Below are 72,089 nucleotides of genomic sequence, written 5' to 3' on the forward strand. Positions count from 1 at the left end.
ACTGACATAAATGAAATGCAAGGAGGGATTTATATTGCTAACTTGGACAAGGTGGACTTCTGACTTTGCATGACGTGTTCTATAAATTGTTGTTTTCTTACTCTACTCTCCAGATTTCTCAACACAGGATCTCTGTTGGATTAACCTTCTCTGGGTGGGAAAAGATTGATGAAATGGAGAGAATGATGCAGTGTAAAAGATGAGCATCGATGAGCAGAAAGACTTCAAATTGACTTGCATTATCAGAAGCCAAAAATGATAAATCTGCAATAATTAAAACAGTGTGATGCCGGCATAAACAGATCAATGAAACCATTTGCTTAGTTCTTAAAGAGACTGATGTGATGTATATAATAAAATGAACAGGAATAGGTTATTCAAAAAAATCACTGAGGTAATTAGTTATATAGACAAGTGCACACACACACACACACACACACACACACACACACAACCCTTCGAATTTTTATCAGACCTCAAATGAAAAAAATATTTTGAGGTACTTTAAAATTTATACTTATAGTTATACTTAAACCACAGAGATCTCAAAAAATCTACAAATATTTTAGGCTAGTAAATAGATAAAGCAGGTATATCTAATATTTAAAAAATCTCCAAGAGAAATAATAAATGTTAGTATACTTAGCCCCTCAAAATATGTTTTCTGTACATCAAAGGCACTGTGAAAATTAAAGATAAAATGATGAACTAAGAAAAACATCACATTTATGAGAAAAAACATCACATAAGGTGAAAAACATTACATTAATACTTAATGGAGAGATATTTAAGATATACATTTGTCATACAAATCTTCAGAGAAAAACAGTAAAAGCAAAATAAAATAAAATAGGAAAATGATGTGAATGGATAATTTAAGGGAAAATGAAATACTAATAATTACTAAACTTAAGATAAATTAACCAGTCACAAAAATATATCACTTAAATACCGGGCTGTATACATAAAATGAATAGTCAAAATCTTTCTGCAGATTGAGTACATCAAGAGGCAGAGAAGGATGGAGTGTACTTACGAACATGGCTCCGTCCTTGCCTACTCACTGGTTTCATTGTGCCCTTCCATTGGCCACAGCTCCTGCCAACTGTCACTGTCTATTTAGCCACTTCCTCAGGTTTCTGACAACAACTCCCCTGTAGAAGAGGTGGCACACCTTCCTATGTGGCTAGCCTTAGATACTGTGTAGGAAGCTCTGTTGGTGGTCCTTACATCTTTGTAGAGTGCCTCATTACCCTACTGAATTTTAGCATCAGTTTCCTATTAGGATATATCAGGAGAAATAGGAAAACTTTTTGTTGTTGTTATTACAGGAGCTTGACATTATCCTCCGAAAATCATATTTTGGAATAGATTCCAATTTGAGCTTCTGCACAGACTCTATAAACTGACCTGTAAAATTTTAAATGAATATTAATTTAAAAAATGAATGAACAAGGAGATTTATTTTCCATTACATCAATTTCTTTTTGATACAAACAATGGAAAAGGACTTTTTATTATTCATTACTTAGAGTTTGTATTAATTTTCAATTATTAAAATTTTAATCAAAAAGCATTGCTAATTCAAAAGATATATTTTATCTTTAAATTGAAATAAAGTAACACTAAGCATTGTTTACGTGTAGCGGGATATTAACTTTTTATTTGATTTCACTAACACACCAGAATAAAGATAAAATCCACTAGGTGATTGGACACTACAACTGTGACAGAGGAGAGGACCGTTAAACTGGGAATGTTGTAAAAACACTTCAGTACCGCAAAAATGAACAAGAAAAATATGAAGTCAGCATACATCAATTGACAGAAGTTCCACCTGGAAAAATAATCATAAAACAGATGTAAACTGTATAATAACAGTTAAATGGAATTAAATATACTCATGAAAGCACTTAACAAAATGAAAAACTACCTTGATTCATAAATTCAGAAACTAAGAATAGAAATGCACAGCAACGTACACAACCCAGGAAGAGAGTTAATTGAACAGCGGAAAAAATTGGAAGCAAAAGACAAAATGATGTCAGAAATAGGTAACAAATTACAAGATGTCTGAGGAAGAATAGACTGAAATTAAATTTAAGTATGGACATTGAAGAAAGGCAGAAGAGCAACTAAAAGAATAAAAATGAGATTTGAAAAAAAGTAAATATGGGTAAAATGGAAAGTAGTGGAAATGGAAGACAGGAAAAGAAGGAAGAACATTCATATTATTTTAGCTCCTGAAGAATAAAACAAAACAATGGAACAGAGATAATATTTAAAATTCTAACCTAAGAAAACTTTCCACACTTCTACTCATACACACAGCTTAATGTTTTGTATATATGCATGTATGTATACACACACACACACACATATACACACACACATGCATGCACACCACATATCTTCTAAAGTCAGTATCATCTTGTTTAATGAGAAACAGTAGTAACATCTCCACTAAGAAAAGGCAGATAATGCCCACAATCTCTGCTACTAATCAGCACTTTAATGTAAATATTAATTTATGTAACTGATGAAAAGAAATAAAGTAGAGGCATAAGAATAGGTAAAGTAGGTAAAGAAGAAGTAAAACTATCTTTTTTCCCCCCAGCTGATAAATGTATATCTGGAAAAATCTAAAGAATCAATGATGAAATTAACAAAAACCCAATACATATTATGATATATAATTAACACACAAAAATTATTAGATCCAGTTACAGGACTAATTGAGGAAAAGTTTGAAATATTTCTGAAGGACACAAAATTAGACTTGAACAAATGGAAAAACATCCCCTGCTCTTAGATAGGGTAACTGAACTTTATAAAGCTATCAGTACTGTCCCAAGTTATTTTTTAAATTGTAACTCAGTACCTGCCCAAAAGAAAAATAACAGTAATTATTTTTCATGGAGTTAGACTAATGAGCACTCAACTTCATATAAAAACAGAAACTGTAAGTATAGCAATGAAAATAATGAAAAACTGAGGGGATAAGCCCCACCAGATATTACTATAAGTTCTCTGTAATTCAAATAGTTTGGCACTGGTGTTTAGATAGACAAATAGAGTTGTTCAATAGAATAGAAAGTCAAGAAATAGATCCAAATACATATGAAAATTCAGGATACAATAACGGCAGCAGATGAACTTTAAAATAAATTGTGCTTTAAAACTGAGGGACATTTACAAAAAGATAAAATTAATTCCATAATAAAGTGGAATGTATTATTTCCCTAAAGAATGAACCCAAATAGCAAAAGAAATAAATTATCATTTCTCATAAAATGTAATTTAGAAAATGTCACAAAAGAAAGAGAATGATGTTGCTTATTGATAAATGTTACAGAAGGTCAAGCAGTAAACATGGGTATGTAACATTATAAACACTGTATCATAGACACACAAATGCATTCATAAATTCAATAGGTAAATGAGAGAGGAGAAAAGATTCTTACTGTAGAATCTGTAATAAATGTAGAAGGACTAATTGTGTTAAAAAATCATCAAGTTTCAACCATCACAGTTGTAATTTATTCAGGCAATAGATATTAATTGAGGCTAAAACTAGAGGGTGAAAGTTAGATGAGGAACAGGATATATTTACATGGTTTCAAAATACCTCCATCAGAAGTGCTCAGTAAATTACAGAAAGAAAGAAAAAGGCTAACTTTACAACAGGTGAGAAACCTGGTAGACATCACCCTAAGCAAATGGTCAAAGTTAACTGTGCCAGTGTAGAGAAAAACCAACATCATTCAATTCATGATATTTTGCACTTAGTAGGACAGTATCACTTCTGTGGTATTTCTGTTATAAATGCATAACTGTAATCTAATTATATGGAAACATCAAACAAACCCAAGTCGAGGGACCTTATACAAAATAACTGGCCTAACAGAGGACCTGAATAGACATTTCTCCAGAGAGGACATACAGATGGCTAGCAGACATATGAAAAGATGCTCAGCATCACTAATCATCAGGGAAATGCAAATCCAAACCACAATGAGATACCACCTCACAACTGTTAGAATGGCTATTATCAACAAAACAAGTAATAAGTGTTGGAGTAATGGTAGAGAAAAAGGAATCCTTATACACTGCTGGTTGGAATGTAAACTGGTACAGCCACTACGGAAAACAATATAGTGGTTCCTCAAAAAAATGAAGAATAGAATTACTGTACGACCCAGCAATCCCTCTTCTGGGTATCTACCCCAAAATTATGAAAACATTTATCTATAAAGATATATGTCCCACTATGTTCATTGCAGCATTATTCACAGTGACCAAGACTTGGAAACAAGCTAAGTGTCCTTTAATAGATGATTGGATAAAGAAGATGTGGTGCATATATACAATGGAATATTACTCGGCCATAAGAAAAGATGAAATACTGCCATTTTTGGCAACATGATAGATCTTGAGATTATCATACTAAGTGAAATAAGTCAGACAGAAAAAGTTGAGAACCACATGACTTCACTCATATGTGAGATATAAAACTGAGAGCAACAAACGAACAAGACAAACAAAGAAACAAAAACTCATAGACACAGACAAGTTAGTGGTTACCAGAGGGAAAGGGGGAAGGAGAATTGTAGAAGAGGGAAAGGGGGTTCAAGTATATGGTGATGTAAGTAGAACTGACTCAGTGGTGAGCACACAATGCAATATATAGATGATGTATTATTGAAATATACATTTGAGGGCCGGCCCGGTGGCTCAGGCGGTTGGAGCTCCATGCTCCTAACTCCAAAGGCTGCCGGTTTGATTCCCACATGGGCCAGTGGGCTCTCAACCACAAGGTTGCCAGTTTGATTCCTCGAGTCCCGCAAGGGATGGTGGCAACTAGCAATGGCAACTGGACCTGGAGCTGAGCTGCACTCTCCATAACTAAGACTGAAAGGACAACAACTTGACTTGGAAAAATTCCTAGAAGTACACACTGTTCCCCAATAAAGTCCTGCTTCCCTTCCCCAATAAAAAAAAAAAAGAAAAAGAAATATACACTTGAAACCTACATAATTTTACTAACCAATGATGTCACCCCAGTAAATTTAATAAAAAATAAAGATTTGTTGTTCTTCTGCAACTCACGTTTAATTGAATGCCGTGTGTGTGTGTGTGTTTGTGTTTGTACATGTGTATGTGTGTGTATGTGTGCATTAGGTTGGTGCAAAAGTAATTGTGGTTTAGAAGGTTAATAATTGCAAAACCCGCAATTTTGCACTAACCTAAAAATTATAAAATTATAAAAATTATATATATATATATAATTTTTTTTTGCTAATTCTGACAACTCCACCTACTACCATTAATTTGGATGGTTGTTTGCCTTAGCAAATATGAAATGTTAGGTGATGTGATGAACAATCTGTAATATTCTTACATATTCTCTGGCATTTAAAATTATTTCAAAACGAAAAGTTATAAAAATCTATGTTCCTAAATTCCTAATTTCTGTAAGCTCATTTATATGTTTTATAGGAGGCAGAAATGAAGTAGGCAAAATTTTGAGGTTTCTCCATAAAATGATATATCTGCATATATTTTTATAATTCAAATAACCATATTAATTAATAATTACTATACCTATTATATTAAGGGTCAATAAGGCTAATTAATTTCTCCAAGGTATTACAATTTAGCAAGATCCCTATAGTATATTGCCAAAGGTAATTTTATGAATACAATAAGTCAAATACCAAAGATAGTTCCATGAGTTGATTTTCTTCACTCTTCCACCCATCAATATAACCCACAATTATTAAAATCTTATTAGGAACTGTGTCCATTAATAAATTAAATATTAAAGGTATAAACAATGAGTTTATGAATCTATAATAATTATTAAAAGACTTTTCCACCAAAATTTACTGGATTAAGATTCATAAACTGCATATCAACAGAATAGAAATCAAGCAAAATTACCAAATAAAAACTTTTCAGAAGTACTTCTCACAGGCTAGTTAATACCAAATAAAATTGAATATGAAGAATTTATATAATCTATATTTAAGTAGAAATTAATATGGGTATCTCATTCTTTATAAAATCATGTTAAATAATCATTTTGTTCTCAGAGAATATACTACATACTGCTTCAACTCTTAAATCCTCATTTGTAACTCTAAAAGTCAGATATTTGCCTGTGGTGAGAAATCCAGTCTGCTAATTACTACTATTAATTTGGATGGTGACTTTGCCTTTGTAAATATGAAATATTAGCAGATGTGATAAACAATGCATTTTGAATCTAAAAAAATCAACAAACACATAAATGTTTTTTACAGTTTAATTTAAATATGCCTATAAACCCAAATGTCTTTATATAAATTTGTGAGCAAGTATAATTTTTCTCCATGTCTCTTCTTTTTATGTAGATATTTATATATACATATTCTCTCTCCCACAGGGTAATGTAGTAACTTTCTTTCAAAACATTTTCAAAGGTTTTTTAAAAATTGATATATTTAACTTCCCTTTAAAAGTGAAGTTACACTTTAAAATTAAGAATCAACTGATTTTTTAACTGAGGTAAGTCAGACTTCACTCAAAAGAAAATTTTTTTAGAGAGAGGCCTTGGCAGACATCCTTTAAGGTGGCTCCCCATAAGCCCCCCTCCCAGTGTTCATGTTTCTGTGTGATTCCCTCCCCTCACATGTGAGTAGGACCTGTGACTTGCTTCTAAGGAACAGAATATGACAAAGATGATGGATGTGATGTCAAATGGGATGCTTCTTTCGTGATTATATTATATTCTCTAAGATGCCATCTTGCTAGTTCTAGAGGCTATCCTTGTTGGCTGATGAAATATACCAACAGACTGATAAAGTCAAAAAGTTGTGGGTAGTCTCTAGGAACCGTGGGCAGCTTCTAGGAGATGGGAGCGGCCTCCATCTTACAGCCAGTAAGAAATCCAGGTCTTCAGTTCTACAGACTAAGGAAATTAATTCTGTGTATGATCTGTGTGAGAATGGAAGTAGATTCTTTCCCATCCTAGCTGTCAGATGAGAATGCAGCCCAGCTGATACCTTGAATTCAGCTTTGTGAAACACTGAGAGCAGAAAACACGGCTAAACTGACCTATAGAAACTATGAGATAATAAATGTGTGTGTGTTTAACTGCTGATTTTGTTGTGATGTGTTATCTAGCAATAGACAACTAATATAGATAACTTTCTTTCGTTTTCTGTAATGTTCCCCCAAAAGTTTTTAAATTAGAGAATGTCAGTATGGCTAAAATGAAAATAAAACAGATTTTAGCTGTAAACTATCAATCTGAAAATTTTTTGGATTTTAAAAATATTTAGGACAATTAAAGAGATTTTGGTTAATTAAATTTCTGTTAAAAGATTAGGCAAAAACAAACTAAAAAGAGACAGCTCATTCTAAAATAATTCCAAAGAAGGCTTAACTTCTTAATAATAATTTTGGGAAAACTGTTAAATTAGTTTTTAAACACTAGAGTATTATACAGTCTCTGATAAGGCTTTAGGCAGAAAGAACTCAAATGAATAAAGTTTAGTATCCATGAACTGCAGCTAGGTCTATTGATAGATAATATTCAAACTATAATGGTTATATATCAACAAGACATGTATTTATATCTCACAATTTCTCACTAAAATAATGAGAAAACTCATTGGGAATATGACCTTATTTTTTTTGAAATTAAAGTTTATTGGGGTGGCAATTGTTAGTAAAGTTACATAGATTTCAGGTGTACCATTCTGTATTACATTATCTATAAATCCCATTGTGTGTTCACCACCCAGAGTCAGTTCTCCTTCCATCACCATATATTTGATCCCCTTTACCCTCATCTACCACCCCTTTCCCCCTTTACCCTCTGGTAACCACTAAACTATTGTCTGTGTCTTTAAAATATTTTCTTAGCCTGATTCTATGCGAAAGTGAATAATACTGGGGGGGCCAAAAAATGTATACAAGTGGACACTTTGGTCAATGTTGCTCAAGCAGTAGTTCACCATAATCAGAGGTGTCTGGACGCTGATGGTAACCACTTTCCGCACCTCTTGTAATTGCAGAAGTCAAACGTGACTTGTATTCATCTTTTGTTTCCGGTATATACTGAGTATTACAATTTTAATAGTTTTTCCCTTTCAAAATGTGCATACTTTTTTTCGGCACCCTCTGTAGTTTAATTCAACTAGTCTTGAAAAAATTAGGAAGGGAAAGAGAGGTGAAAATTTACAAAAGATTTATATGATACATTTGTAACGATGCCTCTGTACAAATAAGTTCAAGTTCCATTTTAGAAAACAGGAATTTTAACTGGGTCTATTTATGCGATGGTAGGCTTATCTGAAACAATACTGTTCTTAAATATTCTGTCCTACCATCCCTATAAAACAGCAGATATACTAAAAACAAAATTTTGGAAACTAGTAACTTACAAAATAACATCTACAAGTGTAATGAATTGTCCAAATGACTTGAAATGTAAATTGCATATATTCATTCATCTGTCACTTCATTTGTTTAAAACTACATATTGAGTGCCTATGTATTCATCAGTCTGATGCACATTTAGGTATTGTATCATACTTCCCTTCTTCAATACTGAGGTTAGGCCACTAAAATGGAGTTTTACCATTTTAAAACTCCCTCTGGTTAGACCATTGAAAACCTGGTTTGCAAGTGTGCTTCATTAGCACAAGCCCAAATGCATTAAGTTTTACTAAGTTGTCTTCCCACGTTTCCCACTGGATTCTTGCCATTTTCTTTTGTTCTTCCCCTCTCCTCCCATCTGCTATACAATCTTGGTCATTTTCAAATTTCTAAAAGTATTCTATTTTAATTTTTTTAAATAAAATATTTTGATATTTTATAATGAATGATGTAATCAACCACACACACACACACACACACACACACACACACACACACAGCAGAAAGCAGATGCTTCCAGATTATGGTTGATTCTGTGAAACCATTTGATCAGTGGCCATTTCGCTCAAATCAACAGGCAATTTTCATGGCTCAGAATTTCCTTCTAGTATTTTTCCCAGGCACCCTTTCTATGTACAGAGCCCTGAATGCTGTCCATTAAATTTATACCCCAAGGTAAAAGCTTGTCAAACACAAAACAAACACACCATACTTCTTGTCACCAGCAGGAGGTCGGAGAGGGGACCTTGTTTCTCTCACAAACACTGAGGTTGTACTGCTCAGCTCTGCAGGAGGGCAAAGGGTCAAGATAGCCACCAACCTCTCAACATCATGTTTTAGTTTTGTAAAATCTTCCTTTTCTTTAGGCTTGAGAAAGTCAAATGCAGCACTTAACCCCATTTCTAAACATTAAGTGCCCAAGTGTGCATGTATATAATGTCCTCTCCCTGCTGGTTCAGGTAAGGAACAGCCATTTAAGAAAAGCTCATTGCCTGTTTATTGTCGACAAAAGGCACTATAGGGTTAGTGACGCTTGTGCTAATTTGCTCTCTGATTGTAACACAGGAAAAGCCTCTTCCTGCTGCTGGACAAGTTCATCCTTTAAAAGAATCAAATTGTATTTTGTATTTACCTTGCCAAAATGAGTAAAGAATGAGTAACCACCATCATTGCCATCGTCACCATCACTGTCATTATCTCTCTGTACATTTCCATTCTGATGTCTGTGGCAGTAAAGATGCACTTTGCTATCAGAATGGGTTTTTCATTTTCACCGCTCTGTAAACCAGACCATGGTTTAGAACAAGGCCAATGGAGATCTGATTCTTCAGAGAACAAAAAGTGCACCCCAAATTTCAGGAAACTGTTCCTGGAGCAAAGATGGTTTTGAAGCCATGGGCTCCTTAGGTTTGGTATATTTAGATAACACATAAACATTTAGCTCAGGCCACCTGTGCACACCGGCTTTCTGTACACAGTAGGGCAATTCTTAATGAGAAGTCCTAGAACTCGGCTCCACATACAAAGGTCAAAACTTTTCTCATCTAGAAACATTTCTCCAAATCAGTGACTCTCTTCTGTTCTCACATGTGTGCTAAGTACACGCATTTCTTAGTAACTTTGCCCCATGAAGTTTTTATAAAAATACATTCATTACCAAAGGGAAAGAATTTTGAAACCCAAAACACTCTGAGAAACATAAGTTTCTCTTCCTGCCCTATTTAGTAGACTTACTCCTTTATGTTTTCCATTAATAGCCTATATTATGGTAGACAAACATTAGCGTGGATCAGAATTTCTAAGTTAACATACATTTTAAAGCCATTAGAAAAAGAACAGACTGTGGTTGCTCTTTTTATGAAAATGGAGATTGAAGGCAGCTGTTTTCAAAAGCACTAATGTACTTCAAACAATGATGTAATATCTAATGTACATAAACTTTTTAAGCCTGGTAATATAGAAGACATTTAGATTTATTGTGGAAATACGTCTCAGTTTTATTTCCTGAAAAATGCAGACAGGGAGGCATGTGGATTTTTGTTTTCCATTTGGTATCGAAATGTCATGGCCCATAAATAAACTTACCCAATTTCTGCGAAAATAAGACCTAGCTGGACCATCAGCTCTAATGCATATTTTGGAGCAAAAATTAATATAAGACCCGGTCTTATTTTACTATAAGACCCAGTCTTATCTAACATAATATAATATAAGACTGGGTCTTATATTAATTTTTGCTTCAAAAGATGCATTAGAGCTGATGGTCTAGCTAGGTTTTTTTTCGGGGAAACATGGTACTACCCAGAACTGGAATAAATTCAGGAATTATCATCTCAGTCTAATAAAACATATAAAAATTATTAAGAATTATTTAAGATCATAAATGGTGTCTCTTTACACTAACTGAATGGAGGATAAATATTGTGCTCAAGTAGGGACTGATTAAACTGTTTTATTCTCAAAGAGCCATCCCTTCTATATTAATTGAGCATCTAATTAATTTTCCAAAGAAGTCGATGGGAAACAAAGTAGACTAAGCCATAGTCAGTCATCTTGGAGCTTCCCATTTGGAGGGGAAGACTTTAATCATGTCAATATAAGATTTGTTAGTTTCCTGTTGCTGCTGTAACAAATTACTACAAATTTAGTGGCTTAAAGCCACACAAATTTATTAAAGTTCTGGAATTCAGAAGTATACAATAGGTTGCTGGGCTGTGTTTCTTCCAGAGGCTCTGTTTCCTTGCCATTTCTAGCTTCTAGAGTTCTCTTCCATTCCTTGGTTCATGGCTCCTTTCTCCATCTTCAAAGTCAGCTTCATTACATCTTCAGATTTCTCTGTCTCTGCTTTTGCAGTCGTGTCCTATCCTCTGACAGTACTGCCTCCCTCATGCAATGACCTTTGATCACACTGGGCACAGCCAGACAATCCAGGATAATCTCTGTCTCCATATCGATATCGTTAATCACATCTGGAAGGTCCCTTTGGCCATGTAAGGTGATATATTCACAGTAGGTCTTTTTTTGCAGGGTAGGCAGAGGCCTACTCTGCCTAGGGCACAAGATAAGCTGTCTACAGTGCTAGAGCGCTGATAGAAAATGATATACAAATATCTAAAGATACGAGATGGATTGGAACAGGGGATAAGAGACGTTAGTGCTAAAAATGGTGGTACTCTGGAACATTTAGTAGTCCTTTAATATTTAGGACTTACTAGGGTCATATGAAAAGAGGTGGGCATACAGGAGTCATTACTAACAGAGCAAACTGTACTACTCAAATTAAGGAGGCAAAAGATTCATGTTATGTCTCTGACAATATGCTGGTGAAGATTTTGAGCAGGAAATTGAGTCCATCAGATCCTTCTTGTGGGAGTATAAGCTTACTAATAATACAGACTTATGTGGTATGTACTCTTCTTGGGACATGGGGGATGCCAGACAATCAACTGGGATTAAGAGAAAAAATTTTTGAATTTTAGCTTTTATTTATTGTTACATTAATTTTAATTTCAAATTAGGTTTGATGTATAGGTGTAAAAAGTTAAGAGTAGCAGAACAAGAATAACATTATAAATAGTTAATATACATACACTGACAGTGCATGGACATTCTTTTTCCTTCAGTTTACTTCTGAATGACTCAAACCCACAACAATGACAATAATGATACCCAGCCGTATTGAGGTTAGAGATGACTGGTTCAGGGTACCCTTCAGATTGGGGACAAATGGAGAAATGGGAAGAAGTGGAGAAATATATAGTGTATTGGGGAGAAATACAGTGTATATATAAACACAGAAACAAAGAATGTTGGCAGAAGTTCAAGAAATAATAGTATAAAACTGGTAGTGTCCTACAAGGCAATATAACCTTAAGGTTTGGGGGCTATCTTTTCTACTAAACAGAAATCATTGGCAGCTCTAACAGACAAAAGCTACAAGTCAACATGAAACTTCTTAGAGTCAGGACTCTAATACCTGATAAATACAAAGTAAAACAAAGGCACATTTTCCTATTGAATTAATGGTCATCGTTTTGTGGAGACCAGTTCAACATGCTCCAATAAGACAATAAAATGATAAAAGTCATCCTTTTGACTTAATTACAAGTTTTAAATAATAATACTTTTATGTTCTTTATGTAGTGAGAAAACTGAACTTTAGAAAAGATGTAATTTATCCTAGGATAAAAAAAAGTTATAAATAAAGGAACCAGGATTTCAATGTAGGTAGTTTGGACATAAATAAGTATTAATAACAGTTGTTATTATGTATTGAAGCTTAATAATATATTGTAGACTCACCTATTGTGTGTATTAACTCATGTAATTCTCATAGTAAACTTGAGGTACATTCTGGTATTATCCCCATTTACTAATAGAAAACTGCTGTTTGCCTGCTATGTGTATTAACTGGAATAAGAACAAGTTAAAGCCATTGGAGGTATATATTATATTGCACTGAGAGTTATTAGTCTTCATCCAGCTGTACTACTTGAGCAGAATAACTTGCTCCTTGGATAGAAACATAATACTGTTCACAGAGCTAATTAAATGTGCTCTGTCCTGCAAACTACCATGATAAAGAGACCAAAGAGAATATATGGATTATTTGCTTTTTGAGAGTTTTAATTTAGTGATTCACATTTTCTCCCTTGATTTCCTTCCATTTCTAAATTTTGTTTATTGATTCTATCATACCAATTTGGTTCATGTCTAAGCCTTGAAATCGCCTCAGGGTCTCCACCTTCTCTACCTGTTTAATTACATATAGTTATTGATCATATCTTGTAGTTCTACTTCTTAAAAGTAATAGAAGCTTGAGATTAATAGTAGCATTTCTCTAACTCAACCTGATCCCATCTATTCTTTTCCAAGCCATCCTCTATATCAGTTTTCTCTAATCTCGACTAAGACAAAGATAGGGTTATTGTTGGTACTGGTAGTGGTAATATTTTTTTTAATGTCAGGTTTGAGTTATTGGGGAGAAATTGAAGAGTCAAAGGAGGGTGTATGCACCATACAAATGCTTATAAATTTATAATTTTTGTGCCTGTTCTATAGTACTGAAATAAGAGCACATTTGAAATGATAGAGATGAGGTAAAAATAAATCAGCTCCAGTTGATTTCCTTGCATCCTACCCATCTCTGTCTAGAGAGTGCACATTTCCCTTAGGTGATTATAACTCTAAACTGCTGACAACATTATCTTTCCAAAAGAGGTATCTGATGGTCCCACTCTCCCATTCAGCATCTTCAAGCACACCCCAAGAATCAGTCTCCTGCCCCTAATTCTGCCTTACATTTTATAATATGGTTCTCTCTGTTTGGAAAGGCCTTTTTCTTGCCCATCTTACTCCATAGCCATCTATCCACACTAAACACTCCCAAGGTAATATATGTTTCTTTATAGCCTTTTTCCATCCTCTTGTTCTACCAAGCTCTGTCTTTCCTATTTCTATATCCAGTACTACCTTTGTTATAACAGTATGACAGTTGACACTGTGGTGTCACTAGTACTACTTTGCAAACAGTGGATGCTCAGTAATGAGATGTCAAATAAATATCTTGTTTGTAAACAGAAACAAACTCATAGATGCAGAGAACAAGCTGATGTTTGCTTGGTGAAAGGAGGTGTAGGGGGTTGGGTGAAAAAAGTGAAAGAAGTAAGGAGTACAAATTGGCAGTTACAAAATAGTCATAGGATGTAAAGTACAGCATAGTGGATATAGTCAATAATAATGTAATAATTATATATGGTGTCAGGTGGGTACTAGACTTATCAGGGGGATCACTTCATAAGTTATATAAATGTCTAATCACTATGCTGTACACCTGAAACTAGTATAATATTGAATGCCAGCTGCAATTGAAAAATTAAAAAAAATATATCGTTTGAGAGCAAAAGAGGCTTGAATTAGTTTCCACTTGAACAAGTACTTTTATATTCACTTGTGATTAAATCCCAGAAATCACCTTTTATGTTTTTTTGGTGATCCTGATTGGGTTATCATATTTTTGCTCAACTGAGATGGCAACTTGCAGAAATTCATACTATTGCTAGCAGGTGAGTTTCTATAAATGGATTGAGATATATTTAAAGGAGAAGTTCACACAACTCTCAATTCTTTTCTTCAGGAAATAGAAATGAAACATGGCCTCATACTGAATCTAAACTCTCTCTATTGCTGTATTCGAAAATATTATGTTTGAAGCAGTTTAGTAATTTTTAAAGAGCTTTCGTCTATCTCCACTTACATAAAAGAGCAGCCACAACCTTTTTGCTTTTTCTAATGGTTTTAAAATTTAACTTAGACATTCTCATACACTGTCATGCTTTCATATCATGATAAATATTTAATGTTAATGGAAAAGGCATGTGCTTTGAACATAAATCTGGGAGAAATCTTTAAAAACAGAGAAAAGAAAAATTTAAATTTCTATAGGTAATTTATTTCTCAAAATGCTTTCCTACTGCCAATAAATTTGCTTTTAAAAATCTTTATGATGCAAAATTACTAATAAATGTGTGTTTAGCAAAGGAAGTAAGAACAGAGTAAGCATATGCTTTTGAGAAATACCTTGTTACGACTAGAGAAGAACGGTTTTCAGTTGCATTTGTGTCTGGAGCTGATCTGCTACCTGAAAACTTCCCATGTGGGGTTGCCCTAGTGTACATAGAGTGTTGGTGACTACAGGGTACATGGGTCATCCATTAGAGGGTTATACGGACTCTTATGATGTCAAGGCAAAGTTTCTCCTGGCATCAGTTGCCAAAAAGAACGGGCACAGAACTATTCTTTGAAGAATATAATTGAGTCCACGATTCTTAGGTAACTGAAACATGATGAGGAAGCCCAGCCTTTACCTGGTTTACATAACAGAGGGCATGATTAGACATCACTCAAGATGAACGGATGGAAATAAACTGGACAATTTTTGTTTGATATAACTGTTGTCATTTGGGGAGGAAAAAATTCAGAAGCAACACAGTACACTTCAAAGTTTGAACTGGCTAACAGTAGGACATGGCGTCATCATCCAAGAGAAGATGAGCACTGTGATGCCCTATTGTATTTGCCTGCATCAAAAAGACAACGAGCATTGCTTCAGTGCGTGTTGTGGCTTATTGACATCACCGGGGATACATACATATGAACTTGGAAACGTCACGACTAGAAATGGGGCCCCATTCTGCTTGGTACAGATACTGAAATGCATTGGAGTAATTAAATGCACGGTGTTAGGGAGATTTGAGGGCCTTTCTTCCTCCTTCATTCTCATGCAGATCTGAACATCATTATGTCAGTGTCAGCGTAAGCACCAAGGACTGAATAGCCACCTCTTCTCTACCTCTGCTCCTGGCTACCAGGAGCTCATTTCATGAACTTCATAGTGCATTGGTTTTGGTCCTCACAAATTTATAGTGTGCCTTGGGATATAAATTCAACTGACTACCATTTCAGGCTTTGTCATCAGAAAGGTCACTGGAGGAAAATACATAGGGAAATTCTGAAGTATGAAACTTGTCAGTTAATCTGAGCTTTTCATTTAAGTGAGGTTTTATTCTTAGGTTCAGTTTCACTGTGCTGTGCCAAAGGCCACTGTAAAACTTGATGGAGAAATATATATTTTGAAAAAAACGATATAATGTTTCAGTGTAATTCGAATTATATTCAATATAATGGTAATGTTAAGGTATATTTTGAAGGGAGGCTAAGAGTCCTTTTTGCTTTACTCCTTGGCAACTGGGATTGTGAAGCTACTGAAGTTGAATGACATTTAGAATTATGTACTGACTACTTACTATGCATTGGATGCTAAATTCACTGTCCTGGCTGGTATAAAAAAATGTTTTACATATGCACTTTAAAGATTACTTGCATTTCAGATCATAGGAAAGGAAGATCTATAATTGGAAATGTGTTTTTCTTGGACCACCTTTCATTTTTGTTTATATAATATGTATTTATATTTTATAAATTATTTCTGTTTAGTCTACGGGTGGCATTTTCCTTCATAATCATTTTCTAAAATGTATGCAAAATTGTTGTCTGTATTTAGTCTTCCTCCTTTTCTTCTATAATTGCGTTACTTACATTGTTCAATAATCCTTCTTTTCATGGGCAACTTGTAGAAATAGAAGCAAATATTAGTTTGCTGTCTTCAAAGAAAAGTTAACACAACAGCTTCACGTTACATTCACTGATTCATATGTTCATTGTTTTTATTTTTAAACAGATATTGAGTGCTTCTTGCATAGGTATAATTTACTGGGTGCTAGGAAGAATTAAAATATGTGATACATACCAGCTTTTAAAAAACACCTGAGGAATGTAGACACACAGTCCGGGATTTGACTACAATTTGAATAACAGGGACAGAAAATAAGAGGTAAATAGTATTTTTTTTTTTTTTTTTTGAAAAAGGAGAAGGTAGACTATGGAAAAGACTTTTTCACAGACTAATGGAAAAGATTAATAAAAGACAGGAAACTGATAGAAGAGTTGAAGAATGAGGAGAATTTGGATGAGTCAGAAGTCAAGTGGAAGGAATTAAGGAAATGGGATCAGCAGGAGCCAAGACAGAATTAGGAGTAAAGTGGGCAACAGATCAGCAGGAGCAAAGAAGGGGGTTTGTGTGGGAGGAAGGAGGAGTTATACAAATGGAAAGAAGATTGGAGCTGATTTCTAGCTCTCTCACTCATTTTGGGAAAGCCATCGTTCTAAAGGATGGTGGTGCAGGACACTTCAATGTCCTATTGTAACAAAACCAGCAAAACCCTTGGTGCTTTTGTAGAAGATAATGGCCACTTGATAAATTCTGAGAAATCACATTATGTTTTCTTAAATAGATTATTCAACACTGAAACTAATGGGGGTGGGGCGGTGGGGAGCCTAGCATTATGCTCAGATACTTTTCCTATCATTGCTTTAATCATTTTTAAAGAACTACTAATTGTTGCCTCAATCAAGATTTGCTAAAGCAAGAATGGGTTATGCGACACCTAATTGTTCTTCCCTCCCTTTTATATTATTCACATAACAATTATATTAAAAACTTAATTTTAATTGTAAAAATGAGTCATTTTATATTTCTCATATTCAAAAATGAAACTCAAAATGTTATTCTGACATGCTCTTTTCCTTTTACTTATCTTTAAAAAGTTACACTTAATTCTTGCTTTAAAAAAGAATTAATCATATATGTATAAACTTTGCTGCATTTAAAAAAAATATATATGTTTGCTATTGAACAGTAGGAGTTCCTTGTATATTTTAGAAATGAACCCTTATCAGTATATGGTTTGCAAATATTTTCTCCCATTCTGTAGGTTACATTTTCACTCCATTGATTGTTCACTTTGCTGTGCAGAAGCTTTTTAGTTTGATGTAGTCTGGCTTGTTTAATTTCAGTTATTATGTTTAACTCTTTAATCCATTTTGAGTTGATTTTTGTGTATAATGTCAGATAAGATTTTTTTCCATGTGGCTATCCAATTTTTCCAATATAATCTATTGAAGTGAATATCCTATCCTAATTGTGTGTTCCTGGCACCCTTGTCAAAGGTAAGTTGATTGTATATGTATGTGTGGTTTTATTTCTGGGCTGTCCATTCTGTTCCATCGGTCTATATGTCTGCCTTTGTGCCAGTACCATACTGTTTTGATTACTGCAGATTTACAATATGTTTTGAAACCAGAAGTGTGAAACCTTTGGTTTTGTTCTTCTTTCTCAAGGTTTTTGGGGTATTTGAGGTTCTTCACAGTTCCATATGAATTTTAGAATTGTTTTTTTTTCCTACTTCTGTAAAAAAATTCCACTGGGATTTTAATAGGAATTACATTGAATCTGTAGATTGCTGTGGCAGTATGGACGTTTTAACAATATTGAGTTTTCCAGTCCATGAACATGGGATGCCTTTTCATTTATTTGTGTCTTCTTTAATTTCTTTCAGCAATGTTCTATACTTTTCAGTGTTGGAGTCTTTTTTTCCTCCTTGGTTAATTTTATTTCTAAGTGTTTTATTCTTTTTGATGCTATTGTAAATGGGATTATTTCCTTAACTTCCTTTTCAGATATGTCATTGTTAGTGTATAGAAACACAACTGAGTTTTGTATGGCTATATAATTTTTTACTTTAAAAAATGTTTTGAGGTATAGAATCAAAAGACGAAAATCCAAAAATTTCAAAGACTAGGTGGGAGAGGTGGTGAGATAAGTTATGGCAGAAAATCAGTGGAGATATGGGAATCTAACAGAGTAATGTAAACTGCAGTGTCATGGATAATCAGATTCAGGCTTCAGCAGTGAGTTCATCCATCTTCCTTGTGTACCTGCCATCTACTATGTGATGGGCACTGTGGTGTGCATTGGAAACACAACAGTGAAAGTCCGAGGGTGGGAAGTAAGACTGAGTATCTGAATCTTTCAGGGACCAGAGAGAATTTTAGTACAGCTGCAATACAGAGCGTTGGGTCAAGGCAATAGATGATTTCAATAAGATGGGTTGACACTGCCACGTTCTGAAGAGATTTTAATTAAATTAAGGGAGAATGGTCACTCTATTAGTAATAAAGCAGGCATTGGTGATATTGACAAAGGAAGTTTCACTGGATTTATTTTGGAGAGAGGATTTATTTCGGAGAAGCTATATTACAGGGATGTGGCCGGTAAATGAAAGGAGAGGAAATAAAGGAGAATTGAGCTCAGATCAAATTAAGACTTTAGTGCCTATAAGCATAAAGACAACACAGCCCACTCTCTTAAAGGTTATTCTAAATACAACTGTATTTTTTAAAAAAGACACAACATTTACATGAATTCTGGAGTTCAAACAGCTTTCTTATACATCGTCTAATTGTACAGTTCTGCATGAATACTCTGTAATGGATTCTTTGGTATCTTTGTGCTTTTGCTTAGCTGATGCCACACTAATCTCTGCTTAGCACGTGTGTGGTGGTGCGGCACTGATGGGGACTCATTTCAGGGAACTGGACATTCAAGGAGAAGAATTAGGTAGATTGAAAGTCACCCCAATAAATTGAATAAAAGAAAGGGAGTTCGGAAATCAAGACTCAAGGGCTTGCGGGGGAAGCAAGGTGTTATTTTGTTTTTCATTTGGGGATTGCTCAAGAATATCTAAATATTGAAGGAATGCAATCCGTAAAAAGAGAACATTTGCATATGCATAAGAGACAATTGGTGAAGCAATGTTTGCTGAAAAGTTGGATAGGATAAGAGGTGGGAGAAGAAATAAAAGGATTAGCGTTAGTCACCAAAGCAGCACACTTTCCATAGGAAGTACAATGGGAACCACCAGATGTCCACCTGGAATATACTGTGTTCAAGGTAAATCAACATAATGCAAAAAGATAGAGTGTCCAGTAGTTTAACATGTACATGTTCCTACTTAATTCACAGAGGTGTACTTTGTGTAAACTGTGCTGTGATATACATACATGTGTATTCATTTATTTTTAGTGAAGCACATTATGTTTTGAGCATTAGATTGGAGAAATCAGTTGAATGAGAGCTTATGTAGTGTTTACTTAGAAAATTAAAAATAATAGCTAGCAATTTCTAATGCTCCCATGTACCAGGTACTCTACCAAGTACTTTACAAGCATTGTCTTATTTAATTTTCATCACAAACTATGGGCTAGCAACTATCGATATTGCCAAGGGTCATGTAGCCAGAATATAAACCAAGATTTGGTTGTAAAGCCCCTGCTCTTTTCTGTAGTGACTTACTGTTTTCTATCATTTGCCATGTTTAAAGTAAGATTGAACATGCAAAGATTATTCCTATAACCAGGTCTGTTATCACTGTGGATCACAGACTGAGGTGCAGCTAGATTGGATCACAAAAGTAGATGATCAATCGGAATTCAATAAAGGTTTGGTCACTCATTATCAAAACTCAGTAACTAAGCTGCAGCATTAGTTGAAGGGATGTTTTTTAAGCAACTGATACAGATCAGTTTAAAGTGAGCTTTTCATGGTGAGTGACAGATAAATAATAAAGTGATACCTACCACAAAAATATCTACTGAAACTCGTGAAGAAGACTGTTTGAAAGGGGCTATGCAAAAACTCAAAGACATATCCATGGTGTCATGGACTCGCGACTCTGTGAGTCCTGAGGCTGTCACTGCAGGAGTGGTTCTCTAGCTTCCCTTTTGCCTCCTTCTGGTCCATCTCTCTGCTCTCTTCCTGCTCTCTGCTCTCTTCCTGTCCACTCAAAGCCCACTCTGGAGTTGTATTCCATTGTCCTCTCCACTTTGTCCACTGTAGGCTCTAAAATCTATACTCCTCTTGCACGGATATGCCTGCATCTCAGGAGTGATTTCAATTCAACTTCCAGCTGGGAAGACTACTGTATGTGATTTTATTTAGGCACATAACATTTCTGGGAAAGACGACCTATTTCATTCAAAAGGACGACCATTTTCATTTTCCAGGTGAGAAAATTGAAACTGAGAGTGATTTTTCCCTGGTCCAACCCAGAATAACTAGTGTTGATGGGACTTAAATTCCTGCTTCCTAATGCCAAGTATCATAGTCTTCTACAGGATAGTACTATCTGGATCTAGAATTCTCCCAAGATAGTTTGGTAGCACAATGTAAATTGCTTTGTGGATCTCATTCAGATCATAATTCTTAGGTTTGATAGGTAAAGATGCTGCACTGTTAAGAATGATGAAAATAATGTGTGAATATAGGTAAAGGCACAGATGGTTGCTGAAAATTATAAAATCAAAGTGCCAGGGGTTATGAAGAATCATATTCTGAATGTACACGTTCCGGCTGTTCTCCAAACTACAGAAACTTATGATAAATATATGAATGCATGATGTCCTTGATGTTATTTTTTTATTATCATATTATTACCAAATGCTCTTAGTGTCTGATTTATCACCATAAAAGCTCACTAGATTGCAGTATTGTAAAATACATACAGCAAAATATTACTAATGCAAAACCAGTGTGACAAAATGAAAAATCATTAATACAATAGCAAATTTCTTTAAGGATGTAAAAGAGCCCATTAGAAGCATTTTGACTGTGCTTTTTGTTGCTGTTTTCTATTTTTATTTTACTTTCTCTACAATTACAAAGAGAAGAACCTACTATTACCACCTACTTGAGAGGCTAGAAATGAAAATGAGTGACAGAGAACTCGTTGTCTTTTTCACCCCACATGCAACAGCATGCCAATTTTATGTGACTTCTGTTATTTATTGAATTGTTGTTAAATTTTTTTCTGATAAACTAACAATGCAAAAAAATTAATTAAAAAGAAACTAATGCGCTAATGTTACATAATCTATAAACTTCCTAGTCGATCTTTTTCTACATCTTTAAACAAAATCAAATGCCTTTTTTCTTCTTATTAGTTATACTGTAAGTCAGTCACATAGCTCTGCAACAGTTCGTAGAAAAAAACATCCCTTTATTTTGAACACGATGAACTAATTGTATGCACCACCTGCCTTCCATCTGAGGCAGCTATGTAGATAACACGTTTAGAGTCTAAGGCTTCACTTTAAATATTCAACATTCAAAAAGTATATATTAAAGGAAGTTTAAAGTAAGAGAGTCCCTATTAATGCCTTTGTAAAAAGGAAAGGCAAATGTACCAGCTCAGCTATTAATATGTAAACCCTAAGGAAGTTAGTTAACTATAAGAGATTCATTTTTCCACAAACGTAGCATATAGGTTTTTTTTTTTCATAAGGCCAAGCATTTTAATAATACTTGTGACCTTGTATTAGGCAAAGAGTTCTCAGACATGATACCAAAAGTACAATCCATAGAGGAATAAATGACCAAATTTATTTCAAAATGACTTCGAAATTAAAAACTTTTGTGCTTCAAAAGACATCTTTAAGGAATAAAAAGACAAAAAACAGACAGAGGTAAAATATTTGTAAATTATATATCTAGCAAATGATTTGTATCAGGAGTATCCAAAGAAATCTTACAACCCAACAATCAAAAAACCCCCTAACCAACTCAGTTTAAAAATTGGAGGAGAGGGGAAATGGGGAGTGATTTGTAATGGATACATTTTTGGGGGATGATGAAATGTTCTAGAATTGGATTACTGTGATGATTGCACAACTCTGTAAATATACTCAAAACCATTGAGTTGCACACTTTTAATTGATAGAGTATATCTTATATAAATAACATTTCAATAAGCTATCAAAAATGGGCAAAACATATGAATAGACATGTCACCAAAAGAGACATATGAATGGCTAATAAACACAAGAAAAGATGTTCAGCATCATTTGTCATTAGGAAATTGCAATTAAAACCACAATGGAATAACACTTCACATTCACTAAAATGGCAATAATCAAAAAGGTAATAATACAAGCATTGGCAAGCATGTGAAGAAAAATGGAAACCTCAAACATTACTAGTGGAAATGTAAAATGACAGTTACTCTGGAAAATAATTTGACAATTTTTAAAAAAGTTAAATATGAATATGTCATACAACCCAGCAATTCCATCCTAAGTGTCTATCCAAGAGAAATGAAAAATGTGTGTTCAGTAAAGAATTGTATGTAAATGTTCATTGCAGCATTATTCATCATAGACAAAAGGTAGGAACACTTAAAATTTCCATGGACTGATGAATGTATATGCAGAACATGATATATCCATATAATGGGATATTACTAAGTTACAAAAATGCACTAACTACTGATACATACTAAAACATGAATGAACCTCAAAACATTGTGATAATTTATTAAAAATACACTCAAAGGACAATTGTGTGATTCCATTTATATGGAATGTCTAGAAAAGGCAAATCTATATAGACAGAAAGGTTAATGGCTGCCTGGGACTGCGATAGAAACAGTGACTGAATGCAAATGTGCATGAGGAATCCTTTTGGGGTGATGGACATGTTCTAACTGGATTGTGGCAATGGTTACACAACTCAAAATGGGTGATGTTTAATGACATGTAAATGATACTTTGATAAATATGTTTAAAAATACTAAGCAAAAAAAAAAGTAAAAATAAACTGGAAGAATTATTTGGAGAATTAAGGAGTACTAGGAAAATTGTTGATTTTCTCTCTCTCCATATATTCATATAAGACTATTAGTCATATGAATGTATATATTTGTTATACATACATATATGTATATTATGATTGGGTATATATATGAGGTTTGACGATTAATTTTGTGAACTTGTTGCACCAGTGTTGCTAACTGTTTTTGATACTATGAATTTGTACCGACTGGACAAACAGTTAACCAAGTTTACTATTTGGAAGTGCTGAAAAGGCTGTGTGAAAAAGTTAGATGAAGACCACTTACCATCTTTGCCATATGACTTAACGAAGGATCACTATTGGTAAAATGATCAATTAAACAGCCTCCTGGGGTTCCCTTCAGGGTTTTAAGTTAAGTAATTACTATGCTTAAGAAAAGATGTCTGTTTTTTGAAATGCTGAGGATTGCTCATTTTTCTTTTATTCATTGCTAATGAATGATAAGAGGGATAGAAAATGTGAAAGATACTGTATTCAAAAAAACTAAGATTCTTTTTTCTTGAATTATATTTTATTTATGGAATTAATACCTGTGAGAAGTTAAGAACAATAGTTAAGGGTTGACCTATGTAACACAAATATAATTTTGGTGATTTTCCGAGGCCTAAGAGGCAGGTTAGCTCTTTGGAAAGCTTTAAAAGTCATCACAGGTGGGGAGGAAGGATCTGATGACGAGAGTCCTCACCGTGAGTCATCCGGAGAACTCATAGCTGTGGTGTGTGTGCTTTGTAAGTTAGAAGGTGATGGGAGAGCCCAGTTTGTCTCTCACAAACCATGTCTTTCCTTCGCGACCACCCCTCTACCTCTGCCAACCTAACTTTTCAAAAAGTGGAAATAATACACTCTAAGAGGAACATTTCATTATTCCTCTTGGGAGAAGATTCCCATTGTTCCCTGGTGTGACAGAATGGCAATCCCGTATACACACTAGGAAATCATGGTCCACTGAAACACATCCAGGGTTGAATATTCCAGATGATACAATCTCTGCCTCCACATATTAGTGCTTCCTCTGATACCACTTTCTTGTGCTGATGAACTTGCATATTAAGTGCGTGTGGATTGATGTCTTCCTACGATCAAAAATACATATTCCGAAAAAAGGTGATATATAAGTGTACCTTAACTCTGTAGTGAAAGGATACTCCATCAAAATGGGTAGAACATTTATTTTATGGTATTTGCTAGAATTCTGTGAGAACACTTCCTGAGCCAAAACTATTTGGTATGCAATTTTGTGGCAATGTACAGTCATACTGTATATACTGTGAGTAGGAATTGCAGATTCAGTTAAATTGCTAGGATAACATTACGGGGCCCATCAGTCACTAGGCCTTAATTGCTGAAGGTAACAGCCACCTAAGGCAGAAATAAATTATGCCCAATTGTTAAGAGCAGTTATGTGCCTTATCAGCTGGTCAGCAACAAGAGACTGGAATATATGGACCATTAATCTGTGTGTGAGCAGCTGTTCTAATGTGCCTTCCAGAGAGATAGTGAGAGACCTGTTGGCTTCCCTTGTCAATCATCAGCAAATTAAAAACTATACTTAAATGGCAGCATCTGTATTGCAGGTCAGTTTTTAAAGAAGAATATTATTCTAGATAATAGATCTACGTTACTTTTAAAACCACAAGGCTTCAGAACCTTCATCCCTCATACTTTCTCATATGCTGTAACTGAAGCATTTCAGGGAGAAAGATTCTATAAATCATCATGAACCTTCATTTTCCTGCATTTGCTTGCTTACTTTTGTATTCCATCCTTGATACTAAGAGGATAAGAGACTGATCAAATATGTCACTAAACAAATAGGTATTTTAAAAAAGAAGAACAATGGGAAAATATAGGTAAAGAAAAGGGATACAACCAGGGAAGGTTAATTGCTAAATTCATTCTCTGAAGCTCTGTCTATTTTCTACGTCTAAGTTCCAAAGTTACATTTCTAAGTTCCAAAGTTACGTTTTAGAAAAAGTTTACCTCAAACTTACCTGATTTTATGGTGGCAAAAGCAAGGATGGAAATGATTCATACTGTCTTTATGATGAAAACAACCAGATGAGAAGAAAAACACAATCCTTAATACTGCCACTGGAAAGAGATTCTTCACGAAGAGATCAGTGTGTTACGCGGTGACTCACACAACATTCTTGTCCACGAATACCAAGCGCATCATGTTTTTTCTTGTCTTTTTATTTCTTACAACATTACTTAGTCAGAGGATGGCATAGTACCAAAAAGTTGTTAGGTAGAATAATTGGTTCTGGGGAACACTTGGAAGGCAGAGCATGTTCCTAACGAGCTGTAGGGGGAGGGATTGGAAAGAGAACCTTCACGCACATTGGCTGAGTATTACAAGGAACATACGAGCTCAGGGAAGGGTTGGCTGTTTTACGAGCAGGAAAAGACCATGCATCACCTAGATAGGAGCTGAGTAGGCACTGGGTGGCTTTATGCTAACCTCCTTGGAGAGAACATGAGTGTTTGCAGTGCTTGTGAGGAAGAGTCAAGTGGGTATTTAGGCGTGACAAATGTAGACTGTGGCAGAGACGGGCAACGTATTTCCCAATCACATTTTCTGTTTCTAGATGTAGGGGGAGAGCAATGTGTCCCAGTTTCCCTTGCAAGTAGTTTGGGGTCATGTGTGTAGCTCTGGATGGTGGAATGTGCTAATAGCAGGGGGTAATGATGCATGTTCTAGGCCTTGGCCCCGCGATCATTTGTCCGGATTGCCCATGTCCTTTAAGGTGTGCACAACAGGAAAGAAGACTGGATTTCTGAGCAACTGCATGGGAGGGCGGGGCTAGCCAGCCACTGCACAGCAAACTGTGATGTGAGCTCGAAGGTATTGCCCTGACTAATCCAGTTACTTGTATAAATAGTTGTTTTATTAATGAAGAAATAAATGAGAGGCAGAATTTATCTATCATTTATTTTCGTTGTTCTTTAGTCTAACATTTTTTATCACATTTATTTAAGTATAGTGTAATTTCAGACTTATATTAAATTTTCCCTATCTCTGTCGTCATCGGAATATTCTTTGCTTTCAGTATTTAGAAGGTACAGGTATATTAAGTGACCTATACAAGTCACAGAGTCCATGCAATTATCTGTTGGGTTTTTTGGTCTTTTTTTTTTTTTTTAAAGTAGGGAGTGATGTGGTAGCTTTTTTCCATTTATTACTTGGTAATTTATTTAGATTACATAGTTTTGACCGGATCAGTTGTGGCTTCATTATATTATAAATATATTTATAATTAATATATATTTTCCTAGGTAGCCATCCATTTCATCAACATTTTCAAGTTTATTGGCAGAAGAGTTAAGTAATGGATTGCCACATGGTTTATGAGTAACCATCTTGACCTGAATGGACCGGTCTCCACCATTTAATATCTGTATGAAATTGATAGGCCACTTGAAATGAGTGAAAAACTCTCTGTTCTTCATTTTCTTTAATTTTTTAATAGGTAATATTAATACCTATTATATATTTGTTATGATAATTAAGTTCATGTATAAAATCCTTAGAACCCCGTAGGAGGTCAGTGTATAGGAAGTAGAGACACTATTCCTCAGTATCTCTAGTGGTTTTCCCGACTTGCATAAATAGTTGTGTTCATTTGCACTTTCTTCTTTGAAAATGTTTAATTAATTAAAATTTGAGTCATTTCCTAGTCCCACATCCCCTCATCTATACTCTAGCCAGATGGCAAGCACATCTCTTTCTCACTGCCTGTGGCAAATGGTGGACGAGCAGGGGTGGGATGCAGAGCAGTTGGCTTGCCTGGCACTTCCTGTTGTCGATTCCTTTTTGATTACCACTGATCCTTGAATCCTTGAATGGAGAAAGGGCATTCTTTGTGTACAGCAGACCAGAAAAGAAATGGGAAAAGTTAACAAGGGTGAACTAGATTGAAGTTTTGGGATCTTAATAACATAAATTCTTTAGATACATTGTGGAGAGCGAGCGATTAGAGGGAGGAGAGTTTAAATATTAATGTCTAGAACAACGGGTTTGGATTATTTACATTTAAAAATTAACACATTCAAGCACCAACAGTCTTTGTCGCAGAACCTAAAAACAAAAATCACTAACTTGCCTTAGTTGGTAAGGATACACAAAACAGAGAAAATATTTTAGGAAGCAAGGGTTTTTGTACAGATTGGAAAATGAACTCTCTATATTGGTAAAACAATATTACACATTGATTGAACATTTCCAGCCTTGCCATTTATTAACTATATATCTTTAAGCAAGTCCTCTTATAACTCTGAGTCTCAGTCTTGTCATTAAACAGTAAAAACAATATTTTTACTGGGATTTTGAGTCAGTATATAAAAAGTACCATAGATGGCACCTAGAGAAGGATAGAGCTTAATGCATGTCAGTACTCTTTCCCTTTATTATCCCTATCTTTTATAGATAGACTCAAGGTGAAAGTAATAAAGAAAACTGAGCTGTGCTATATATTGTAACAATGCATAAGAAAATAACATAAGTAGTAAACTATTAATGGATTCCAACTGAAATAGGGGCCAGAGCATAGACACTGAAAAGGATAAACTATGAAACACAATTACTATATGGTTACAGGCAGGGTTTTAGTTTACGTTTTTCAGATTCAGAATGTATGATGATGCATAAGACCATCGCTGTCTTAAAGGAAAAAAGCAAAACAAAAAATATCAGTTGAAGTATCTTTTCCATAAAGAAAGAAAATGTACGGAGAGAATACGTTGAATCTTTTTCTTTAGGGAGCATTCTGAATTGAAAAATTCTGTTATTTGGCAGTATTGTATACACATGGAATTTTTCAAAATGACAGCTCTTTTAAATATATAATTGCTAAAACTGTATCATAGGAAACAAGCATACTGATAAAATTATAAGTGAAATCCTAAAAGGAAAGGGAAATAGGGAATTTAATAGACATCAAATCTATTTTATGATGTCTCAAAAAGAGTACATTTACTTGTTTTCATGCTTTGTCTTTCAGTGAAGTTCTTAAAGCTTTTCCAATCATGAATGGAAAATCGTAGAATTAATTTTGCCTGGCCACAACTTTCACCAAAAAACAAAACAAAACAGGAGCATTGAGAGCTCTCTTATTTCAGATTGATGATTCTCTAGTAGAAATATTTCATTCAACAATTCATTAAATTCCTCACAAAAGGATTAAAACAAAATTTATGACAAATAGAGCAATATCATACTATGTATGATGAACTTAAAGCAGGGTTTACAGGAAAAATTATAACTTAAATACTTATATTATTAAAGAAAAGTAGTCTAAAATCAGTAATCTTAGTTTCTACCTAAGGATCTAGAAAAAGTTCAAATTAAACCCAAAGAAACACAATGGGCTAGTTGAGCAAACAATAGAGAAAACTCAACAAAGTAAAAATATTTTTATTCTTTAAAATAACTAATAAAAATGGAAACTCCAGCAAGAATAATTTAAGAAAAATTACCAATATCAAAAATGAAAGAATGATATCACTACAGAATCTGCAGATATTAAAAGGATAATAAGGGACTAAATGGAAAAGTTTCTGCCAATAAATACAACTCAGTGAAATGAATAAATACATTGAAAAAAAACTTACCAAAACTGACAAAAAAATAGGAAATGAAAATATTCCTATATTTAATAATAAAATTGAATGCATTATCTAAAACCTCCCTCAAAGAATATTGTAGTTACATGTGATTTGTTTGAAGAATGCTATTAAACATATGAGGAAGAATTAATGTCAATTTATACAAACTCTTTCAGAAAACACAAGGGAAGGAAACATTTCTGAACTCCTTATATGAAATCACCATAACCTTGATACCCAAGCCAAATAAACATGTACAAAAGATAAAATTGAAGCCCAATATCCCTCATGAAAATACATGCAAAAATCCATGACAAAAATATTAGCAAATACATATCTATACACACACACATATATACATGTATACATATATATAAATATGTATGTATGTATGTATGTATATACAGAAGGTGCAAAAAAATGAATACACATTTTAAGAAAGGAAAAACTGAATTAAAATTATGCCGATGATAACCAGTTTGAGCACCGCTTGTATTAATAATTGCAGAAATCAAACATGATTTGTATTATCACCCCAACTGAAAGTAACTAAAATACCTACAAATTCTAGGAAGAATAAATTATAGTATTTTTAATTTATGATTTTGTAAATCATAAAATTTATGATTTTATGTACCCAGATATTATAGAACATTGAAATGCATGAACTACAGCAATAAAACATGCATGGATCCTTTGAAACATAACATTTACCTTCAAAAGTCACCTAATAATATGATGCTATATGAAAAACAAACACAATGTGTTATTTAAGTACAAGTATGTATGTGAAAATTTTGTTAAGACAGTAGTCAGGAGAATAATACACTTAAAATTATGGATATTGGTTACCTCCTGGGGAGTCAGGCGATAGGATAAGGTAGGAATACACAGTTGATGTAATGGTGTTACTAATATTCCATTTCATATATTGTGTGGTGGCATCATGAGTGGCCAGTTATTATTATGCTTTATAATTTCCACATCTGTGACATGTATTCTTTTGTATGTATCAAAGATTATATAGTGTCTCTTAAACTGTAAGGAAAAATAAATGTGAATAATACAAATTCTACCATTAAACTATTTTTTTTTTTTTTACTGAGATAAGAGTAGTAAAATACAAACTGGTTTGTCTACAGTTGCAATCTATTACTAAGTTAAATTTCAATTTAAAACTTTTCAATATTCTATAGTTATTTTGGAAATAAGGAAAAATGTGTTTTTTCAGCTGGGCTGGGGCGCTGTATTACTGGATGGTTTTTAAGCTAAGAAAATTATTACTGGAAGAGATATAAATTCTGTGCCATTGGAAATGTCATTTACTCCTAAATATTTGGTGAGTTTGGTTTTAAGTGAAGTTATCACTATTGGCTGGCCATTTTAAGAGAACCAGGAATAAAGGAATCCAGGCAGATAGTGAAGAGTCCCGGTAGTAACTCCAGTGGGCAATACTGGAACATGATCCTCAGTGGGAAGAGAACTCTTAGTAGGAAACGGTGGACTAGAGTTACGGTCAAGTATTCGAGCAACAGAGATTTTACATAGTTGTTATTATTTCAGGTTATAATGGATGTAAAAAATTATTAATGTTAATGAGATATGTTAAACATTTTCTTATTTTTTTAATATAATAATTTTATTTATTTTTTACTTACTATTTTATTATTAGATTCAGGTGTACAAAACAATGTAACAGTTAGACATTTATACCTCTCACAAAGTGATAACTCCCCTCCCCCAATCTACTACCTCTCTGACATCACACACAACTGTTACATTTCTACTGTCTCTATTCCTTATGCTGTACTACATTTCCTGTGACTGTATACATATATATAAATATATATATATATAAAATTATAGTTGACATTCATTATTGTTCAGCTTCAGCTTCAGGTGGTCAGGCACTGTCTGAAATCTAGCGTGTATTTTATACCAGTGGTGCATATTAATTTGGACTAGCCACATTTCAAGTCCTCAGTAGCCACATGTGGCTACCATATTGGATGCACACATGCATCTATAGCATCCTGTCACAAGCACCCAAGGTTGAAATACATATTTTTGCAAAAATGTACATTTTTGCAAATGTACAAATGGCTCTTTTCCTCCCTCTTTCTGTCCTTGTTTATTACGATTTGATTTCCAGGAAAAATAATTTTAATTAAAGTTAAATAGAAAACAGAATTAAGTAGAGTGTTTAAAAAAATGTTGATCACTTAAACTGCCTATTGAAATTGGAATTTTGAGTCTTATCCCTAAACTTTTAATAGGTCTATTTTCCTGTTTAGAATATTGTCTAGATGATCTTTTGTTTGTCTCTTATTATTTGAAATTAGATCATAGTGAATGCTGTTAGCAGAGTTTCTGTTCCCACGCAATAATCAAGATACATAAATTATGGTAATCGACCTGGGATTAGTTCTGTTCCTACTTCTAGTTAATTAGAGACACCGTCATCACAACTAGATAAAAGAAGTAGAACACACTAATTGAATGATTATTTTGAATATTAAAGACTCAGTACTTAATCTTGGATGGGCTATTAAGGATGAAAGTCTACTTTTACTTGAGTTTCAGAAACGTTCACTCAAAATAAATATCCTTAAAATCAGCTAACAATCTCATAATTAAAATAACCTGGTTCACTAGCCTCAAAAGTGTTGAAATAAATAGTTACATGAGATAAATTGTGTACCTAGAATGACTTACCTCTCCCATTTTAACATTTCTGAAAATGAAAGACAGGTGCATGTTTCTAGGTAGTGTCATGAGACAATAGAGGTAACTCTGCCTTACAAATTTGAATGAAAGTTCAGTTTAATAGGGTACAGAAAGAATTCTACCTATTAGGTTGGTGCAAAAGTAATTGCGATTTTTGCGATTTTTTTTTTCACCTTTTTAACTGCAGTTACTTTTGCACCAACCTAATACATGCCATTGTAACTTCAAACAAAGATAATAGATGTATCACAATTTAACCATTCATCCATCTGAAAACCATGTGGTTTGTTTTCAGTCTTTGGCTATCCCAAAGAAAGCTGCTATAAACATTTATCTAAGGTTTTGTGTGGGTTCTTTCTTCTTTTAGAAATATAAATTCTGTGGATTTTTGTAATGTGGAGTTTTAATGTTTTATTTTGTTTAACATTGTAAATTAAACAAGGTAGACCAACTCAATAATCTTTTTTGAAGATGTTTAACAAAAAAGTGTTTTGGAATCCTCCTTTAAAAGTAGTGTTTGGATTTGTCCATGAAATAAATCTGAGCACATTTGAAATCAGAATTTCCTTGAAAGAAAAGAGTGGTGATTCTAGGGAGAAACCTCTGCAGACAAAGGAAATTAGATGGGGGGTGGGGTTCTCCTTGGATCAAGTTGAAATGAAACTCCAGTGGGCTCTCATAGAGCAGGACGGGTACGCTCCCTGAGTAGTCTGTACCCAGGAGAAGGAGGGCAACAGGGAACTAGCCTCTGGCACCCTTACTTAAGTTTAATCACTCCTTTTTCCTGGGGGTGAAAAGTGAATGAGGAGTTGTTGGCATAGGGCTGATGATTAAATTAATTGATGTCTCTCCTCTTTCCCTGTGGAAGGAAACAGAGTTAGAAATGATTGTTCCCACCTTTCAATGATCTCAGAAAGCCAAATACTGTAATGCAAAGTGAATACCATTTTGGATCCCTTCAGAATTACTTAGCGGTGGTTTTGAATACTAGGGAGCTTGTGAAGAACATGTTTCTGTTTGTTCAGCTAAGGGGCAAGACCTTGGTGAGGCAGAGGCGTTGATACGATTTATCAGAGACTCACAGAGACAGAGACATCTTCAGAACTTGGAGTAAAGACAGTAAAATGTTTTCAGAGCCTCCTTTGTGTTGTGAATACGGTAGGGGGCTTCTGAAAAACGACTTGAATAAGACAAAGCATATTTTGTCTGGAAAACAAAATGAAACAGAGATACGGCATATTTTAAAAAGAAAGCAAAGTTAGAAACCACAAATTCCATACAATACCCCCTCGTTTTATATAATATAGCTCTATTTCTACAAACAAGTCAAAGGTTTGAGTACTTCCCTGAACCGTAAAGCTGAGCTCATTTCATGATAATAAATCAGTTAGACAGCAGTAAGATTAGGTGTCATCCTTTTCTCATTGAGTTTTGAAGAGGGAGCAATTCCTAGTCCCCCGACCTGTCTGTATGTTCAAGGTAGAGCCTGTAGTCACCCTTCAAAAGTGGGGACTGTTGGGTTTTTGTGTTAAGGTCATTTCAGTCACACAAAAAAATATCTGTTTCTCTCTTTCTGCAAATTAAACACACTCCCTGTTGTGTTGTAATGGATTTCAGTCCTTTGTAATTAAAGATCCAACTGTTCACCTCCTGAAACCAAGAGCTTTTTACCACATTGTTGCTTCATTTATCTCTGGGGAAAGACACTGATCCACCCATTTGCTGCTGGAGTGACACAGCATTCTCAGGATTGCTGGCAGTAACAGCAGTAATAAAAGTAAACAGTAGACACTTGGGAGGAGAACCATTACCTTAACTCTCTAATGAATTTTTGTTTTTCAAGAGCTTTTCGGTAAAATAGATTTACAATAGAGGAAACGTCAAACTACGATGACTGGCTCTTTAGAGTCTTACCACTGCTCAGAGTGGCTAAAATAGTTCCTCTCAATTTCTTCAGCTGGACTGTTTCCCTTTCCCAGGATTTCCTTTCGTCGTTCAAAACCGAATTTCATTTCTTGGCTTATTTTCTTCTCTTTCACTTCTAACTCATTCTGTTTCCACACAACCCATGACAAATTACCGTTTTACTGTGTCCTATTCTGGGTTCCCCAGAAAGCAGAGCCTGCGTTAGAGGGGGCAGAGGGCATATGTATACTCTGTTACTAAAGGAAGCAGGAGTGAGTGAGACGGGAAGAAAGCAAAGGAGAGAGACGCAAGGTGAGGATGTGTTTTCCTGCCGATGCTACTTAGTTTGTTGAATGTGGCCAGTTGCTAGGCCCATGATGACAAGCCCCCCAGAAGCTGAATAAATTGCCTTGCAAACAATTTTAGGGTTGAGAGAGAAGAACTTATTGACTGGATCCCAACTCTGATTGTTCAAAGGTTCGCTTTGTGGTCTTACATTTCTGGTGATGTGTGTATGTATGGACAGGTGTATTCCATTGGTTCTCTTGGACAACTCAAAAGGAAGTCCCGTGCAGTGGATCCTATTAAGGGATGTCTGCAAAAAGCCATCCAAGACTCATGCAGAGCTGGTTTTCACAACAGCAGTTTAAAGAGAAGACAGTTGAAGGCTAGAGGATCTGAAGTATTACCTACTATGTGCTCAACACACATGGCAATTGCTTCCTATAAGTTGTTGCCATGCAGAAGCACAGGCAAAACTAGTCCCTGCAATTGAGGAAGATTTAAAATAGTCTTAGAAAAATTGTTGTGGAATTATGTTCTTATGTTTCAAGAGATCATTAATTCAGTCCACTGTCAGCAACTAGAAAACAGGGATCATACATCATTCGTTTTGCATTCCCAATATGAAACATAAAATTTGCCACAAAACAGATTCTCAGTACAATTTTTAATAGTAATGAGTATTTATATATAATTTGCATTTTTAGGAACACTATGATTTACAAATTTAGTCATTAAAAGAATAACTTCAGTGTCCTTTTATGACATTAGTTGATAATGGCATGACCAGTCAAAATTGGAAGTTCAGTCTCTGACATGCTAGAGCCATTTAAGAGGTCTGCTCTTAATATTTGTCATTTCAACTCAGGGATCTCTGGAGACCATAGTGTGTCCATTTTCATCTGATTAATCTGACTGTTCAAGCCCCAAAGTCCTAGATGTAGAGAGATGTTATCTAGTATATGAGTTTGAAGGTACTTCCAATAGCCCAGATAATAGCCACTCAGGCTTATTTGTATTGATGCAGCCTTAGGAAATTTTAGCTAAAATGATTCGCTAAGAACACTAAGCTATTATAGGCAAATAGCGGTTATAAAGTAATCAATTCAGTAAGTATGTAAAAGCAATATTACATTGGGCCGTGTTTATTTGGCTGTCTTTTATTTTGGCTTTTGCTGCTGAATTTTATTTTAAGGGTAGGTGAATTATGTGTAGACTTAGGACATATTTAGCTGTTATATTTTTAAAAATAAACCTCTATTGCCATAGAAATATTAATTTGTATTCTAGATTAAGGTATAATCAAATGATTTGCATCTGCTTCCAATAAAATTCAAGCAACTGATTTGTTTCAAATCTAATTACAGACTCTTCAGTTAGATCTTTTAAAATTCTCTTTTGCAAAACACATCTCACATTCATTTAAAGAGATATAAGGATTTTGAAATCATATTCTTTGAATAATATTTAAGATGGACAGCCTTTTGATTTGTTCAGCAGCAGAAATGAAAAAAGCAAATTTGTACTTCTACCTTTACATTTAAAGACTTACAATGAGTCCATGAAATCTGTTGAATCCACCCATCCAGTTGATAGGAGGATTACTTTTTTTAAATTAAATTTATTGGGGTGACAATGGTTAGTAAAATTACATAGGTTTTAAATGTACATTTCTATAATACATCATCTATATATCACATTGTGTGCTCACCATCCAGAGTCAGTTCTCCTTCCATCACCGTATATTTGACCCCCCTTTATCATCTTCTACCATCCCTGTACCCCCTTACCCTCTGGTAACCACTAAACTGTTGTCTATGTCTATGAGTTTGCGACAACATGGATGGATCTTGAGATTATCATGCTAAGCGAAATAAGTCAAGCCGAAAAAGTTGAGACCCATACGATTTTACTCATATGTGGGATATAAAACTGAAAACAGCAAAGGAACAAGACAAACAAAGGAGGATGACTTTCTTATTTTAAAAGTAATGTGCTCACTAGAAATAGTAGTAATTAATGAGTACGCATTGTGATAGAGCAGTGGCCCCCAGAATGAGAAACGTAAGTATTATTGCTCCATTTCCTCACTTGTCCCAGTAGCCACACATCCTTGTTAAAACAGTTTGCAGTTTCTCCTACATACTATATTTATCTTTTGATATAGACAGAGAAATAGGTACCTTTTTTTTTTTCTCCACACTTCTTGACTCTGCATTCTACCATGTAACCAAAAGAATTAGCTGGAAGTGACTGTCCAAACTTGGGAAGGCACATGCAATAGGCCTTGTATATACTTCTGCTTACTTTCTTGTGCCTCTGATACTGCCATGAAAAGAATATGCCCAGGCTGAGGCACTGGTCCCAGCAAGAAGAGCTACACATGAAGCAGAGCTATCTAGCATAGAGCACATTCGCCCACCTGTGCCACAGAAACATGAGCAAGACAGCCAAGACCTGGAGAACTTCCCAGCCAAGGACACTCTCCGTAAGATGACTCCCAGTCAACCCACACACATGTGAGCTATAATAACCAGTAATTCTCATTTAAAACTACTATGTTTGGGGATAGAGAATTGATACAGTACTCACAGTCATCATGAACTGCCTCTAATATATGAGAGTTGTAGTCATTATGTTAAATAGCATGTCTGTAAAAGTTACAGCTAATATTTTTCCTGTAACTATGGTATGACTACCAATGTAGATACATATATTACTCCTCTTTCTTTACTGGAGAAATCTCTCAACTGTGCAACTAAGAGAGTATATTCAGATAGTACTAAAATTAATTGCATACTATTACATGGGGAATTTACAAGTGCTACCATCCACAATAGCTTGTGCATCCTTACTAGAATTTTGTGAATTTATGTGCAATATTTGTAGCTTAGCATTATTCACAGAGATGGTTTCCATTAATCAGTCTAATTTGTTTTTTAAATCTTCATTGAATGCCTGCCTTTTCTGGATCTAAAAATACAAATACAAAGGGAATAACCACTGCCTTTAAGGAGAATATAATGTCATTGAAGAGATTAAATGTAAATGAACTCTTACACAAGAATGTGAGAAATACGAAGACTCAATGTTGTTAGTCTGTTTAAACAGAAACATTTATGTGCTGGGAAGGGTGGTATTTCCCAGGAGATAGTTGACGTGATAGAAGTACTTTTATGTAAATTGAAATGCTTTCCCTTTTAAAAATGTAAGAAAAATGTAAAACTCTTACGTCCTAGATTTCAATCTTAATACTATTGAAAGTTTTCAACAAAGTATTTTTTTTTCAGGGCCTTTTATTTTTCATTTTTTTAAATTAAATTTATGGGGGTGACAATGGTTAGTAAAATTACATAGGTTTCACGTGTACCATTGTGTAGTACATCATCTATGTATCACATTGTGTGCTCACCACTCAGAGTCAGTTCTCCTTCTATCACCATGTATTTGACCCAATTTACACCCTCTTCTACCATCCCCCTCTCCCCTCTAACCTCTGGTAACCACTAAACTTTTTTCTGTGTCTATGAGTTTTTGTTTCTTGATTTGTTTGTCTTGTTTCTTTGTTGCTTTCAGTTTTATATCCACATATGAGTGAAGTCATATGGTTCTCGACTTCTTCTGTCTGACTTATTTCACTTAGCATGATAATCTCAAGTGCATCCATGTTGTTGCAAATGGCAGTATTTCATCTTTTCTTATGGCAGAATAGTATTCCATTGTGTATATATACCACATCTTCTTTATCCAACCATCTGTTGAAGACACTTTGGTTCAACGAATATTTTTTAAACCACTATATATAATATTACAAATGAAAAAAAATCAAATTTCTTTTCCTTTTTAATTTACTTTGTCTTGTATTTACTTCGTGAACATCTGTCTCCCCTGGAAGTCAACCTATTTCGGTACCTAAACAAATGTTCTGTTCATTGTAGAGTCTCAAAAATCATTTCCCCCACAGAAATAAACCATTTAGTGTCATATTATTTATGGGATATCCACATTGGATAATAGTGCAGTCAGTGTTTTGAAAGAAATATTTTAGGGCTCCAAATGTGAAAAACATGTGCTACAAGTAATTGTACTTAGATTCCATGGAGTGAAATCAATGCCCCCTATTTAACATTTACCAGTGTTTCTTGCTAATAGAAAGTGGCATTAAATCATTTCTCCAGAGAACTTCTGGTTTTTCTTTGATCTGCTGCTCAATCATTTAAATAGACATAGGAAAGCCTTTCTTTCTAGTCTCTACCTAAATTGCTTATAGATAAAAGGAAGCTCCCATTTCCCAAGCCATGCCTGATGTCATCTCCTGTATTGTAGAAATAGAGAGAGAACAGTGTACAGGTTAAAATTTGGGGCTTCAGAGTCAGGTGGCCTGCAGTCAGATCTGGCCTCCACCATCTGCTAGCTTTGTGACCTTAGGTAACTTACTTAACACTCTGTTCTTCAGTTTCCTCACCTATAAAAGGAGGATTGGGAAAAAAAAAAAAAAAGAAAAAAGAACTAAGCCCATGGATTGTTATGAGGCTTGAATGATTTAACACATGAAAGGTACACAGGACAGTGTGTACTGTATAGAGTTATCATTCCACAAGGGGGAGCTGTGACTGTTGCCTCCTCTGTGCCCTGATTGGAGTTTCCAACTTCTACTTCTGTTCTTGGATTTCTTTCTTTTTAACAGTGTACTGCTTGGGAAAACCACCTGTCTCCATGGCTTCGGGGGTGAATTTTCTTTTTGTCCGTCTTCATCAATTCTTCCTTTGATTCATTAATAGTGCACAGAGCACATCTTACTTGTGTTCATAGAAATGTAACTAGTGTAGCTTTCCCAGTAGGAAAGGAGGCCACAATAGGAAGAAGAACCAGGCTGCCTTCTGTGCTCTTTCCTTGCAGATAACCTCCAAGAACTCAGGAAGAGAATTATGGCCGGGAAAAGAGGTCAGAGCATTTTGTGCTATAATTCAGCAGCAGAATCTCAGAAATGATGCTTATTTCTAGTAAATGCTGCCTTCTTCATTTGTAGGGGGTAGGCTCTGGAGAGTCCTGTGAAAACAAAGCCTAATTTGCGTGGATGCAAAATGCTCAGTCTGTTCTTTCTCTAAACATATCCCATTTTCAATTTTCTTTCTACCACATTATTACATCAGGCAAGAAAGCGCAACTGTGTGCTTTTGTGACTCATGTGGTTATGTTCTAGCTTTTCTCTCTTTGTTCCTGGGCTAGGGGAAGTCTGTGTCACGTGACAGAAGAAGTGGAGACTCACGAGAGCTCTTCATGGGACAAATGGTATAATTCCCAAGGTCCACATCCTAAATATGAAACTATGAATGGTTTTCGTGTGCTAGGTTGACACCAAAATATATGCACAAATATGCATTTTCTCATGTAGCAATGGGTTTGAACTGAGTAATCCATGTTTTTCTCTGACTCACATGTCAGTGATGGTGACAGGAAGAGATTCTGAGGATGAGGGATGTATCCTAGTATAGTGCTGTCACAGGTAGCTTTCTGGTCCAAAATATGTTTTCTGGGTAAGTGTTGAGGCCACAGGGGCCTCCTTAGCATCAAAAAGCAAAACACTATTTTGTTTTATTTTTAAATAGGGCATGTGAGAATATATTTTCATAACCTTTCTGGATTTAATGACATGATTTTATGTTAGCCCCCAAAATGAAGGGACAATTAATAGATTATTATCTTCAATTGGGACTCAAATGATTAATGGTTTGAAATCCAGAAACCTGTCCTTGCTGATGCTTGTCGGAACCTCTATCACATTTTGTCACAGATCATAAAACAGGCCTGAGTGTTCTATATCCATAACATACCGTGAATGGAATGCATTGATCAAATAAAAATAGCATCTGACAATTTCATTCCTAGGTGATATTCTCATTTACAGTATGTTCTGTGTTCTTAAACACTTTGGTGAAATGTGTGAACAGTTAAAGAACATGTGCACACACCAGAAGAACTAAAACATATGTTTTCAGTTGCCCAGAGTATGTGTGTATGGATGCAAGTACACGCACCGAAGGACACACACACTCTAATCTTTCTCTATCATTTTACTGCAATTAGTCCTTTGTGATAATTTTACTGTCTTCCAATCAAAACTATAAAGGATAAATAAGTGTTCAAAGATTAAAGAAACATTGTGATAAATAAGAAAAGTAAGCATTGATGTCATTAGCACAGATTCTTAATGACTGCAAAATAATTTCATCTTTATTCCTTAAAAGGATCTGAAATTGATCCCCATATACAATGCAAGAAAAAGAGAAAGACCTAAAATAGGACAACCAAATGTGCAGTAACTCTAAAAACCCCACCAATTTTCATAACGTTTTGAGTTTTGAGCCTAATATAGTCAATATAAATAGCAGGGCTATCTAATATTATGTAACTTGCAATTCACCAGGGAATTTTGTCAGAATCACTTGCCAATAATTTTAACACACACACACGCACACACGTACAAATTAGATAGGTATCTAACTATACATGTTGATATATGAAGAATTCCAAAACATTTCAGGTGTGTTAGAGTTTATCTTCTTAGGAAGTTAGTGTCATTTGCCACATCAGTTTCTCATTATTTCTAAACGTTTGTTCACGGGTTGGCTCACTAGTATTGCTTGAAAGAATCTGAAAAAGCTCCCCATGTGAATTTAACCTAAGTTTACGCTAAATAATTACCTTTTATTACACTCTATTGTGTCATTCTTGAAAATTCCCCTAACAGACTCATCTTTGAAGTCAATTGATAAAAGCAGACACAAAACAGGTTGCTATGATGTTGGCTGCTAAGAATACGTGAATGTGTGTGGTTATAAGCATGCCCATCCATCCTTAATGGCATTGCTTTATCACAAATCCAGGAAAGGAGAAAACTAGATTACAGCAAAGCAATGTCCAGTAAAATTTGATACTCTCTCGGCCTTAGAATTGAATAACAAGTTAAAGATGATATTATTATTATTATTATTATTATTAAAATTAATAAGATAAGGTAATATAGTTTTGGAAATGGTTCAATCTTTAATTGAAAGAGCACACGTAGAATTTAGTAATTTTATTTTTCTTCAAATCAAATGCTCATTAGTGAGAACAAAACAAGGGGAGAGAAACACAGCTAAACAAAAGAAATAAGCTTATGCACAGCTCTTAAGATAAGGCATCTTTTTACCAAATCCTGGTTCTCTGGGCTCCTCTGACATACTGCCTGATGTGGACTCATTATCTCACAAGAGTAATAATTGCCCATTTTGCAAAGGCCAATACTAGATGCAGCTTGGAGACAAGAGCACCTGTCTTCAAACTAGCCCATTGTTCTGAGGTACTAGGGAACAGGCAGAGCTGAGAGACAGACAAATCTGGATCCAGATTCTAGGGGAAGGTTTATAGACCAAGGATATGAAACACCAGAGACCAACTAAAGAAAGTTTCAGTATTTGAAAAACCCATTTTGCAACAATGGCCATCTGGGATTAATCCCATCCTAATGCCCACCCTTGACTATTGTGCCATTTTAACAAGATGTCAAAGGCAAAAATGATGTGGACCAGTTCCTTTCATGCATAATCAGATACAGCAGAGCCAAGAGCCATTGTCCCTGGGAGCAGAGCCAGACTGGGATTGACATTGTACTCACTCACTGTCCCCAGAAGGTGTCGGAAGCAATGAAACTGAGTACACTGCACTGTCTTTCCTTTCTTTCTTTTACAAATGGGAGTGTTCATTGTGGTAACTTAGTCGTCCCAGCATAAGTATATATTAGATGTGTTGGGGGACAATCAGATGATCATTTGGCTATAGGTATTTATTTACCACTTCTGGATCTCATTGAAAGGAATGTACACCACCCAATGGAGCAGTCCATTGGCCATACCTTGGCTAGATTAATATGCTTTTAAATGCATGTGGAAAAGATGCATTATTTTATTCAGGATTAGTTTTTACATTTTATATAGGAGAAGGGTGTGTGTGTGGATACTAAGGAGGCAAGAAATAAAATGCAGTTACATTTTTGTCTGCTGATTTTTTTTTCCTTTTGAGAACCCTTATGTGAGTCCTGTGGGGCTGTCCATCAGATGGGCTGGCGCTGTGGGCACCTGATTGCAAGTGGGTAAATCAGCCTGCCATCCCTGGACACGACGACCGATAAGTGGGTGGACACCATCCATCCTCTTTAAGAGATTTACCTGGGAATATGGGAGCCTGAAGTTCCCAGGAGCATCTCCCAAGTGCACAGAGAAGGCCATGGGAGTGAAGTGAAACGGAAATTTGGGTAACTAAGCAATCCAGCCATGCCCCATGCCTTATCCAGGGCTGTGCACCAGTAAATTACCTGCTATAGTAATTCCCTAGTTCCACTGTGACAAATGATCGCATATTTAGTGGCTTAAAACAACACAAATTTATTATCATTCTGAAGGTCAAAATTATGATGTGGGACTAAAATGGCTAAAATCAAGGTGTCAGCAGAGCTGCGTTGCGCCGGGAGGAGTGGAGGGAGAATCTGTTTCCTTGCGTTTTTCAGCTTCTGGGAGGCTGCCTCCGTTCCTGGCTCATGGCCCCTTCCTCCACCTTCCCCAGGTTTGTCATGTAGCATCTGCAGACCTCTCTCTCTCTTTCTCTGGTTCCGATGTCACATCACCTTCCTTGACTCTGTTCCTCCTGCATCCTTTTCATAAGGACTCTTGTGATATATTGGGCCCACCCATTTAATCCAGGATAGTTTCCCCATGTCAAGGTCCGTAATCACATTTTTAAAGTCCCCTTTGCCATGTAAGATGACAGATTGACAGGTTCTAGGGATTTAGACATGTACATTCTGGGAAGCGTTATTCAGTCTATCACATCTATTTTCAGCTGGTTGGAATTGGGATTTTGTCACTTTTATCCAGGAGAATCCTAAATAAGATACAATGATTCTGCTTTTTAAAATTTTCCTTAGAAGTCAAGTATCTGTTACAACATATCCCCTCTTGCATTTAGTGCATATTGTAAATTCTAAGAAGCAGAGATATTTAGAAAAAATGGCACTAGAATATGAATTATTTGTATTTTAATCCTCACTAGAGCAAGTTACATATTTGCTTTCAGGCTTAGTTTATTCATTTATAGTATGCAGATAATAACTCCTGATTTGCCTGATTCACAAGGTTATTGTGAAAATCAAATGAGATTAAAAAAAAACCTTACTAAATTCATGCTGCTTGCATATAGAAGTTACTTCTTTTATTCTGTCTCAAGTATGTGTCAGCTTTTAGGGTAAGTCATTCACTCAGCAATATTAACTGTAGTTTTTGAGCATGAATCTTGGTCTAATTGCTTTTACGTATTCCTCCTGCCTAATTAAAAAAGATATGTAGGTGCCCTCTAGTTAAAGAAGGCAGAGAATAGGAAATTTCCTTCTTTTCTCTGGCTCAAAATCCTTTGGGAAAAACAAAACAAAACAACAACTCAAAAAAAAAAGGAGGGGGGAAACACTTTTATGGAAGCAAGGAAATGCTACATCCTGACACTGGGAAGAAGCCCGTTATGTTGAATATTGTGAAATATGAGACAAGTGAGGATAGGAGGAACTAAAGCATTGCTTTTCAGACATCAGGGAGTTTAAAGATGCTCTGACCTTCTGTGACTGAGTCCAGGATAACTCTTCTTTGTTTAGTTTAGAGATGGAATACAGGAATGTGAACAGGCAGCATCTGAGGCTGGCAGAGGAGATGCTGATGAAGGAGGAACTGTGCTATGGCACGTTTTTATCACTTACAACCTCAGGGGGATGCTTGACCTAAAGAAGGTGGAAAGGTAAATAACAGTGACCAAGTCAAAAGTTAATGTACTAACATTAATTGTGAACACACTGGCATAGTGGATACTAATGTTGAAGGGAATTGTACCCCCAAGACAGAAGAACCACCAGTTTTGATGAGAGTGTGTTTGATATAGCATACCCAAATTTGTTATGGATGCCTCCAGGAGATAGAGGGATGAGACGTTCTGGTAAGAACCAATCAGAAAAGAGCCAGCAGGAGATCTGAGTACAGTCAGCTGACCACCACCAATCAACAGAGAAAGGAATTAAAATATAGGAAGAAAAAGAATACATACTATAAAAAATTGCCCAGGGAAGGAGAAGGAAAAGTCATCAAGATAATTTACATAAATTAAAATACCTGTAAACAAATTTCTTAAAGAAGATATAAAAATATTTTTAAAAAAGATTATAGGTAAAAAAAGGAAACGGAGTAAGGAAAATAAATTAAGATATTACAGAGACAAAATCCACATATATATGGAATATATAAAAAATATATATTATATATAATATAATAGATAGAATATATAATTTGGAACATACATATTTCAGATTAATTCTGAAATACAAAATTGAACTTTTTTTACCCTGAACCAAGAGCTTGAATTTGTCCTGTGAAAAGAGGCATATCTTATTTTTTGTCCCAGGGGGAAAAAGTTGATGTCAAATTTAATTGGTATTATTTAAAAATGTAGGTTTTATTATTATTCGGGCATAGTGAAGCCAAAGGTCAGGAGACAATTGCCATTGAATAGATAGTTACTCACAGTTCCCAAGAAGAGGGGGCATACCAGGCCTTGCAGGGCCACACAGGGAAGCACCAGGGGCAGTCAGGAGGCAGACGGAGTGAGGGGACATGCGGGCAGGAGCCTTTGTGGTGGTTTTGGTGGGGAGGAGTGAGTGAGGCAGGCTAAGCAGGTTTAGGATTGGCTAGTTTGAATAATTTCAACAGGCTCTGGGGTAGAGGGGCTGCCCCTAGTTGTCTGGTACCTGGTGCTGGGTGACTGGGGCAGAGGAACACTGGCCCAAGTGTGAGCCTCCTGTGAGAACCAGATAGGGGAGGTGTTTGGGGTATGGGCTTTGCACTGACTTGCCTACGAAAGGCACTTCTGGTGCAGTTGTTTGCTATCTAGAAATTAATTAATCCTGAGAGGAATAGTCTCTACCAGTGTCAGCAAGGCCCAAGATGTCAAAGTATCAGGAAATACAGAAAATAAACATGATTAATATAGTTTGTAGGAGGAGGGCTCTAAATAGACAATGAATTGCAGTCCAAAAGAATGGTTTGCCGTACTATGCCCAAATTGTCATTTATTGTATGCATCACGTAGTATCTATTTAATTAAAACCTAGTGAAATTACATTACATATCAGATCTTTGATTTGCAGGGGAATATACTTTGACAATTTCACGAGTGTTCAAAAGGAAGTTGTTCTTCCTTAAAATCAGATATTCTGTGAATGCTTTATTGAGAATTTTTATATTTTCAAGGTAGAACTTTGGTAATGCCTACGCTGAAAATTTGTATTTCACTCTGTAAACAAATAACTGAACAAAGAAGACTAATAAATTTTAATAACAAAAAATGCTAAAAGAATTATATAGATGGATATATATCATGCCTATGCCCACAGAGACTCTGGGCTCCTAAGAGTTTGCACGTATGGAAACTGTTATGTGTGGAAATATTGTCAGTGGGAGAACATTTCGTCCAGACTCAGTAACATAAACAATTGAACTTACTCTGAAGCACAGACTTTTTCTTTTATTAAAATGAATGCCTTTGGTATTGAGAATCTTGGAACTAATCAGATGTAGTGGCAGAGAAGCGATGAGAAGCAAAACTAATTTATTCTGCAGAAATGATCGATCAGTTTGTAGCATTATGTAACACTATATAAGTATGAGATAACTATTCAATAATCTACCCCTCAGATACTTGTCAACAGAATAAAAAGAAAACAAACACCCAAATTCCTTGGTATTATTCTGTAGCATGCAAGTATTATTTTAAAATAGAAAACAGTGACTTAAAAAGGCATTGGGGATGTTTCTCATTAAAATCACAATGGCACCATGTTGGGTGTGAGGATATACAGTCTATAATATAGAAATAAGATTCAAAATTTCCTTTATAAACTGGAGAAATGAAATGAACCATCAAAACAGAATGAAATTGAAGAGGGACATCACTGGCTCATTGACTGTGCACTTCCATTACTAACGTTTCTCCTCTGAAAAACAGGCATAAAAACAGACATAAAAACAGACAAAGGACAAAATCCCTGGTCACAATAGTTACCAGTAGCATGCAAACTTTTGGTATAAAATCTAAACAGGCTTGACTCACTTCTAAATACCTTGTGCACTAGATTCTTTTAAAACTCCACAGAGTCAGTTTCAACTATTTAATTTTTGTCGAGGATAAAGATCTTTGCATTTTGAGCAGCTTTACAGAACCTTTACATTTCTTACTTCCAGATTTGTGCATTTGTTTTGGAGAGGGAAAGCAAAAGAGAGTCTAAATGTCTAAAATTTTTGATAGCAAACACTTTTTCATGTATTCACGTGCACTCTGTATTTACTTGAAGGAGATCTCAATTCCATCTATGTACACGGAAGCCCAGTCAATAAAGTAATTTATTCAGGAACGTAGGGAATGTTCTGAAGAAGGAATTGGTAGGATGTAAATGTATGTAGATTGGGACAGAACTGTATCTCCATGTACGTCTTAACCCTGGGTCTTAATAATCATTTATGTTGCTCAGCAACTTGCAGAGGTTAGCTCATTTGCTTCTTGTAGAACTTAGATAAGGAAGACAAGGTAGGTATTGATGTTCACTTAAAAGTGAAGAATTTGGAGCTTAACAGAGGGAAACTATGGTCCAAGAGTGGCAGGATAGTATTAAAAAGAGCACTAGACAATAAACTAGGATGAGGTCTCCCATGAGTTTTGGCACCAACTGGATGGATGCATGTCACGTGGTATCCCTTGGCCTGAGCATTTGCTGCTGTTGCTCTTACCTGCCGATTATTTCTAAAATGTGTAATAATTCAGTACATCCTAATCCTTTCCTTGCCTCCAAGATTCTTCCCATCACAGGTAAGCTCCCTATCTCCATCATTCATGTAGACATTTAAAGGAGTACCGCACACAGTGGGGATGCAATAAATTCCAGTGCTTATGTTGTTATTGTTACTATTATTATTCATTCAACAAATATTTGTTGAACATGTATGATTATTTGGCTCTGTGTCATATTTAAAAGGGGAAAACATACAATACACAGGCATGGTTTTTTTCTTTATAGATCTTATACTCTAACATGGCTACAAAAAGTATCTCCTCAAATACAGTTCTCCTCATCATGCTGAACCAGCTGCTCATTTATTATAAGAGAAAGTCCATTGCTCTGACATGTCACATGAAAGTCCATGATCTGACATTCCTGCCAGCTTCAGCCTCACTTGTGGCCATTTGCTGTTTTCAAATTATAGCTTTCAAAACAAACACCCATGTTTTGTAATTCCCTTGTCCTATCTGCCAATTAATCATGCAGACTCTCACCTCTGTGCCTTTTAATAATACCACATTTTCCCAAAAAGGTTAACTAAAAGTGTAATGACATTTTTCCATTTCTGCTCATAGTCAATCAGGAAAATTTATTTAGTAGTGTATTTCCTTGACTTCTCATTCCAGAATTGAAGGTTTTCCTCCTCCCTGCCTTTATGGGTTCTTATTATGTACTTTTTTCTTTCACATTCTCTTTAAACCTTTTTTTAACCTCAAAAAATTTTGGAATTTTCTGGAAACAATATAAAACTGGCTAATTGGTGCCTTCACGATGTGGCTCACCTTTTCTACAAAGTCTTCTCTGATTTCTTCTCGTCCTCCAACTGTTGGCTGTATGTTATTACCACACCTGGCACGTTGGTTTATAACAGTAGTTCTCAGCCAGGGATGATCTTACTCCAAAAGGGACATTTGGCAATGTCTGGAAGCATTTTGATTGTCACAGCTGGGGCTATGATACTGTCATCCAGTGAGGATAGGTCAGAGATACCGTTAAATAGCCTACCATGCACAAAACAGTCTGCCATCACAAAGCATGATCTGGTCCCACATGTCAGTTGTGCTGAGGTCGGGGGACCTCACATTTGTGATTCTGCCTCAACCTCTCGGTAATGAGCTTCTCCTGGCCAGTGGCTCTGTCTTATTTGTCTTTAAGTCCTCAGCATCAAGTACAAAGCCTGCAACATCTCATCTTTAATTGATATTTGCTGAATAAGTGAAAGAATGAGGGGAATAAAGTATGCTTGACTATATGAATCATGAGAAAGTGTTTGTTTAATAGTAAAGACATTCACTGTACTTACGAACAGTGTTTCCCAACATGGGAATAAAACTTTCCAATGGAGGGGAGGGGGAGATGGCAGAGGGAATAAGGATAGAGGATGGAGAAATCATAGGAATTGAGGATTCAAATTCTAATAACAGAAAAGGAAAATGAAGAGATAATATCAGAGACTCATGTACAGTGACATTTTTAACAGTTTGAACACTTTCATATATGGACGAAAGTATTTGTATACTGTTTATTATTGCAGCCAATCAAGATTAATGATATGCATACCTTCAATAAACAAGGTTATCTATCCTTTTATTAAAATTAGAGTTAATGTAATTTATCTAAATATTAACACAACATTGATTATTTAAAATGTGCTGTCTCAGTCTTTCTCGCTCTTTATTTCGGATTCTGTGTAAAACAAATGCATTTTATGATATTAGTTGATGGTAGGTGAAGAATTATAAAATAAGAGCTACTTTAAACTGCCAAACTAAAATAAAATGGAAACAGTTTTGAAGTTTAAAATAGTTCTTAAAATTTTCATGCCTTTTTGAAGTATGTTATTTCAATCAATATCAGCCAGGAAGGCATTGAGTTACTACCAAAAGCAGTTCTTGAAATTCTTCCAAGTTTTGTAGGAAAAAAAACACCCAAAACCGAAAGGGCTGGAAGTCTCATGGGACACTGATAGAAAGAGAGGGTTAAAAAGCTATAATCAGAGAATCTGAGAACCGGAACTTCCTTAAAAATTATCGACACTTAACTTTTAATAATATCACATTTTCCCAAAAAGGTTAACTGAAAGTGTAATGAGATTTTTCCATTCCTGCTCATAGTCAATTAGGAATATTTATTTAGTAGTGTATTTCCTTGACTTCTTGTTCCAGAATTGAAGGTTTCCCTCCTCCCTGCCTTTTCGGGTTCTTATAATATACATTTTTCTTCCACATTCTCTTTAAACCTTTTTTTTAACCTCAAAAGACTTTGTGAAGTTTTTACATATGAATAGTCTCCACATAGATCCACTTTTTAAAATTAGTTTCATGTGTACAGAACACTGTAATAGTTAGACATTTATCATTTATACCCCTCACAAAGTGATAACCCTCCTCCCCCCATCTACTACCCCTCTGACATCGCATACAGCCATTACATTTCCACTGTCTCTATTCCTTATGCTGTACTCCACTTCTTGTGACTTTATATATATATAGCTTCAGCTTCAGGTGTACAGCACAGTGATCAGACATCTACACCATCCCTGAAGTGGTCTCCCTAATAAGACAAGTGTCCATTAGATACCCTACAAAATCTTTACAACATTATCGATTATATTCCCCACATAGATCCACTTTTAATGTTCTTCCTTTAAAAGCACTTTAACTAAAACTTCCCATCAATAAATTGCTCTCCACAAAGGATACCTGTAGTCAGTTTACTTTTTAAACAATTTTATTCTATTTTGTTACCATTTTCATCACTGAAATTTTATTAAAGCAAAATATTGTCTAAAACTTTTTCTTTTTTGGTACAAAAGAACCTGAGAGAGTCTGACTCTTAGTACCACCTTTTGGTTATCACTTAATTGTTGCTACATACATTTCTGACCTCATATTTGTACATAGCTGGAGGAACAGTTAAGAAGACATAATGACTTACAATAATCTGTATGACTGTAGAAGGCTGATTAATGGCCAGCCAAAGATAGAAAATTCTAATCCCCAGAACCTATAAATCTTACTTTCTAGAGAAAAGGGTCCTCTCAGACATGAATAAACTGAAGATCTCGAGATAAGGAGTGAGCCCTAAATGCAATCACAAGTATTCTTATGAGAGACGGACAGGGGAAGGTTTGCTATAGACAGACGAGGAAAAGGCACGTACAGAGGAGAAGGCAATGTGACCACAGAGGCAGTGACTACAAGTGACAGAATACTAGCTGCCACCAAAATCTGGTGAAGAAGAAACTCTCCCCTGGAGCCTGTGAAGGGAGTGAGGCCCTACTGACAACTGGATCCCAGTGATACTGATTTCAGACTTCTGGCTTCCAGAAATGTGAGAGAACACATTTTTGTTGTTTCAAACCCCTAAATTTGTGGCAGTTTTTGACAGCAGCCACAGGAAACAAGTACATGACACGTGTCATCAAAACATATCTTAAGAAATAGATGGAAAAAGAGATAAAAAATGAATAGTGCATTCATTGGCCCATGTCTGAATGTTAGTGAGGCCAATTCTCCTAGTTTCTATGAAAAGAAAGAATCAAATGTGGAGGTGAGTTAAGAAATCATTTGGTCCACACAGATTCCCAGCAGAGGAACTCTGTAATAACCTGTCTGTTGCTTGATCATCAAGCATGTACACAAGTCCTTTTGGACAGCAAGCTCACCATTTTTAAGGCAGTATATGCAGTGTTTGACCAGTCATATTTCCTTGAAAAAAAATGCATGTATCACAATAAAAATGGGGATAAGACCTATTTATTCGTTTGGCAGATATTAAGCATCTGCAATGAGTCAGGCAAGTCTTCAAGACACTGACATATATAGCACAAATGAAGAAGAAAGAGAGAGTTTATAATTTGTTATAGCAGCCATAGGAAACTAATACATGACTGATATAAATTAAGTAGAAATAAAGAAATGGTGGCCAAAGTAACAAATCAGTAATGAGAATAAAGGAATACTAAAAAAGAAAAGAAACAAGATTGCTGATAATAAAATGAACTTCATACATATAACAAGATGTCGAGGGAGGATAAGTTTTTAAAACATGAAAAATCAAGATGAGTATTAAAGCAATTGCTTTATCATTCATGTTGAAAAGTCATTAATAACCTCTGGGCAATGGAAAGTAAATGGATTTTCACACTAGTTGTTTTAAAAGGGAATATAAATGACTTATCGTATTTTGCTATGTATGATGTGCTCCCGTGTATAATGTACACCCATGTTTTTGGCCCAAACTTTCAGGGAAAAAAAATCTTTCATTTTAATTCAAATTTTTATTTGTTTACATTTAGGTAGTTGTTTTTTGTATTATAAAGGAATTTTCACATTTATTTTTTAACATATTATGGTACAAGAAATTTTATGTAACGAATAATTACAAAACACAAGAACAGATACAAGGTACAAGACATTTTATGTACAGGTAACAAATTTATGATGTTTACACATCAGAAAAGGCCAAGAACTCTTTGTCTTTGCAAGTTTGTAGTAAGTTCAACAAAACCAATTATCATATTCCAAGGTATTATTTTGCATACAGAAATCGTTAATTGATTTCTGGAGTTACACTTTTAACTCATAAGCATAAATAAAAGAATTAAAAACATTTATGTAGATATGATATTAGTACTACCCATGTATAGTCTGCATCCTTATTTTTCCACAAAAGAGTGTGCATTATACACACCATGATACAGTATATTAGTTAATTATGTCATCTGGTTCTTCTAAGAAAGGGAAAAAAATCCTGAATTTTGGATTTTAATATATTAATAAATATTAATATAGTTCACACATCTGTGTAATTTCCACATACCTATTATCTTCTAAGTTCAGCACAGTGTTGAGTAGAGTTGCTTAGAATATCATATCGTGGCCTCTCCTTAATACAGTAGGATAATATAAAGGGATAGAGTGCATAGTGTATAGTGTGGGGAGAGAAATGACCAGCAGAGGTAGGAATTAGAATGTGCCTCCTTCAAGACTAGATGAGCCAGATTGCGGAGAGCTTAATTGCCAGGATGAGATTTTAGTAATTGGGAAACAGGAAGGAACTTACTTTAGAAGTTAAGCCAGTGGAAGGACATGCCACAGGGACCTTAACTGAAATAGCTTAAGGCAGCCTAGAAGGAGGGTCTGGGAGGTGAGAGGTTAATAGAGGAGGCAGTGAGCACTTGGAATGTTTTGTCCGGTGAGAAACAGAGGAAGCCAGAGAGGCGGGACAATGCAAATGAAGAAGCCACAGAACTTATTGACTTTTTGAGTAAAGGAGAATGAAAAAAGACATTCCAGGATTTTCATAGTATTTGATTGGGGGAAATATGAAGAAAAATTATGAAGGCAAGGTGTGTAGAATAAAAAAAATAACAACTGTGAACTTCCAAATAGAAATATTCAGGAGGTAATTAGTCATCCAGAAATGGAAGAAAATAAGAAGCCCAGAATTCTGATTTTCTCCATAGAAGCACACCCAGGGGCATCAATCAATTTTATATTCTGACTTGCTTCAGCTGATGGTTTTAAATGCCTCTCTGGCTCACTTTCTCTGACACTGACGAATAGTGCAGAAGATGGACGTAGGAGGCTGAGCACAAAAAAGATGGTGCGGCTTTGGTGAAGTGTTCTTTTGGCCTATAGATGAGAAGAATTATAAAAGCTGAACCTGAGAAACAATGTTTAAAAACGTCGATGATTGATGTGAGGAATAAGGTTTGTAATGGTGAAACTCACTAGCAATAATCTCTGGAAAGGAACCATTGGAATTGGATTATTTGATCATGGACATATAATTTCAATGTCACTGGGATGGTAGAAAGACCATGGAGTTGCATTGGAATTGGAATTCCAGTGTTCTATTTGCAAGATATGGCTATTGGGCAAGATACCCAACCCATCTGTATCTCAGCCTCCTTATCTGTAAAAATAAATATATTATTCATAGAGATGCTGTAAGAAATAAATATATTATTCATAGAGATACAGTCGAGTAACAATGTGACAGTGTCTACTACATTCGCTCTTCGCTGATACAATTCAATAAAAGTTAATTTTGTTTTTTATACCCTATTCACCTCCCACACACAGAGAAAAATTTTTTATAAAGGTAATGCCTACTTAAGAAAAATGATCATATTTACATTGCTTTGTGAACAAAGGCTCAGATCAATATATAGGTAATAAAACTTTACCCTCAAGCATATTTTGTTGTACCTTTGAATCATACAGTTTTAAGTGAACATTTCTCAGGTTTTAGATTACGTGGAGATAAAAAGGAATGAGAAAATCTGTAACATAAAACAGAAGACTTTTATTTCGGAATGCTGAGCTTTCGGGCTCAAATTTTAGCCTTTGAGAATTTATTGGATTGTCAACTAATTACGTGAGCATTTTTCTGCATATAGTTTCAATGAAAGTTTTCAATGAAAACTTTTCAATGAAAGTTTTAAAATTTTAGGCTTTCTTAATTTAAAAATTCAGCAATCGCAATGACAGCTACCATGTCTTAAATATTTAATATGTGTCAAGGATTTTGAATACGATATTGCACTTAATCCTATGAAAACAAACATTTCACCTTCTAGTTGATGAAATAATCTAGTGTTTAAGCACAGTGGCAACATCTATATGTTTTAACACTTTGGTAAGATAGCTTCACTGTGCATAGATGTATTGAAAATTGCTGTGTTATATAATAAACACTCAAGAGGGAAGGCATATTAACCCATTCAGGACCTGAAAGAGAAATGGGGAACAACATATTGCAGGATGAATAAGAATTGCTTAAAATGGAATTTGAAAGGATAGTTGGGTTGGTCAATCCAAGTTGTCGTTATAGTTTATTTAATCCAGAGTATCATCCAGCATTTTATTCCAGGTAGATTTTAGGGGTTTAACTTCAAAGGCATGCTGGATTAGAATTCTTTACAAGGGTAGAGGCATAACTAACACTGAGTAGAGTGATTAAAGCTTTTCAAAGAGTGCTGAGTGCTGAATCCACTCAGAGTTGATCTCTGAAAAATATTCTGATCATTGAGAAACTAAGGCAAAGTTTGAATTTAGAGTACAGCTTTAACAAATACAAACACATTTTTAATTCCTAGTTGGAAATGAAAACTACATCTGACATTTTTGTGAAACAAATTCTGTGATTTTGTTTTTGACCTGAGGAAGAGTAAAGCATATCTCACCTTTTGAGGCCACCTCTGTTTGTCATTTAAACATAATGAAGTAAAAATGTTTAGAACAGCTTAAGCAGGCCTTGGGATTTTGCTCTAAGAGATGGCAATCAATGGGGATTCGAATTACTCTGTGACTTCAATGTTTGAAAGATTTAAAGGAGAAAACAACGTGAAATTAGGTAAACTAGCAATATTCTTAACAGGGTATTTACGCAGTTCATTAAGACAGGCCATTGTTGGTAATGCAACGGCTCTGAGCAATTGTTTGGACTTCTCTCTAGCTTTTCATAAGCCCATCTCCGCTTTGCAATAATTTAACTTTTTTTTTCTTCTATAAACCAATACAGTAAATCAGCAAATGTACAGATAATGAAAAATCAATGCAGTCTGTCAAATACTCCCAACTCTCTTCAGATTATTCTCACTTTGGAAAGAAACTAAAGCACTAGCATATTAAATTCTTGAATCAATAAAAAGACAAATCGAAGCAAAAAATCACACAGGATTTGAGGTCAATTCAGGAAGTGTATTTGTCTCATAGCACCAGTAATGTCGCCTCTCATATTGAAGTCATTTTTTACATCATTCTGATTTGCATTTCTCTGTATAATCTATTTTTTCACTTAGATTTATTCATTGCATTTATAAATGATGTGACTTAAAACTCAAAGAAACTTCCTCTTTAAACTGTCTTCCAGTTGTAAATACTGGCAAGTATGTACTTGTCTTTCTAACCATTCTTTTTATTAGTTTGCATGATTTGGTGAGTTATTTTAGAAATGATAAGTGTTTAAGAACACAATAGTTCACTTTGTAGATACTCTTATCTGTGTTACAACTTTGCATTTAAATCTGATAGTTTAATTGAAAAAGGACCTATTTAGAACAGGAAATTGACCACAAGCATGTGGAAAATATTTCATTGGCAGTAATAAAATATAGACATAAAATTTATTTCAATAATATGTAGTGTTTATTTAAAACTATGTACACGCTCAGAGTTGATACATACCTGGGGTGCCGAAGAAATGTATACACATGACTTGTATTCATCTTTTGTTACCAGTATATATTATTACAATTTTAAAACAGTTTTTTCCTTTCTTAAAATGTGTATATATATATTTTGGCACCCTCTGTATAGTACAGAAAAAAAATCCCATGCTCTTTTCTTATCTGTTTCTTCTTTTGTTTTCTAAATAAAAGCATAGAGGTATGTTCCAGAGAAGAAACATTTGTTTTTCACAAAGCTAGAGAATGCATCTCTCCTAAAGTCCAGCTCCTGCCCACTATGCTTGTGACACACAGAATTCTAGGTTCTATTTGCCAAAACAGAAAAGTTCTGAACTCACTTGAATGAAAGAAGATGAAAGAAGCATGAAATCACTGTAAAAAGGTTTTAAAAATTCCATCCCATCCATAATTTCTAGAAGCCATTGACTACCGATTTGAAGATTCTTTACAAACTTTAGTGTCTATTTAAGCATGAGAGCAGGTAAGAGGTCATCAGCCAAACTTTTCAGAAAAGAAAGTGGACACCCATTTACACAGCTTTCCTTCTATATGCTGGTTTTTGAAACATATATCTCGTGATTGTTGGTTAATATAAATAATCTTATGTTTCTGTGCTGCAGACTTGGAAAAGAAGATTAGTTTCTAATAATGTCTGTTTATACTGTTGCTAGTACCAATGACTTTATTGTTTGGCTAGGCTAAGTATCTTAATTTACATATCTTTATTTCACCTAACAGACCCGCTGTTATATAAAACTCTGCTTGCTTTGCTGAATTCATAACTGTGAGGAGCAACATATTTATGATTAATGATGGAAAATATGCTCTCAAGATGTTTTTATTTGCATTTATAGATATAATTTGCTAAAGGATTTATGTGAGCACTGCTCATAAATGTTCTGATCAGATGTTTGACTATAAAACATTTCTAAATGCCACACTCCACAGGCTAATGATCTATTCATCTGAAATAGTATTCTGAATCCCATGATATGTATTTTGGATTTTTAAGAGATACCCTTTATATCCTCTTGTTTTAGCACATACTTAGAACAAGAATAAATTCCCTGGACAGGGTAATTCAGAAAATAAGCTGAGAATGGACCCTGACTTGCGAATCAGGACTTAATGAGAGGCCCAGGATAAATAGAGATTAACCTTTAAAGTCCAGGCCGGAGTTCACAAATAGCCAGAAAAGCCAAGAGCACACAGAACATTTGGGGTAAAAAGGGACGTAATGAGGAAGTCACTTACAAGATGACAGAATATTGTATATGATTAGGGATGTGGGAAATTGAGAGAGATCCTATCTAGACAGATAAAAACTGAGTGATATGCCTGGACCATCTCAATTTATAGATAGGGTTATAAACACTTCAAGGGAATATTTGTAAATCCATTTTCCCCCGCATAAATACTGTTGCTCCAGGTTACCTCATAAACTCTTACCTCATCTTTTTCCAATCAATACCTGATTTTTTTTTTTTTTCTTTTGGCCACCTCTTCCAGACTTTCCAAGGCAGTTTGGCTGGCTCCATTATAAGTTCCTATCTTTGTTTTTCTCTTTTTCATTTTTTATACTATGGCTCATGTTTGTTATTTAGCTTTACTTAATTTCCTACCTTAGTTTTGGAACTAGGAAAATTATACATTAACAAATTGTGTCAAAGCAAAAATTGAACAGGACAAAGTTAAACAGGGAAGGAAAACTTTAGGTAATTGCAATAAAGGAGAGAAACTGAACTTACCTCCTCTGAAACAAAGGGGGGAAGGGATTTTAAGCACTGGGGCGAGCTAGTGGAAACTATTGGACAATATTAAGGGGAGAGTGATGAATGGGATGTGTTGAACACAGCAAATTCGTCCTGAGTCTGCAAATGTTTTTCTCTGTGATTAGGCCATTGTGTTTGCTAATTGGTGCCCACCAAAGTTAGACTCCTGTTTCCCACAGAGACTGGGAAATAGGAGTTCTTCCTCCTTAGATGTTTACTTTCAACGAGATGGTTTCCAGATCCTTGAGAAAACATTTCCTGTGTTATAAAATAAGCAAGAGCCTGGGAGAACATAGACACACGTTTCAAAGGGGCACAGAAAGAATTTACAATTGCAAGTATTCTAAAGTAAACCCTGTAAGAAGAAGAAAGTCAGGGACTGTAGTCATGAAGAAACCTGTCTAAAGTTTAATGAAACTGAAGGGAACATTAAAGCTGTCTTGATTGAATGTTTATTTATTGTCAAATATTAACATTTATATTCATACTGTATCAGTTGCATATTTCATATTTGAATATAAATTCTGTAACACACAAATGTATGAGTGTAAATATTTCACACTAGTCTTTCATCTTGTCTGTGTTCTGAATTCCATTTACTATTCGTAGACCTCCATCATCATTTATTAAGCCAAAATTCACTAGAGTGCCCCTTGTGCCAAACACGGAAAGAGCTAAGACACAGTCCCTCCTTCCCAGGGACTCTCTCCACTGGACAAGAATGCTCAGGCGTTTTTTGCCTAAAGGTACCTGCGATCACAGAAGAGAGAGTGGTACAGTGTATTATTCAGCAACCTTACTGCAAGCTGAACCAGTGTACGCATAGTCCAGGAGAACATATTAATACAAGGCAGTCATGCATCCCTTTGCCCATTTTTGTACATTCCAGTGCAGAAAGAGGCCACCATGGAGAAATGCATGTCACTCCTCTACATAGTTCAGCTTACGCTTGGCTCCTCAGACTTGAGGAATCTTTGTTCAGAACCCTAGAGCTGCACTGTCCAATATGGTAGCTACTGCACACATGTGACTGTTGAGCACTTGAAATGTGACCAGTCCAAATTGAGAAGTGCTGTAATTATAAAATATACATTGAACTTGGGAAGGTTACTATGGTAAAAAATAGCGTAAATTATCTCTGATAATTTATACATTTTTCCTGTTAAAATGATAACATTTTGGATATTGGATTAAATATTAAAATGAATGTTACTTGTTTGACATTATTTCCTATAATACAGCTACTAGGAAATTTAAAGTTACACATATGGTATGCACTATGTTTCTACTGGTCAGTGAGGCTCTAGAGAGTCAGACTTGCCCCTTTTCCCAATACCTGGACTATTTCTCTCTTTCATTTTGGTCCTTATTAAAAGGAATGCTACCCTCTTCCATTTCTGCCTGCATCTGGTGTTCACATACCAGCTGAAATGACACCTCCTCCCTCTAGCACTGGGTTACTTAACACTAATTAATCATTTATAATAGTGATGTATGGATCATTGTGTTCCTCATGCTAAAACATGTTCCTTTTTGTATTTACGCCCCACACCCATGGAGTTTATAATTAAACACACAGTAAAGCTCAATAGACCTCCATTTTATATCCTATATTCTGATCCAGCAACTAGCTGAAAACCCAGGGTCTTCAATGTACTATCACGTTCCTATCATTTCACTTGAAGGAGGAGGAAGATGTAAATAAGACCTTTTTCTTTCTACTTAAAAAGGTAAACTGTTGTTCTGAGTTCAGAGAGTCTGAGAAAACCCAAACTTCCCTCCGTCCCTGCCCCGACCCTGGTCATTAGCCCTCAGTCAAGGGGCTGGAGCGAGTTACCAGAAAGAGTCTGAATTCTTGTTTCTCTAGACATGCTTGTGTGAACTCAAGGATATGTTAAGAAGAACATTTTCTCCTGAGTAAAAGCAAGGAAATGATGATGAGAGATATAATTTTTATTGATGTGCAAGTTTTTTTGCTTCACGGTGACTCTTATTCAATGTTGTGATTGTTCCTCTGTTGTAAAAATGATGTCCAAAGGCAGAATTCTATTCATATAAACTTGTCAATGAGCACCCTTGATAAACGAGTGGAAGAAATCAGAGTATTCGCTGGAAAGAATTTCAACCCCATGCTGACTTTAAGCAAGTACAATTTAATGGAAACATCAATGACAGAATATTTCTATGGTCAATGTGCAGACCTATACATTATTAAATTCTCCAAGGCTGTGAAGGAATGGTAAAACTCGGTTTTCAAAGTGTTTTAGGTAAATGTGTTTTAAAAGAGTTGCCGCTTGAGGCACTCGTAGAACAGCTTACTTTGTTCCCTTGTAAAAGGCTAATCTTGAAGCTGACAGCGTCATAAGGAGGAGCATCTCCCACGGGCAGTGGCAAACACAACTTTGTCTTTCACATTGTCCATTCTGGGCACTCAAGGGAATTATACTTGCGGCTAATGTACAAGATGAGTAAGCCCTGACATAAACACGCTAAGAACAAAGATTTATAGAGGCTGAGTTTATGGTGGACTTCAGGATTAGGCGTTCGTTCACATACACTGCTTTTCTATCATTGCTCCTGAAGCTCTGGGCCTGGGGTTCTCCATAACCTGCACATCAGGTAGCCTTCCTTGGGTCTATCGGATGCCAATGTGAGATGCCCAGCCCAGAGACATATAAACTTACTGTAAGCAATTTCTTCGCTGTAAATATAAGCTTCTCTTTCCTCCAGTTTCAAGGATGACACAGAGACTGTAAGGATTCCAACAGTTTGATGAAGGTAAACATTTCAGTTCCAACAAAAGGAACCAACATATTACTTGTTCTGAGTAATGACCTATATCACAGATGGTAACTCAGAGGAAAAAAAGCATTCCACTATTTCTGTATTTAAAATTTTAAGGTCATGGTTTAAGTCAAAATTTCTCAGTCTTGGAACTACTAACATTTTGGGCTGAATAATCCGCCCCCCCCCCTTTTTTGGGGGCGTGCTCCCTGTGCATTATGGGATGTTTAGCAGCATCCGTGGCCTCTACCCACTAGAAGCCAGTAGCCTGTGTCTCTGGGGCCTGACAACTAAAAATGTCTCCACACATTGCTCATGTCCCATGGGGAGGAGGGCAGAATTGCCCCAGGAGAACCACTGATTTAAATTAATATTTTACAGGGATCACTTACATATGTAGACAAACACACACACACACACACACATACTGGATCTTTATCAGGGTGTACAGGTGCATATGATCACATAAAAATCATATCTAAATACTTTACAAAATATGTAAAATAAAACTTCAGTGCAATCAGTATCAAGGAAGATCAAGGACAATAATGATCTCGATTATAATTTATGCTCCAAGTTTTTTTTTTTAATAAATTTGCTTCAAAATCGTTATGTTAGGTATAAAAGCACCCATCATCATCATTAAACAAAATACAGTATTCAGAAAATGTTTGTTGAGCAGATTGAATGAGCCAGATGTTGTTCCAAGGGTTTGGGCTGAAGCAGAGAAGTGAAGCAAATGGTTCCCTGCCCTCATGAAGCTTAGAGTATAGGAGGGTCATATAATAATCAAATAATCATGCAAGCAAATATGAAACTAGCAATTGTGACGTGAGCTCTGAAGACAAATTTCATGCTAGGGACACTTCTCCAAGGAAACAAGTTATAATAATATTCTAGGTATTATTATTACGTGGTGAAAATGAAGCAAAAATGCTTGCAGCAAAGATGCTTACAGCAGAAATACTGGGCACATTGTAATACATAAGATGTGCACAACCATACACACATCAGCAATGTTCATATTGTCACTTAAATCAATGGTGGTGCTCATGGAATTTCAATGGAGTATTGGAATAGGTAGTTGAAATTAAGGTACAGGATATATATGTATATTTATATATATATGATTTTAAATGGCAGTTTTATTTGGTAAAAATCTTATAAAGAAAAGGTCTTGGGATTTTTAATTTCTGAACGTAAATTGTCCTCATCAGCAAGATGCATGGAGATAATTTATCTGAGGGCTCATAAACATGAACTATAGGGGTGCAGTTATATTTGCAGGCTGTCTACTGAGTAAGTACCCAAGTCCCATGGAACAAATGTTATGACAAAGATGAAAACTTGATTGCTAGTAAGTTATTTCTCTCTCCTGTGGGAAGTTTGATGCAGGTGAGGATTGGGTGGTTGAGGAAGATTCTAGTTCACATAACCAGTCAGATGGAAACGCCACTACCTTGTAGCTGACACTTCTGGAGCACTCAGACTCCCTGGTCACCATAGCAGGGCAGGAAAATCAAGGAGGATCGAATTGTGGCTCTTCACTGGCCATTTCATTGGACCCAGAGTCACATGGTGTTGCCTAACTAATCAAGGAAGGGAGAAAATGAAATATTTGGAGAACGTTAGTATGTCTGCTACATACATCAAGTTACATATTTACAGATGTGCTTGTATGCTTTACAACAGTCTTTGTATCCAGTTCTGTGGTGTCTGTGATGGAAACAAAAGAGAAGGACCTAAATTGTCATCAATCTAGACTTGGTTAAATATGGTTAAATGCAACTACAGGGTGGAATGTTATGGCATAGTCCTGTGCTTCTGTGGAAAGAGCTGCCAAATGGATTGTTAAGGACAAAACAATAAACAACAGAGGAACTTTTATTGTGTGAAAGCTCTGCTGGTGAGATTGGGGATGGGGGGAGGGGTCAAAAGAGAAACTTTAATTTTTCACTTGATAACCAACTGTACTGTTTGGACTACTTTTTGAATTTTTCATTTTTACTTATGTATTCAATCAAGGATTACCGAATTAATAGGTTAAGAAAATATCATGGTTGCATTTTGAGTATTCAGATAAGAGACATAATATGAATGTAACAATATCACTAGAGCCCATTCAGAAATCATAGTGCATAAAAAAGAAAGAATCTTTAGAAGCAAGGCAAGCTTAGAACAATTTTAACTTGTTCTCTTTTTATGAGGCTAAAATTGTTCAATGAGCTCAAACTCTGACTGGCATTTTGACCATCAATTATCAGTATATATTTATAGATACGCTCTTTCTCAGCAATTTCAGAAGGTTAAAGCAAATGTATATAATCAGTGTATTGTTTGCCAGAAGATAAAATGCCATTGAGGTTTCTGTAATCAAAGGAAAATGATTCCAAAGATAACTTTAGCACTGACTGGTGTTAAAATGTTGAAAGGAAGAGCTTCAAATATAAGATAAATGTATATATTTAGTTTCAAATCTAGTCAGATTGGGGCTTTAAAAATGCAGTCATCCATGTATGAATATGATTTTATTGATGCACCATCACAAGAGTATATTATAGGAATTATATGTGGTAGGAATGACGAATTTGTCTTGAGTCAGTCTTATGCAGTCTGGTGTACTTCAGAGTAATTCTAAGCCTTAAGAGATGCTTCCTCTGGTCACAAGTTTTCCTTTCACCTAATCAATAATTATGGTTTAAATAGAAATTCAGAGTCACTTCCTCAGGGACACCTTCTCTGACCCCAAGACTAGGCCAGGTCCCCAAAGTGAACAATGCAAAGCATTCTTTACAATTTTCCTTTGCTTATTACACCATCTAGTTAAAGATTTGTGTTTGACATGACTTGTCTGCCTCATGTGTAACCGTAAGCTCTAAATCTGCATCGTTCACCATTGTAAACACATTTCGGGTCACAGTGGCTGAAACCTAGGAGGTTTCAAAAGATATCTATCTATTAAATGAATGCATAAGAAATACTCGTATGTGTCCCTGTTTTTGTGATGTGTGTGTGTGTGTGTGTGTGTGTGTGTGTGTGTGTATGTGACCTGTCCAGAGTAACCTACAAGAAAAGTCTGGGGGTACTGCAGGAAGAATAGAGTCATGTTTTCCCCTGTCAGGTGCACAGAACTCAAAGAGAATGATACAGTGTGTTGGAGCCCTTTCTGAACCATCCTGTAGGCCTTGGAGAGCCAAGGCAAACCCTCCATTGTCCTGCCCCAGTCCAAATGCGGTGTGACTTTTGAAGTCATAGCTCAGACTTTGGAAAACATCCTGCTGCTACCGGACCATTGTGTCCATCAGGCTTTCCTGGCTGGGTGTGGGCATGGAGATGGGTACTGGGATTACATTTACCCCGTGAGGAGGAGGTGAATTTTTGTAAAGCAGAATGAAGATCTAGACTGTGAGGCTTTGAAAACATGGTTTAAATCTGAGGGGTAGCAGAGCATTAAATAACATGGAGGCAGATGATTAGAATTAGCAGTGGGGTCATTGGCAAGGGCTTGGTCTTTTTTCCTCCGGAAAAACATCATGTTTCATTTGCTATGTTGTGATTTCTTCCAGAATTCCCTGAACTGTCAGTAAAGTCAGTTCCTCATACTCAGCCTTTCTCCAACTAGCAGACTGAGGAATTCAGGGCAAGGTTGTACAGTGATGGCTCTGTGCTCATCTCGGAAGGTCTGTGATGCTGGAGCTCCAGGCTGGCATGTGTCAGTGTCATCAGAGAAGATAGGCAGCGTTGTGAACAGATGGTCTCAGGGCTGATGATGATGGAGGTTGGTCCCTGGGGAGGGCAAAGGAAGTGTTGACGATGGATAACATAGGAATTGCAGGGATGTTGAGGGATGAGAAAAGGCTATTGGAATTATATAAGGAGAGTAGAGCCTGCACCAAAAAGTTGCATCAGGTTGTAAGGAGTTTGAATATCATTCTGCAACCAAAGAGGGATCACTTGCAGTTTCCGAGCTGCTGAAATTTCTCATCTCTCTAGGTTTCAGAAAGATAACTTAAGAGTCATTCTGGAGGGGGGCAAGACCAGTGCTGAAGTCATTAAAATGTAAGAGCAAGAAAGAGTCATTTCTAAAATAGATTCTGATTTCTTATATTCTGTTTTTGTATTATAATTTTATTTTTACTATAGAAATAAAAATATTTTTATTAAAATTATGGGAACATTGACAACTTAGAAGACATATCAGGGTTGGGGATGGGTATCTCACAGGTACAAGATTTTACAAAAGGATACCTGTTTTGTGACATTGGAAAACAGAAAAGTAAAAAAACAATCTGCACAAGCTAGGACTAATGAAAAAGAAATAGCCGTGTATTTCATCCATTGGTTGACACTCAACTGCATAGTTCAGTCAAATGGAATTCTAAAAAGAGATATATTTGTATGGTTAAAGAATGAGGCATTATTATATCACTGGAGGATATGTGTAGTGTTGTGTATGCATACAACACACTCGTGCATACACACAACACACAGGTATCCACACACAATGCATTCACAGATTTCATCCGTTATCTCCACCAAATCATCTTCTCACCAGAGAATTTTTCAAGTCTACAGGTTGTAGCTAGAAATGTTAATTTTATTGTCTGGCGGAAATTCTTTTACCAATAATTGTTATGCAAGAATTAAATGCTAAATCAGCGAACTTCTAGAATATTCAGTTGATCTGCTATTATGCAAGATTATGCAATTTCTGTTAAGTTGTTCCCAGAGGCTTACAAAACAGGTTAACTTTGTCCTAAATGTGGATTAATTTCTTTACTATTTCCCAGCTTCATTTACCCTCTTTAGTGTGAAGCACAATTAGTTTACCTAATATTTTTATTTGGTTTAAAAAGCAAGGAAATGAATTCTCAGAAAATGCTAATTCCTTTGATGTATTTTAGCAAGTATAACAATGGAGGTTTTGATAGTAATTTTGGTCAGTTTTTTTTTTTTTTTTTTGGTTCTTGTATCTCCAAATACATTTTGATACATATGTGCATACTTGTATAATCTCTGATGACATTTAGGAAGGATTATTGCATGTTGCTATGGAACAGTTTCTCCTGTGAATAAAGCATATGTGTTCAAGGAAATAAAGGGAATGACTGAAAATCTGGCAGGGACTTTTTTTCAGTCTACCCTGTTAAGTAATATGTGTACTTTATTTGGCCTGTGTTTCCTTGGTATATAATTCTTTAAAAATATGAGAATGTAGCAACATCAGCTAACCCAGAAGCAAAGCTATATCACCCTGTATGGTCAGGGTGATTGGGGGCATGTGGGAGCAGTTGATCAGCTAATGGATATTTCTAGAAGGAGAAGGTGGCTCGGGGTGACACAGCACCAGTAGACAGCAGCATGATTCCTCCACTCCAGAATTAAAGTCCCTTTCTCTGGGTGGTTCTGCTGTCTGTGTGGACCTTTTCTTCTCCGGTGCCGCTCTAACCAGTGCCCACCATTAATTTATTAAATACACTGTTTGCAAAGTTACCGACCGAATTTAATTCTAGGGTAAAGGACGTGGTTTTGAATTCACAAAAGCAACAAGTTTAATTTTAAATCTCTGTTACTTATATCCATAACTTGTACTGAAGTAAGACTAGTTTTTAAAACATTACAATGTATTTTTCACTGCTTATATACCATTAATAGTTTTATTGTTATATAAGAAATTGTAGTAAGCTGTATGATAAGTAATGACTCCAAATCTCACTACCCAGATATATCCTGGAATCACCCTTCCTTAAGTGGCCTCAGTTTGAACTTCCATCAACAGGATAGAGGATATTACAAAGCATTTTAGTTTTTGCGCTTCTGAAATGGGGGAAAATGGTGTTTCATCATTATGTAATTTGTATCAATGTGTGATAGTCTCTATTCTTACTTATTGGCCAGGGCCAAAAATACTTATTGCATCTAATTTATGTTTAAGTGTTTTTAAATACGCATATTAGATAGAGCTGTATATTACTTGGAATTCTTAGGATATAGGATAATTTAAGTCTTGTAAATATATGTAATAATTAAACTTTAATAGCTTATCCTTCATAATAATTGCTAAAATCTGAGAAAACATGACTAGTATCAATTGTGTATATTATTCATGAAAACCTGTTCTAAATTTCTTATCAAGCAGGAGAATAAAGCTACCTAGGCCGTCAGTCTGTTATAAACTAGACAGTACTCAAAGTGAGGACCTCAGACCATCAACATCTGGGAACTTGTTAGAAATGGAAAATTTGAGGCCCCTCTAAAACCTACCAATCAGAATCTTGGGGTGGGGCCCCAGCATCTGTGCTTTAACAAGCCTCTCAGGTGACTATGATGAGCCACGTTGCAGTTGGAGAAAACCGGTCTGGATCGACAATGAGGAAGCTCCGATGAGATGCTGTCTGAGTACTTTTTCTCGGCCCGTGCAGCACGTAACTATGCACGTTTTCTGATAAGAACTCTCGCCAGCCACCCCCCCAACACAAGTTCAATTTATTTGTCTTTATTCTTTAACCTTTCCCAGAGAATAGCTTCACTAATGTATTGCTACATGTGGAGAATCTATTAACTTTTAAGATAAAAAGTTCATTTGCTAAATTTTTCCCATATGTTCAAACTCATAAAGTGCTTGCTCTGATTGCTACGTATAAACAAGAAGCATATCACTCAATTTGGCGTAGCTTTTACGGTACCTTTGTGGTCTTGCAGTAGCACCGAGTTTTGAACACGCTCTATTAAAATCTAAAATCCTCCATCCTAGAGGTCATTATAGAAGCCACAGTGTGCGTCAGACTTTTAGATTAAAAATCTCAGAGTAGAGCATGTTTATTCCTAAAGGTAGCCGGTAGGACCTGAGTAGTATGATTACTACCACTATTATTATTAAACCTGTGTATACGTCAATATCATTACATGCATTTTCTTCAGTCCTCATAAGAGCTCTATTATTTTCATTCTATGTATAAATCTTGTGACATATACACATAAAAATGAATTTGGTAGACGCTGGAAATTTAAAAGTCATATAATTGAAACTACTTTATTAAATTCTACTCATCAGAACAAATTCCAGATAGACTTCAGATTAATCTAAGGGCCTTCATTGAAATGAAATTTTATTAAACAATTTTCCTGTTTGTTAAAATTCTCATATAATCTAATGTTGTACCACTTAAAGTGGAGTGTCTTGAACAGGATTTTTAATTTTTAAAAAGTTTTAACATCCTGATTTTTTTTCTGTTTAAATAATTCTTTGGAAATATTATTTGTGTCCTAAGGAACTATAAGGATGGTATTGTGAATTTGGGCATCTTCTAGGCTGGGAAGTTTCTGGGGAATTCATCAAAGTTTTTTTTATACTGCAGTCCAGGCCAACTCCTCATTTTCTAAACGTTGAGGGTGTATAAATTCATCGCTTTAAAGAATGGTACTACATTGAAAGTGCAGTAAAGAATAAGAAAACGGAGCTCATCCTTCCATAAATAAATTTTCTCTGGTGCCATTAAACCTAATCAAAATGTAAGAATAATGCAAGAGCATAGCACCTGGTTATTAAATGCTAGCTTATGAGATACACTTTTGGAACTAAACTTATAAAGAACTATGTTTACTTCTGTTGAGGAGTCTATTCAAAAGACAATGCAAAGAAAGTTGGAGGCATTCATTTTCCCATTTACAAAAAAGTAACAAAACGGGATTTTTACTAGAAGGCATATTTAGCAAAAAAACAGTTTACTAGAAGATGGTACCTACATCAAATACTGGATTTTTTGTAATTAAAAAATGATATATTTTAAATACAGATAAACTAAGAAATCTAGGTTGTTGCAAACAGTTATTGAACAGAGAGGAAACCTAAGCTATGTGAATCATCCTTTATGGAAAATTTAATTAACTTGTACACTTTAGTAGCATTTTAATGACAGAAAAATGGAGATTGGACATAATGATTTTCCAGGTGAAATGGACATGATCCAGTGATCCTGGCTTGATGAGACCTTTCTTTCCTTGGAGGACAGATATGCACAATTTTGTTTTAAAAAATTACATTTTATTACATTCAGGGAACCATTCTTGCTTGGAAATGTAATGTGGGATAAGTTATGTGTGAGGTTATTGGCAGTCAAATTTATAGTTTTCCGCCTTTCCATCTTGATTTGGGTGCATTCCCCCGTTGTCTGGTGAGAAGCAGAAGTCTTCCTGCCAATAAGGAATACAGAGAGGCCACACCCTGGCAACTAGCGTGTTGGCATGCATCTGAGATTTGGCTGGTTATTTGCTCCCTACTCACGCCAGGTGTTGGTGAGTCAAAGACGGGGGACAGCTGGATCCTAGCATTTGGTTCCTCAGGGATGCTTTGGCATCTGTACAAATTCTAACCCAAGTCCTTGAGAATCCCACGAATTGGCGTTACCTTTCCACTATATTTTTTCTTGCTTATGGTGACCAGAATCAGAATCAGTTTCTTTTGCTTGCAACCAAGATATCGTATTTTGAAAAATATTTTTGCATATATTTCTTAAGGGTTTATTGCAATTTTAGTAATGTGCAGATGTTTCAGTTTTATTTACTAAGGAAAATCATGGCGTATGCCTCCAAAAATTTACAACCTCAAGCAGGAGGTGAATCAGTATTGAAAATGCTAATATGCATATGAAGAAACAACATTACACAGATTTTGAGGCAACTTAGTAAAGTACCAAGGACTTTAAGGACTTTTTCACACATGGCAGCCCGACTTTCATTGGGAAAATTTGCAAAACAACTCTGTGTGTGTGTGTGTGTGTGTGTGTGTGTGTGTGTGTGTGTGTGTGTGAATGTTTTGGGTTTAAAAACCTATGTATGACTTTCTGAAAAGCTATCCAATCCAAAACTTATTTTTATATATGAACTGCTATCTCCAGAGAACAAATATAATTTGAAATGAAGCTTTAAGATTAAGATCAAATGACTGACTTCTCCCATAAAAATAAAATCCATCCATCTTTTCTCCTGCCTTCTCATATCCAAAAACAACTTCTCATTTTAAATACTAACAATTCAAGTCTTTTGAAAGCTGCTAAAATACTGAAAAGTGTATTTTCCAAGTGTGCTGATAACCAATTGCATAACCTACTTGCTAGCATAACCTCTTATTGGATATAAAGGAACACATATTTAAGGCATTTTCTTCCTGTATAAACTTTGAACTCAACACAGTTCCTGTATAAAGATAAAAGGAAAATAGCTCTTTATTTCTGTACCCTTTCATCTAAAATAGATAAAGTGGTAACTACCAACTTTGATTCCAGGCTCAATCATGAGACCTGGTTATATGTTTACAAATGTGAAGATTCCTGGCATTAAAGCTTTCAAAGAAACAACTATTTCATAGCCTTTCAAGGAATTGAGTAGGGAGAATGATGAAGTTTTTGCATCTGATAGCATGTAATCCATAAGTAAATCTGGGTATATATCCTTTTCTTCCCTAACATAAAATATCTGCTTCCTTAGTAGTTATAAGAAAATACTTTTGTCTTCAAAAATGTCCAGGAATAGACAATAGAACACAAAAAGTATAAAGATATCTTTTTAAAGACTTTTTTCTATAATGCAAAAAGTTTGCTGAATTGGAGGTTGATAAAACCCAACTCAGATCTACTGACCAATGTCCATTACCTGGATTTAATATCTGGTGTAAAACTTATTTTCATTCTATACCCATGTAGAGACTAAGTCACTATGAAAAGACAAATGGGTATTTGGAATAGGAGGTGGCTTATTTCAGACGATATTCCGGCATTGATTAGGGCAGCGTTGGTGTGGTGACCAGTTGAACAATTAGAACATCTTGCAATGTTGGGTTTTGTGGTGTCCAAAATGCACATTCTCTCCGTCTTTGCTATAGATGATGGGTGACTGTGTATTATCTACTAACAGCACATTTTTCATATGGGGTAACATCTGGAGTTCTCTGCCTTTGTCGCTCATCTTGCCAAGGTTGAATCATTTTCAGTATTCACCCTGGACTACCCGTTGAAATTGTTGCATTGACATCCTGTTGTTTTCCTTTCTCAAACTCCACTGCAGAAATAGGAACATACTTTTAAAAATAATCAGCACATCTGGAAAACAAACGTTCTGAGAGTCCACCATTGATTCAAGGTATCAATAGCTGTATTGGGAATCAGAAGGCAACTGAGGAATAGTAACTAATTTGAAAGCAGAGGAATTGTGAACGCTGAACCTTATGTGGATGAACAGTCCAGCCCCAGAGGAACTCTGGTCTCAGTGCTCAGGGGAGTCCAGTACCCTGGAGGTGGGCATAAGCACTGAGCTAAAAAGGGGGGGGGGGAAAGGCTGGAATTCTGCTAACAGAGCACTTGTACCAAAAGAAATCTTCCTCCACTCTGTACATACAGGTGATCACCTCCTCTTCCAGGTGACAGGAGTTTAGTTTCTGCAGCTAGCTAACGCAAGTCCTGGTTTCAGCTTTCGTTCTGACTACTTTCCCTTCCAGGACGTCATATCTTTGTGAAGTAGGATTTTTCAGTGATTTCTGTGATACATAGAAAGTACTGCATGGAAATCAGTGTGGAATAGGAAATGAGGGAGCTGTTGTCTAATCTGAGTTAAAAATTTGAGAAATTGTTCAGTGCCCAACAGGCACACACTTTTCATTAAAGATTACTATAAGTAGCAATTGATGTATAGTGTTTACTCAAATGGCTACTAAGTTGTTAGAGATGTAAATACAGAGTATGTTGTTTGGTCCCAAATACTTAAAAGAAAAGGCGGGGGGTGTTATTTAGTATTTCTTTTGCCTAGGGGCACTGTGAAAATAATGACAGAAACACCAATGGAGCTGTGAACCGAGCAAATTCAGGACCCTTTGGTCTAAACCAGTTAAAGCAATGCCATTCTTTTGTGTAAGATCTTACTTGCCCAGCCTGCCGTGGAGTTAGGAGTTGCCATAGGATTCAGTGTTAGCCAGTGAGATGCAGGAGAAATTGTACTGGGTAACTTCTTAGAAAGTTATTTCTCTTCCTAATAAGAGCAGCCCACAAGAGATGAAAGGATTTTGCCACCCTGGCCAGCTCCTGCTTCCTGCTTTTGAAGGTGGTCCTGTAGCCTGGAGCTGAGTCAGTCATCACGCAATGGGATTTGACAAGTGTAAAAGTACAAAGCACAATATTGAGGACAGCAGGGAAGAGCAGCCATCATCTAGCGCCAGCATTTTCGTCAGAGAAAAATAGAACCTCTCCTTGTTTAAATCACTGTTGTTGGCTTCACTCGGACTTGTGTTTGAAGCTTCTAACTGATGTAAAGAAAATGGAAACAAGGAAGAGTCTTGATTTAACCAGAACTGTGAAATATCAACTTTCTATAGGTAATGAAGATGGTGAGGAGGCACAAAGTTATTATCTATCAGGGTCAAAAGCAAATAAATAATGTACACAAGGGTGTCACTTTTTAAAATACGGAGCTAAATACCAGGGGAGAGATCAAGGGTGGTCGCCACGTGAATTAGGAAAGCGGAGGTGAGGATTGTAACATTGACTAACATTTATTTTACACTTACCTTGTTCCAGGCATTGTGTACATTGTTTTTTACAGAGCTGTTCACCACAACTCTGTGAGTTAGGGACTTTCTAGTATCTCCATGGTCCAGATGAAGGAAGGGGAGCAGAAATGTATCAGATGACTTGCCCTAGGTCACACTTTGCAAACAGAGGAGATGCGTGAAGTAGGAGATGGCTGCTGTTCATTATAAACTTTGTAGAGAAATTTCATTTTTTCACTAAGTACCTTTATTAATGTAACACATACAAAAATCATTTACAAGGTTACAACTACTAAAGAGTTCTTCAATTCTATTTGTTTTTTGGAAGAAATTAAATATCCCTGAATGAATATCCCTGGGTTGTCATGTTGCAATATTTTGTTCTTAAAATGTAACAGTGAGAACGCTGGGTGTGAAGAGACTCCATAAGGCTTTAAATGGATGTTTGTGATGCCAGGCAATACTTGTGGAGGTGGACTTTGTGTCTGACAGGGTTCCTTCTGGTGAACACTATTCAGAAATGTAGAAATGTCAGGCATCTTGACAGCAAATCACGGGATGGGGTTTGGCAAATCTTGCATTTACACGTGGTTTAGGTGATTGTTTCTGTTTCACTGCGCGCCACGTGTCCAAATAGATTAAGTTAATTTTAAATTAAAGTAAGATCAGATAAAACTAGGAATAATGTAAAATAAATTAACTTCATTTTAACTTTTACCCCAGAGAAACCAATGTTATGTCCTTTAATATGATTTCCCATCGTTTTCTTTAAAAGTAATCAAGAACATATATACTTATAAAGATAAACTTGTATTCATATCACGAGTCTAGAAACTTGGATCCGAGTGAGGCTTTAAGGA

Source organism: Rhinolophus ferrumequinum, chromosome 15 (genome assembly GCF_004115265.2).
Source record: "Rhinolophus ferrumequinum isolate MPI-CBG mRhiFer1 chromosome 15, mRhiFer1_v1.p, whole genome shotgun sequence".
NCBI lineage: Eukaryota > Metazoa > Chordata > Mammalia > Chiroptera > Rhinolophidae > Rhinolophus > Rhinolophus ferrumequinum.